General features: G+C 42.3%; 3 protein-coding genes across 6 annotated transcripts in view; 2 read left to right on the forward strand and 1 right to left on the reverse strand.

Moving 5' to 3' along the window:
• The window catches only part of DUSP16 (dual specificity phosphatase 16), a 67063-nt gene extending 63422 nt beyond the window's left edge, over nt 1-3641 (forward strand). For both annotated transcript variants that reach the window (XM_070946689.1, XM_070946690.1), the window contains exon 7: nt 2247-3641. In XM_070946689.1, coding sequence (XP_070802790.1) covers nt 2247-3414 — 1168 coding nt within the window. In that variant the 3' untranslated portion in view covers nt 3415-3641. The remainder of the gene's footprint in view (nt 1-2246) is intronic.
• Nucleotides 3642-7486: 3845 nt separating this feature from the next.
• Nucleotides 7487-44273, reverse strand: BORCS5 (BLOC-1 related complex subunit 5). 2 transcript variants are annotated; one of them, XM_070946763.1, is made up of 5 exons: nt 44131-44273; nt 42357-42500; nt 25961-26118; nt 12979-13274; nt 7487-9160 (listed from the first exon to the last, which is right to left on the reverse strand). In XM_070946763.1, the coding sequence occupies exons 1-4, from the start codon at nt 44183-44185 to the stop codon at nt 13044-13046; spliced, it is 588 nt and encodes a 195-aa protein (XP_070802864.1). In that variant the 5' UTR covers nt 44186-44273; the 3' UTR covers nt 7487-9160; nt 12979-13043. The 2 variants fall into 2 exon arrangements, with proteins under 2 accessions (XP_070802864.1, XP_070802865.1); XM_070946764.1 differs by lacking the exon at nt 44131-44273 and adding an exon at nt 42596-42776.
• A 288-nt stretch (nt 44274-44561) lies between these two features.
• MANSC1 (MANSC domain containing 1) lies at nt 44562-57447 on the forward strand. 2 transcript variants are annotated; one of them, XM_070946853.1, is made up of 4 exons: nt 44562-44638; nt 49377-49709; nt 51863-52003; nt 53754-57447. In XM_070946853.1, exons 2-4 carry the CDS (start codon nt 49490-49492, stop codon nt 54521-54523), a joined length of 1131 nt encoding a protein of 376 aa, XP_070802954.1. In that variant the 5' UTR covers nt 44562-44638; nt 49377-49489; the 3' UTR covers nt 54524-57447. The 2 variants fall into 2 exon arrangements, with proteins under 2 accessions (XP_070802954.1, XP_070802955.1); XM_070946854.1 differs by having other exon boundaries at nt 44613-44660.
• Nucleotides 57448-60948: the final 3501 nt, after the last annotated feature.

Consider the following 60948-nt stretch of genomic DNA (forward strand, 5'->3'; position numbering starts at 1 on the left):
TCAAAGTTCCAATGGCTGCCCCACCCCCACCCCCAGTGATCACATGATCACATATTGGGCATCTGGCCTGCATTTATGGCTGTTTGCAGCATCCCACGGTCCCATTGTTATTATTATTTTGCTGGAAGTGAGGTTTACTAATGTCAGCGCCCATTGCAGAGAACAGGTTCTTTTAACGACCATGATATTCACTTAACGACTGGTGTCATGAAATCAGATCAGTCACATGATCACTCGCTTAACAATCAGCACAACTTACAACTGGAAATTCTGGGCTCAGTTATGCTCATACATTGAGGAGTACCCGTATCCCACTGCAATCCAGTTGAATTTGTTTGGCTTACGTGAACGAAAGCTGTTGAAAACATCCATGGCACCATTTATAAATGTAACATCAATTTTAATAGCCGAGGTGGCGCAGTGGTTAGAGTGCAGCACTGCAGGCTACTTCAGCTGACTGCTAGCTGCAGTTCAGCAGTTCAAATCTCACCAGGCTCAAGGTTGACTCAGCCTTCCATCCTTCCGAGGTGGGTAAAATGAGGACCCAGATTGTTGGAGGCAATATGCTGACTGTAAACCGCTTAGAGAGGGCTGTAAAAGCACTGTGAAGCGGTATATAAGTCTAAGTGTTATTATTATTATTATTATTAATAGCACTAAAAATAACAACTTGTGGGAAAAATCCAAGAAAAAAAATTCTCTCTTCACAGCTTAAATTATTCTCTGGAACAATTCGGTCCTTTAACATCTTCTACTGATTACAGAAAGACTATAGTCTTTTTTCCCGCCAACAATTCATCTTTCAAACGTTAGAGTAGTTTTGGATTCTGTAAGAAGATGGCAATGGAAGCACATTAAGAGAACAATCTCAATCTGAAATTCAAGATTGCTTTCCTGTTGGGTAGAGAGCTGCCTCTCTTTAAAAACCAAACCAAACCATGCTGACTGGAGACAAAATTTAACCAGCTGTGTATTTGTTTCTGGTTTTAATAAAGCGTACAGTATTTCTGCCCAGACTATATATAGTGTAATACATTTGGATTTTTAGAATCAAGGAGCCAGACTTCCCTTTTCTGCAGTAATTCCTCATCCTTCTTGGGTCATTGGTATGCACATAAAGTTTGTAAAATCAATGATCTGTTATGCCATAATGATATGTGGTAATTCCCAATGCACACCAGTAGAAAAGGGTGAATGGATTTAGGTAGGTAGATAGGAATAGATTAGAGATAGATAGATAGATAGATAGATAGATAGATAGATAGATAGATAGATAGATAGATGATAGATAGATAGGATAGATAGATATAGATAGATAATAGATAGATATAATTAGATAGCTAGATGATAGCTAGCGGCAGGCAGGCAGGCAGGCAGACGATAGATAATAGATGATAGATATAATTAGATAGATAGATAGATAGATAGATAGATAGATAGATAGATAGATAGATACCCTGTTTTCCCCAAAATAAGACATCCCCTGATAATAAGCCCAATCAGACTTTTGAGCGCATGGTAATATGGCTAAGCGCTTATTTCAGGGTTCAAAAAAATATAAGACAGGGTCTTATTTTCGGGGAAACACGGTAGATAGATAGATAGATAGATAGATAGATAGATAGATAGATAGATAGATAGAGATAGATGATAGACAAATAGATAGACAGATACAGACAATAGATAGATAATAGATGCTAGACATATAATTAGTGACAGAGACAGACAGAAGATAGGTAGATGATAGATATAATTAGATATAGATGAGATAGTTAGACAGACATAATAGACAGACAGATATAATTAGATGACAGACAGATAGATAAACATAGATGATAGACAGATAAGATATATAGATTCATAGGGATGATAGAGATATAGACAATAGAGAAAGATGGATTGATACAGGTAGGTAGGTAGATAGATGATAGACTGGGGTATATGCTAAATGATTCATAAAAGAGTGATTTCAAGGAAGGTTTGCCATGAGAACGGAGCAAAGAGCCATGCATGGAATTGCCAGATCATTATTTAAGGGAGCAGAACATATGTGGCCGGTCAAAGGTGACTTTGCTATAATCCAAGAGGGGTGTGTACTTTGCACAACAACGGGTGACCTTAATTTACCTTGGAAAGTAACGCTTTACAACCTCAGCAAATATTTTGTACTTGCACAACTCAAGCCTTTGAGAGTTCAAGGTCAATTGGCTGAATTCTCCCCTTTTCGTTTTGAAATCCCATTTTAGGTTTGTGAAAGAGAAGAGGCCAACCATTTCTCCTAACTTCAACTTTCTCGGTCAGCTTCTGGACTTTGAAAAGAAGATCAAGAACCAGGGAGGCCCCAGTGGACTCGTTAGCAAACTCAAGCTTTTGCATTTGGAAAACGGCAGCAACCACGGAGCAGGCGGTGGAGCCCTGTGGGCCTCTCCTCAGCTCTGTGCTTCCTCTACCTCAGAGAACGTGGAGCAGAAATCCCTGGAGCCAGGAAACCCACCAGCTCCCACTCTCCCACCGTCTGCGGAGGGCGGCTCCTTGGTGCAAAGCCGAACTGTCTTAAACGTCTCTTCCGATAAAGTCGAAGACAGCAACAAATTGAAGCGGTCGTTTTCCTTGGATATCAAGTCTGTCTCTTGCGCCGCCAGCAACGCTTGTCATACTGCTTCGGGACCAGGATATCCTTCTTTGGAAGACACCCTGGAGTTCTACAAGCATTCGGCCACTTTGGAAGCGGGCAGCAAATTGTGCCAGTTCTCTCCTGTCCAGGAGGTTTCAGAACAGACGCCCGAGGGCAGTCCCGATAAGGAACACACCAAGCTGCCGGAGAAGGCCCATCACCAGGGCTGGCAGCCGGACAGCCAGAACAAACGGCAGCATTTGGGAAGGACCACTTGCCCTGCTCAGAGGTCATCCCTGTACCCGTTGCATCGAAGCGGAAGCATGGAAGATAATTACAGAACCAACTTCGTCTTCGGCCTTTCGGCTAGTCAGCAACATCTGGCTAAGTCTGCAGCTGGGCTGGGTCTCAAAGGTTGGCATTCGGACATCTTATCTCCTCAAACTTCTGCAGCTTCCCTGACCGGCAGTTGGTATTTCACCGCTGATCCCTCCCATATTTATTCTGCTTCAGCCCTATACGGGAGGAGCGCCGCTTATTCGGCCTTCAGCTGCAGCCAGCTGCCCACGGGGTGCGAGCAGACGTACGGGGTCCGCAGGAGAGAGAAACATGGCGAGCGCGGCGACTCCCGGCGGAGCTGGCACGAGGAGAGCTCTTTTGAGAAGCAGTTCAAGCGGAGGAGTTGCCAGATGGAATTTGGGGAAAGTATCATGTCAGAGAACAGGTCCCGAGAGGAACTTGGGAAAATGGGAAGCCAATCTAGCTTTTCAGGCAGCATGGAGATTATTGAAGTATCTTGACTCTCTTCGATGATTTTTTTTCCCCTGCCCCCATTCCTTCTTTCCCAATTTTCTATAAAACGATTCCCTGTAAATCTGAAATTTCAGAATACTGTTCAGCTCCGGTATGGACAAAATTAACAAAACTGATTGCGTGTGCGTGCGCATGTGTGTGGCTTTTGTGTGTGCACGTGCACCCACAGAGGCCCCATGAGTGTATTCCAGAGGGATTAAATGGTAAATTTTAATTTTTGCAATGGACAATCAGCTCTTTTCTTGCCTTGCATGTTCTCATCACCTTAAGGGGGGGGGGGAGAAATGCAGCTGTTTTCCTAAATTTCCCTTAACAAATGAAGCAGTGACACACAAAGTTGCACGTCCTTATTGTCTTTAATCAGGGGTCTGCAACCTTAAACACTCAAAGAGCAATTTGGACCCATTTCCCACAAAAAAGAAAACACCGGGAGTCACAAAACCCTTCCCATGCTTACCTATTTCTTGAGCAGCCACAAAACTAGCGTATGTAGTTGAATTAAACGTTCTGTTTTCTTCTGAAACTTTACTTTTCTTGGATTTCTCCATGGTTGCCTACCGGGGCTGAAAAGCTCAATAAATCGCGTGCTGGAGGGTGTCGCACTTTGGCGGTTGTGATGCATATTTTGAGTGATAGGGAGCTGCAGCAGAGGGGTGAAAGAGCCACATGCGGCTCCAGAGCCGCAGGTTGCCAACCTCTGCTTTAATGAATCAGCTTTTGTTTGATGTTTGTTACTACTAAAATTTTGATTGAAAGGTGACTGAAAACAGAGTTTGTGCTCTCCGCTGCTGTATATTTCCCAAGAAACATGTCTTATAAAGATTCTCAGTCATCCAGGTGGAGTTGTCTGGAAACTGAATTGTGGCCACTGGGTTTTTCTTTTTGCTTTGAAATGTTTCGCAGTTTGGAAGCAACTTGGATAAGAAGCCGCAAAATGTTCAAACCCCACCACCCAAAAAGAAAAGAAGTCGGGTTTCCCAAGAAACACGTCTCAATGGGAGCCGAGAGACTTTAAGACAGGAGTCTCCAACCTTGGCAACTTTAAGACTTGTGGACTTCAACTCCCAGAGTTCCTCAGCCAGCAAAGTTGGCTGAGGAACTCTAAGAGTTGAAGTCCACAAGTCTTAAAGTTGCCAAGGTTGGAGACCCCTGCTTTAAGACACGCGCTATTTGCACAACCACTGTAAGAATGCCAACTTAGTAGACAGTCTTCTTTAAATTGCCTAGTCAGCATCTCAAAATGAGACAAGCAAGCAGACCTTTTCAGGTTCTGGATGTGTTGCTAACTCTTGATGAGGATTATTCCGCTGTAGACTGCCAGCTGTTCCACGAGCACATTTTTATGTTTTATGTCTCAATTGGTGTCTTTTATATTCAAGGTACACAAATATGCCTGCAATTGAGACCTTGACATGTGCTGTTATGCAGATGCCTGAACTGTGTCTAGGAAACTTACATCCTCCGCACCCATCTACCAAGGATAGTTACCCAGGAAGCGCCCGACAATTTCCATGATCCACGCTCACAAAGCATGATTACATTTCTGGGCCCCAGACAAGCAGGAACACAAAAAAGAGGAGGACATTGTTGTTTCTCTTGGGTTGTTGGGATATGTGTGTTTGTGTGTGTGTGTGTTAGGGATGCATCAGAGAGATTCCATTCCACAGTTCCAATCAGTGCAGGTGGGATGTAAAGCACGAGCAACAGGAATAAGTTGTATCTAAATAGGTAGTACCATTTACCACCTTGAACTCAAAATGTAGTACCCCGTTTTCCCCCAAAATAAGACATCCCCTGATAATAAGCCCAATTGAGCTTTTGAGCGCATGGCAATAAGGCCATGCGCTTATTTCAGGGTTCAAAAAAATATAAGACGGGATCTTATTTTCAGGGAAACATGGTACTGTTTCCCTGTCAGTGGTTCTCTGCTGTTCTACACACACACAAAGCAGATGAAACACCCTAATGCAGAGTTTCTCTTGTGGCATTTGTTCTTGAGAGGAGATAACTCCGCTTGCTCCTCCGAAAATCCATGCAGGAGGAGGGCCTGTGACTCATTTACAGAAGAATACAGAATACGAAAGGGCAGCATTTAAACACAATAATAAAAAAAATAAAACAGATAAAGGGGTGAAGAGGATACTGTCAAAAGACTGCAATGGCAGCGGCCCTCCTTTTTTTCCTCCACCCCGTTTTTAAGCATCCATTTTTTTCTACCGATGTCAACTGTAAAAAAAAAAAAAAAGAAAATCCTCTCAACAATTCCAAATAGGGTGGATTTGATTTAAATCGAGTTGATTTAAATCACAAATTAAATCATGATTTAAATCACTAGTAAAAAGGCTTGATTTAAATCAACTCGATTTAAATCATCATTTTTAAAGAGCAACTGTCATCTCTGCTACTCCTTTGACCCACTGTTGACTCACCGATAGTCCCAGTGTTGCAGAACATACAGCCTCATGCTACATAACTAAGCTCCATTTCATGCTGAATAAACTAAATTATTTATGTATCTTAAATAGAAAACTATCTTACGATAGATTTTTACCCCAAAAGTTTTTTATTAAAATAAATTCGATAAAATCAAAAAAATCCGATTTAAATCAAAAAAATCTGATTTTTTTGATTTTTTTAAAAAAAATCATTGATTTTTATCCACCCTGATTCCAAATGATATGCAAGATGTTGTATGCTGAAAATAGGGAATAGCAGTACTGCTGCCGTATTTCTCTTCGTATAACCAAAATCTAAAGGGGGAAATGCCTTTCATCGACGTTCATTTAGGGACCATTCGAAGTTATAATAGCACTGGAAAGAGTAACTTGTGGCTCCTTTTGGTCATGTGATTAAAATTCACCTTAAGTGTTACCAACTCTAACAACTGCAGTGATTCATTTAACAGCTGTGGCAAGAAAGGTTGTAAAAATGGGGCAAAACTCACTTAACAGCTGTCTTGCTTAGCAGTGGAAATGTTGGGCTGAATTATACTCGTAAATTCAAGGACTACCTATTCTGGGGTGGAGGCATATTCTCTTCTCAATTTTCCATATTGAAATTCCCCCCTGAATCTTCATTCAGCTGCTGTAATTTATGGACTCCTGGAGCAGGTAGCCTGCATCTTAATGACACCAGTGTTGAATTCGTCTCTCAAATTAACCATACAGAACAGGGTGTTCTACATGAGGAAAAGTCATTATCAACAACGCAGCCCAACCCTTTGCTGGTTCTGTTTGGCTGATGGCAAAGAGACAACTGAGAACTAGTGTGATCAATGACCAGGGAAAAATTTTTCATCCAAGCTTAACTCCCCTAATCAGGAAATTGTTAAGTTCTGTAAAAAAAAAGTTCTTCAAAGGCGACACAGGTCAATTGCAAACTTTTCTCTCTTTAGTTTACCACTCTGTGATTTCTCTATTACAGTGTTTCTCAACCTTGGTAGCTTGAAGATGGGTGGACTTCAACTCCCAGGATCCCCCAGCCAGCACTGCTGGCTGGGGGATTCTGGGAGTTGAAGTCCACCCATCTTCAAGCTACCAAGGTTGAGAAACACTGCTCTATTACATGTATTTGTTGGTTGGATTATCTTCTCTCGTGTACAGGCTACTTTCCCTGTAATATTTCCATTTAAGAGAGCTGTAATATCAACCGACAGCATGATTTCCCCAGTGAATCATCTGCGCTTACTTAATTTATCATATATACCGTGTTTCCCCGAAAATAAGACCCTGTCTTATATTTTTTTGAACCCTGAAATAAGCGCTTGGTCTTATTGCCATGTACTCAAAAGCCCGATGGGGCTTATTATCAGGGGATGTCTTATTTTGGGGGAAAGAGGGTAGATCATCACGGTGGAAATACCCCTTAGCATCTCTAGGGAGGACACAGGAGCTCAGCTCTAGTTCACTGAGGAAACACTAGTTTAGGAGTGAAAAGTTCGGGCGGGGGGGGGGGGGGAAACGAGGCTAGAAGACTTCCAAGCCCTGCCTGGACCATCTCGGCAGTGTCGTTCTCTTGCAGCACGAAAGCAGAGATCACCCGAAAGAAAGAAGGCAGATGCTGTATCCGGTTATCTATATTTTGCATGTTTATTAACAAATGTGTCAAGTAATGATCATACACTGTTCAGAGAAGGAAAGTCAATGCAAGGCAAAAAAAACCCCAAACAAACGATGAAAACACTGTATTTTCAACAAAGGAAAATACATATCGTACCCAAAGCATCTTCTGCTGAATTTTCAAGAAAACTACTTAAATGCCATCCTACCTTCCCTATTCTGTATTTAAGATCTCAAATTAACCCCCTTTTGGTACACTTAAAATATTCCTAAGGAACCCCATCTAGCAGTTTGTTTTTTTATGCCCAATTTGGGATAACGCAAGGTATGTTTTTAGGAATCCGGGATATGCCTCTATCAAGATATAGCTGTTAATTGATCATGATGAGGAACATTCCAGACTGATTCAATGCTAGAGGACGCATATTGCACTGAGTAAATGGAAGTAGCACACAAGTCCACATATGAGATTTCTCTTCCTGCCTAGGAGTTTTCACATCCCTGCTTTCTATCTCTCTTTCTCTCTGGCTCAGGATTGCCTTGTGTGCCAAAGGAACTCAGCAATCAAAGCTTCAGCCACATCCAAGAGTTTCTGCATTCCAAAGTTGGTGACTCATTGAACACCTAAGAGTAATTTATGCATAAGGATTGTTCCAGGGGGTTGAATTAGCCTTTCCAAAACTCTTGGCAGTCCCAAATTTATCTGTAGCAAGCCCAGTTAAGAGCCAGCGTCTTAGCATAAATCAGATATATCGCGGCTTTGTGAAAATTTGGCTTGGAATAGGAAATGTAACATTTAAAAAATTGTTTTTCATTCTTTAAAATGGCTATAGGGAATTTTATTGACAAGAACTATGGAGTGAGTTTGTATTGAGCAACTGAGGTTGAATTTACAAAATAAGAAAACGGGTGTAACAATATTCTGCTAGAAGAAAACTAGCTGTTTATTATACTACCGCCAAAGGATATATAACCAGTTTAGGTGATCCACATTTTTGTTAGAAGCATGAACTTCTAACAAGTATGTTTTTCTAAATGTATCTTTGGCGTGTTAATGCCCAACAAATCAACTTGAGGTATGCTCTTGCCTGTTAATTCTTGACTAGAGTTGTTATACAATAAAATATGAATGCAGTTTTATTGTATTTAATATGTAATCCTTTTTAATAAAAGATGGTTTAGGTTCTGGAAAGAAATCAATCAAACCTGAACATTTCGCAGAGAAGAGCAACCAGAAGTTAGGGGCTTTCAGAATTACAGCTAATTCTTTTCCATTAAAATGCCTCTTCTTTAAGCAACATCATGTAATGTTTATTAAATATGCATCTGCTACCGTTTCAAACAGGGCTCTCAGAGGAGTTCCCAATAACAATACGACAAGTTATCAAAACGATTTCAAATGAAAAAAAAAATGCACCACACTAGAATAGCAAACTGTTCTTTTTTTTATATACATAAAACGAAAAAGAAGAAAGGGGGGGAAAAAAACGTGGCACACTATCAAACGTCCAAAACGGTCAGCCCCAAAACTTGTGGAAGGAAAAGCTTGGTAGTCAGCTGAAAGCTGGATGACGGCAAGAAGACGAGATTCCCCATAGCGATATCCTCCAATCAGTTTCCAGTCTGCATGTGGAACCGTGTTGGGGCAGGAGATCACCGTAATTCTTTTAATCACCTTGGAAGAAAACAGCGATGTTTACACTGGATTCAATTCCTTGAGAGGGCATTCTGCGCCTTTTTTTTATTTCCATGCATTCCCTTCTCCATGTTATTGCCAAGGAAACTTAAATGTTTCTACCTATGGAAGGAATTGTGTTTCTTCCATGAACATCTATGGGTGGTCAGGTTTGGCCTTCCCCTATCTGATTCCCAACCATGGGCAAACTCCATGGTCTCTGGGAATTCTAGGCAGCATCGAATCAAGCCAAATCTGACCTGGGCTTGAGAGCACTGTCCTGGTGAGGGGTTTTCATGTTGTTGGGTGGGAGGATGTCTGGGCAGGGGAAGGGGCTTATTAAATCATTAAGTCAGTGATGATATGTTTCATTTGTCCATGCAGAAGGGGGACCTTCGTCTTTTGAGCATGAGAATCTGGGTGTCCATATCTTATTGAAGTAATAATTGTATTAAAAGATGGCAAAGGAAACATGCCCAATGGCTTGGAATCTGCCAATGCAGGGGTCTCCAACCTTGGCAACTTTAAGCCTGGAGGACTTCAACTCCTAGAATTCCCCAGCCAGGTTTGCCAAGGTTGGAGACCCCTGTGCCAATGTTATCCCAAAGGTGCTTTTTCAAGGGGCAACTGGACTTTGTGGTTTTTCTTTGAAGACGTTTCGCTTCTCATCCAAGAAACTGCAGTAGAGCTGAAGAAGCTTCTTGGATGAGAAGCGAAACGTCTTCAAAGAAAAACCAGAAAGTCCAATTGCCTCTTGAAAAAAGCACCTTTGGGAGAACCATGACCTGGGTGACTGAGAATCTTCATAGAAACTGCCAGTGATTTAATCTCTAGTCCAGAGGCTGTTCCCCCACTTAAATGTTCTTTCCTCAGACAAAATGCAAAACTGACTCTATGTGCTTGTCTCCCGAGACTGGGAGGTAAGGGTGTCCTCATCGGCCAGCACCAAAACCTGATCATCTTTGCGACGGAGAAAACAAAACATAGAAATGGAAGATAGCATTCCTCCAATTGATGATAGAGATGAATTCAAGCACGGTATTTTTCCAAGCCAGACCAGTACATCAATTGGGATGAATATCTGAGAAGGACAGGTTACAATAAATATAAAAATGGGGAAATCCACTCCTTCTTTTGTGACAGAGCCACTAAGGTATGATTAAAACCAGGGGTGGGGCTGCTGGGGGTTCATAGGGGTTCGGGAGAACCTCTAGCCAAGATTCTGTGCAGTTCAGAGAACCCCCAAATCCCACTCCTAGCTGGCCCCACCCACCCCTCCCCTCCCCTCCCCTCTTAAGAGTCCCCACGCGGCCCATTCTGGATGTAGGTAAGTGCAGGACATGCGTGGAGGCTCGGGGAGGGTGAAAAACAGGCCTTCCGGAAATTCGTTTCCAGCCTCCAGAGGGCCTCCGGAGCCTGGGGAGGCCGTTTTCGCCCTCCCGGAGGCTCAAGTAAAGCCTCCGGAGCCCGGGGAGGGCAAAAACACCCCCCCCCACCGTGGTGCAGGAGGCCGACTAGGCCACGTCCACCATGGCCATCCAGCAACCAGGCAGAGAACCCCTTGCTAAAATTTTTGAAGCCCACCCGATTAAAACTTTAAAAAGGTTAACTTTAATTAAAAAGGTTGACTCAGCCTTCCATCCTTTCGAGGTAGGTAAAATGAGGACCCGGATTGTGGGGGCAATAAGCTGACTTTGTATAAAAAAAAAGAACACCGCTTGGGGGGCCCAAAAGCCCTACTAAGCAGGTATATACAAAAAGTATGAAGGCTATTCATACTATTCAAAAGTATGAGGGCCTGGTGGCTCAGCAGACTGATAGCATTGTGATTAACACCAGCTGCCTGCAATTACTGCAAGTTCGAATCTCACCAGGCTCAAGGTTGACTCAGCCTTCCATTCTTTCTAAGGTAGGTAAATTGAGGACCCAGTTTGTGGGGGCAATAAGCTGACTTTGTATAAATATACAAAAGTATGAAGGCTACTGCTTAACGCGTTGTAAGCCGCCCTGAGTCTCCGGAGAAGGGCGGCATATAAACCGAACCAATCAATCAATCAATCAATCAATCAATCAATCAATCAATGCCAATTTTAAATATAGGCTATTCTGATACACGTTTCCAGTGCACATGCAGTTTTAGCTTTAATGCTGGAAAAAAATATCACCAACACAGATAAAAGTGCAGAGGAAGAAAGAGAAACGGAACACCCAGGGCAGGCTCTGCCTATGAATTATCTTGGAGGGTGGGGGAGACCCCTCCAATTGCCATAAGAATAATGTAAATAAAGTAAGAATTCCCTGGCGTAGCACTTTTCCAACTTCCTTTGGCCACGAATATAAAATCGCTCCTATTTCTTATAAAACAGATTTCTATTAGCAATCCTGGCAACTCAAGGAGACCGCATGGATTCAGAAAGTTTCTGAGGAAACGGGAGCAAAAGACAAGGCAACCTGACCTGACCCTTTGGCAGGGGAGGCCTGAACTGCATAGCCGTGACACTGCCATAACTCAAGCAGTCACGCATTTAACGGCCCCATAAACGAAGAAGTAATTTAAGCGCACAACCAAATTGCATGGGAAGGGGAGTCCACTAGACCACAAAAAGGAAATTCGTCCCACACAAGCTGCATTGTGTTATGCAAGCGAGGTGAACAAGGCTCCTTCGGGCTTTAGAGGTTTCACTATAAACTGCAAAAAGCTACACATCATGACAAGGAAGCTAAAATCTTTCTAGTAAGACAAATTCGGCCTTTCTTTCCTAAATGTCCTGCTAATGGGTTTAATTAGACCAGGGGTCTGCAACCTTAAATACTCAAAGAGCCATTTGGACCCGTTTCCTACAGAAAAGAAAACACCGGGAGCCACAAAACCTGGGTGGGCGTGGCCAACTCGATGTCACTCAATTCCACCAGTCACATGACCTCCCCTAGCCACACCTACCCAGCCGGTCATTAGGGCAGAGAACCAGTTGTTAAAAAACACCGGGAACCACAAAATCCTTTTGACATATCTCTCTCTCCCCTCCCTCCCTCCCCCCCTCTCCCTCTCTCTCTGCATCTCTCTATGTCTCTCTCTCTCTCCTCCTCTCTCTGTATCTCTCTGTCTCTGCCTTGGCTGCTTCTCCCATCCTCTGCTGTCGCTCTTACCTTCTCAGGCCAGGCGAGGAGTGACTGGGAGGGGAAGGCGAGGGGCGGGACCAGCCAGTGGTGGGATCACCTGACAGGGAGCCACAGCAGAGGGCCCAAAGAGCTGCATGCAGCTCTGGAGCCGCAGTTGCTAACCCCTGAATTAGACTCTTCAACCCAATTAAAAAAAGGAAAATGGGTTTTCAAAGTGTCATATGGGAAACCAATGTGTTTTTTTTTTTTAAAAAATAGATCTTTATTAGGAATTACTCAATAAGATGGGATGGCAGCTGATGAACAAAGACTCCTGAAAGTCCATTTGTCCACTACCTGCAATCTTTGCTCGAAAGGCCAGGGAATGCTGAGGATGCTAACGTTTACAAGGCAGGGCACAGTGAAACCGAAGAGGTTTGCTCCAGATTCTGTATGAACTGACCATATGCCCTCAACAATGGTTTTAAAACATCTTCCTTGGACACCAACTTGTCCCTGGAGGTCACACGGTGTCCTAGAAATAAAGAGTTAAAAACCACTGTAGACGGAAGGGAAGACAGAGATCTCGGCTTGATTAAAAACACTCTGCTTGGTGACAGCAGTGATAAGCAAGCCGGCAAAAACTGTGAAAGTAGTCAAATGCATGTCCTTCTAAGCAGCTGCACTCTCCATCCGTCCCTGGAGAGTCTTCTACTCACCCTGAGCCTGAAGCTTTCAAGCATGGTCCTGCAGTCAAGCCTGAGAATAGATGGCCGGACGGAAGCTATAACTTGAGCTCCCTGTCCGGTTTCATACAAAAAGGTTCCAGCCGCTCGTTCTCGGGCAGCAGGCTGTTCAGCCTCTCCATCAGTGGGACAGTTAGGTCAATGCCCATCTGGACGCGACGGAGGATGGCGGACATCTCGTTGACTTTCTGGATCTGCTCAGCATACTTGGCGTACCTTTTCTGGCGCTCTTGCATTAAAGTGTACAGCGTTTCTACCGAAAGATCCATCTGTAAAAATAAACAACAAGAGAAACAGCGCTTAGCACTTCGACTTATATACCGCTTCACAGTGCTTGACAGCCCTCTCTTAAGCGGTTTACAGAGTCAGCCTATTGCCCCGCCCCTAAAACCAGGGTCCTCGTTTTGCCAATCTCGGAAGGATAGAAGGCTGAGCCAACCCTGAGCCGGTCAGGATCGAACTCCTGGCAATGGGCAGAATTAGCCTGCAATACTGCATTCTAACCACTGCGCCGCCACCACAGCCAGACATGGATTATTAATATTCCTTTCTCGGTATGAAAAAGAGTTTCTTTCTTCCTACAATTTGTAGGGCGACCCTAACTCTTAACCCTGACAAAAAGACTCCGGGAGGATTGTGAGAGGCCATATTGGCAATCACCGTCATCATGAGCAGATCCTATCCCTGCAATTGTCTACATGGGGATGACTACAAAGACTATCCAGAAACTACCACCAGTCCTGAAAGCTACTAGGGTTTGCCCATGTTAACATCACTGCTGCATGAATTCCACTGGCTTCTACTTCCGCTCCAGGTGCAATTCAAAGTAGCATCACCTTTAACGCCCTAAATGGCAGGAGGCACTTTATCTATGGGGTGGCCTCTACCCGAGATTTGCCTGTTCCACCAGGTCAAATAGGCTGGGCACGCTCCAGATCCTTTCCCTTCAACCAGGGGTCTGCAACCTTAAACACTCAAAGAGCCATTTGGACTCCTTACCCGCAGAAAAAAAAAACACACCGGGAGCCACAAAACCCTTCCCATGCCTGACTGTTTATTGAGTGGACACAAAACTAGCATATATAGTTGAATTAAATGTTCTCTTTTCTTCTGAAACTGTTCTTTTCTTGGATATATCTATGGTTGGCCTACCGGGGGTTGAAAAGCTCAATAAATCGTGTGCCAGCAGGTGTCACACATTGGTGGTTGTGATGTATAGTTTGAGTGAAAGGGAGCCGCAGCAGAGGGGTGAAAGAGCCACATGCAGCTCCAGAGCCTCAGGTTGCTGACCCCTGCCTTAAACGTTGCCGTCCTGTGGGACACTTAGGCAGTGTGTGCTTTCTCAGCAGTGGTCCTTTGTAAAACTCTCTCGCCTGAGAACCAGCAGGCCCTTACAAGGTGAGAGATGAGTTGTTTGGAGAAGTAGGGAGTTTTTAATTTGGTTTTATCCGTTTTATTGTTTTATGACTGAAGCAGCCTGGGCTACGGTGCATAAGATGGGCAGTTCTGCTTGTCATTTAAACAAACAAACAAAAGCCCTTGCTGAATGTCTCTGTGGTATCCAAGAATAGAATAGAATATATTTTTTTATTGGCCAAGTGTGATTGGACACACAAGGAATTTGCCTTGGTGCATATGCTCTCAGTGTACATAAAAGAAAAGAGACATTCATCAAGAATCATAAGGTACAACACTTAATGATAATCATAGGGAACAAATAAGCAATCAGGAAACAATAACTTTTTAAAAAGCCACTCGAAGAAGGATAAGGGTAAGGATTATCGACACATACAAATTTGCTCTCAATTTGCTACCTTTCCCCTTCCTTTCACTCATTCTGTGCACCGCCCTGAGTCCACTAGGAGAAGGGCAGGATATAAATTGAATAAATAAATAAATAAATAAATAAATAAATAAATAAATAAATAAATAAATAAATAAATAAATTCTAAGTTCCTTGGAACAGAGATCTTTTCAGTCATTTAGGAATGGAGGAGGCGGCAGCAAAAATGTTTTGCTCACTTTTGTGCCTTAAAATATAATTTAATGCTTCTTTTGTAAAAAAAAAAAAAAAAAGATGAAACCCAAAAGGCAAAAATATTATATCCTAAACTTTTAAAAGTGGAAAATGCAATCTTTCCTTCACAAGAAACCATTTCTTACTTTTACTTGATCCTAGAACATATTTTTAATTACATATTGTATGTATTTAAACAATATGTATTTAAATACATATTGTGTTGAGTTGGATCTCTATGAAGCAGCTGGAAGACAGAACAACTTTCTCCTAAAATCCCAATAAGCAGTCCTGCTTCCAAAGACAGTTTAAAAACTTCCAAGTAACCTTATTCAGGCCTATATTCTGCAACTTCCAGTAATCCAGAGACTACATTATGGTTGGAGCCATAAAGGCCTACCTCAAAAGTATCCTTTTTAGAGACCGCTAGAGCAGTGATGGCAAACCTTTTTGGCACCAAGCGCCCAAACTGGAACGCGAGTGCATGTGCGCGTGCTGGAGCACCGGAAACCCGAAGACCAGCTGGCCGGCGTAGAAACCGGCGCCCGCATGCCTGTTTTGGGGTCTGTTTCCAGGCCATTTTTCAGCTGTTTTTAGGGCCGTTTTTCGGCCTGAAAACCTCTCCCACAACAGCCAAAAAACAGCCTGAAAACAACCCTAAAAATGGCCTAAAAACAGCCTGAAAATGGCCCAGAAAAAGGCCCGAAAACGGCCTGTTTTTTGACCATTTTGGGGGCCGTTTTCAGCACTCCGGCACTCGCAAAGACCAGCTAGCTGGCACTCATGTGCACACGGGAAATCAGAAGAGCAGTTGGCGATGGCACATGTGCCCACAGAGAGGGCTCTGTGGTGTGCCACCTCTGGAACGCGTGCCATAGGTTCACCATCACGGCTCTAGAGCAAATTCCTTTAGGGATATTTGGGGAGCTGGAGTCAACCCAACGAAGTGTCAAATTTGAAAAATACCACTTTAAGAGCATGAAATTCCAATATAAATCATTGTTCGGGGCATGCCAAAATACAACAGTTCCATGTAAAGCTATCTGGAAAGCAGGGCTTGACCCCAAGGAGATGAAACCGGCAGCCTCGCCAAAGAATAGGCAACTCTTGACAACAAAAATACTTGAACGTAGCCTCATTAGGCAAAGAGCCCACCTGCCCTACAGAGGCTTGTTTGAGCATAAAAATAAGACTAGATCCAATAAGCAATCTTTCCGGTGAACTGATGAGCCGAGATCCTCTGATCTTTCTAACTTTTGTTGCTCGCAGTTTGAAAATTGCTAACCAAAATTATGGGCTTTATTTTTAAGTGGGGGGAAAAAAAAGGCAACGGATATGTCATTACATGTGTAACGAAGAACCGAGGCCATCAATTTACTCAATAAAAGGTGGTTTAACTTTCCTTTCTATATCTATGTGATTCCCTATAAGTATAAAATGACTTGATAGCACATGATCCACCAATTAATCAAAGCTTCCTTTCACTAGCAGAATTTTCTAGCTGTTGCTATAAAAAAAAGTACTGTTTTCTGAACAACTATCCTATTTAATCTTCCTCAGCCCAGACTTCCAGAGGCGGGATTCACATACTTTACCTACCGGTTCGCCCAGCACCAAAATGTGAGCATGCACCACCGCACATGCGCCCGGCCTTCTGCACATTTGCTTTGCTTGCGCATGTGCCTTCCGTGCATGTGCCTGGTCTCAAAAATGTGCCTAAATAGGACAGCATAGAGCTGGGGGGGAGGAGGCCCATCCGTGATTTCCGCAACCGGTTCGCCCGAATTACCGGTTCGCCCACTACTGGTTTGCCCAAACCGGCTGAATACCACCTCTGCACACTTCCAATTTGCAATCAATTCTAATTTTACCAGAAAATTTTCTTCTAAACCCCTTCGCCTCAGACAGAAAGTCATAAACAGTTGGTTTTCCCCCAGGTGTAGCTGTTGTGGCCCGCCAGCGGCCAGCAGATTTGGACTGTGAGGAGGTTAGGGAGGAACGTGGGCCAGTCCTGGAGTCTGGGGAAGGTTCGGATGAGGGCTCTGAGTCAGAGGCAGAGAGGGGGCCAAGGCCATCTGGTAGTTCCTTGCTGCCTCCGGAGTCTCCGGAGCCTGACATCAGCGAGACAGAAGAACAGCGTGAGCCTATTCCCAGCGTGCACATGTGCAGAGCTGCCAGGAGACAGGAACGATTAAAGAAACAGGGTCGACTTGGGAGTAAGGCTTGGAGATGATTGGCCCATCCCATAAGACATAAAAGTGAAGCGAATGGGACGTTAGCTTTTGCAGGAAACAATTAGTTCATTTGGCCGTTTCAAGATTTGAAACTTCTGTTTGTGACTCTGTGCCAAGTTTGGCCTTGCCTTGCGTCTCGAAATTAGCTATTTGGCAGCGTTCCACGTGAGATAGGTGGGTGTTGATAACCTTCCTCTAAAAGACTGTTTATCAAGCCTTGCGGACTGTAAATGAAAGTAATTTACAGACGTATGAATTAAAGAGGTTTGCCGGGACTATGTTTCTGCTGTTTAATTTCTAAGGAAGCCTAGGTCAGAACAATAGCATCAAGGAGAGTTTAGACCCGAGGATAGTATGATAGATTGGCGATTGTGGGTCAGGGGCCTGGTTTTCTTTGCTTTTTTATTTTTTTTGCAAGCTACCTACACTTATGTGCTACAAGATGGGCACTGGTATAACTCTCATAAGTAAATAAATAAATTTTCCTACCTTTGTTTTTCCCAGTATTTAGTTATTGCCATTAGTACTCTAAGTAACTTATTTATTAGTGATCAAATTTTTATTATTTTTTTTATTAGCAAACCTCTCAGTGTGGCAAGCTATATCCATTGTGCTCTCTTGGAAAAAGGGTTACCTGCTATTTTTTCAACACTACTTAAATTGACGATACTGCAAACCAATACAAACAAATCCGCCTTGGGGTCTGAATTCTTCAGAATCATACCCTTTGCAACTCTTCAATAAACTTGCTTCATATTTCAGTAAATGCCCCACTGGCAGAAATATTCACAATAAACCGTCTTAATGTAGCTTACGAGGATCTTCAGCCAACACAAGATACCTACACACTTTAAACCCAAGAATACACTAGGGCAAAAGCTTGTCCACTCCAAGGATAAAACATCCAGACACAAACTAAGCAACATGATATATGCAGTACAATGCAGTGAGCCATGTGTAGTCTGTACATTGGGGAAACAAAACAACCACTTCATAAATGCATGACACAACATAGGAGAACAAACCCATCAGGACAAGATTCAGCAGTCCATCTGCATTTAAAAGACAAAGGCCACTCTTTTGAAGACAGCAAAGTCCACATTTTGGACAGAGAGGACCACTGGTTTGAAAGAGGGATCAAAGGTGCCATCTATATCAAAATTGAACAGCCCTTTCTCAACAGAGAGGGAGGGATATGACATCATCTATCTCCAACCTACTGCACAGTCCTTTCAGCAGTTCCAAGAAGGCTCTCCACACCCATTTGCACTACTCAGGTGACCTTGAGGACACAGATAAACCTCCAAGTGACCTCAAAGACTCTCTGAAAGGATGCAAATGACCAGTTGTCTGCAAGGAGTATAAATCCTTCCATTCCCCACCATCCTGTCAGAGTTGAAGAAGCTTCTCGGATGAGAAGCGAAACGTCTTCAAAGAAAAACAAGAAAGTCCAGTTGCCTCTCAAAAAAGCACATTTGAGGACAATCTTTATGTACCTGGACTATTTTAAAAACTGAGTATTAACGATAATTAATTTCACGATGTCCTCAACATATGTATAATCTGATCTAATCCGCATTAGCCTTTCCAAACTGATTCTCCCAAAAGAGCTGGAAGCAGAGAAAGCTAATGATTTATTGTCTCTCAACATTTATCTTAAAACCCTTTCAAAAATACAAATCCAATCCAGAGGTTCGAACAGCTGTTTGACATTTATAACAAACTCAAAGCAGACCCAATTTCTGCTTCTGCTATTTAAAACTGTGGCAATCGGCAAACAATCTCACCCCCAAACCTTATGAAGTCATACTTTGCTGCTCACGAACCATCAACCAGCCTCCAATGAGCAGAGGGCTTACGATTGCAAACAAAACCATCTGTCTCGTGTGCAAAGCACATTAGATCACATTTCTTTTACTCAATGTCCTATACTATTTAGCAACTCTATAAATAAAGCCCGAAACAATACAGTGAGGACTATCTTGCATTGTACTGTACCTATTTCCTTACCCGTGGAAGGGTTTGCGACTTCTTTCACTAGAAAAAATTCTGCGTAACTCATAATAAGCACTTTTTCAACCCCAGGAATCAAATGAACTCACCTTGCGATTCACCTTCCCTACCAGGTGTGTTTCCTGGATTACTGCAATGCAAATATCCATATCAGGAGATGTCCAACAAAAAAGAGTGAACATATATTTCATAGGTCCCTTGGACTGCAAGGCGATCCAACCGGTCAGTCCTAGAGGAGATCAACCCTGACTGCTCTTTACAAGGCCAGATCCTGAAGATGAAACTCAAATACTTTGGCCACCTAATGAGAAGGAAGGACTCACTGGAGAAAAGCCTAATGCTGGGAACGATCGAGGGCAAAAGAAGAAGGGGACGACAGAGAACGAGGTGGCTGGATGGAGTCACTGAAGCAGTCAGCATGAGTTTAAATGGACTCCAGAGGATGGTAGAGGACAGGAAGGCCTGGAGGAACATTGTCCATGGGGTTGCGATGGGCCGGACACAACTTTGCAACTAACAACAACAATATTGCATAGGTAACATTCAGAGGTTCATGAACTACTTCATAAACTAACGCATACAGGAAATGCGATCAATTTCTTATCATTTGCTGGGAAGGGAAGCAAAATTACTGTAATGAAATACTATGGAATTGACCAAAATGTTGTCCACTTATTAAACAAAAAGGTGTTGTGTCTTCTTCACACAAATAATGCCTCTCTGCAGGATGGGGTGGTGGCGCCTGTCTTGAAAGAGGTCCATCCCCTTCTCGAAAGGCCATCCTTAGACCCATAAGTGCTGAATAACTGATAAAGGAGAATTTTTATAGTTCGAGGTTGAAAAGAGGGATTCCTGGTGCTTGGTTGTTTTTTTGCAAACGCCTCATTGCCCAAAGTACGTAAGATCATCAGCACTATTCATCTAGCATTAGATGAATAACTTTCTGCAACTTTCCCATTTTAACAATAGCACTTATATACCAATTCACAGTGTTTTACAACCCTCTCTAAGCGGTTTACAGATTCGGCATATTGCTCCCAACAATCCAGGTCCTCATTTTACCAACCTTGGAAAGCTAGAAGGCTGAGTCAACCTTCAGCCTATCAGGATCGAACTGCTGGCAGTTGGCAAAGTTAGCCTGCAATACTGCATTCTAACCATTGCACCATCACTTTTTAGGGGATGATCTGGACTATATTCCGGCTGGGCTGAGACTGCATTGGCCATTATTTTAATGCCATCTCCACTCTGAATTCCTCCTCCAAAATTCATTTTGAAAAAGAGATGCACTCCACTTCCTCTGGAATCAAGTCAACCCAAGGATGTTTGCTCACACCCTACCTTTAAAAAAAAAAAATTCTAGATCTTTTTTTTCTGCATCTTTGCTGTCAATGTTCAAGGTTGACTCAGCCTTCCATCCTTTCGAGGTAGGTAAAATGAGGACCCGGTTTGTGGGGGCAATAAGCTGACTTTGTATAAAAAAGAACACCGCTTAGGGGGGTCCGAAAGCCTTACTAAGCAGGTATATACAAAAATATGAAGGCTATTGCTTAACGCATTATAAGCCGCCCTGAGTCTCTGGAGAAGGGCGGCATATAAATCGAATCAATCAATCAATCAATCAATCAATTTTAATGTGGAAATTTTAAATTTGTTTTAATTATAGGGTTATGGGTAAGGCGTTTTAAATTGGGGAGCCACTTTGGATTTAATTTTGTTTTAAATGTATTTTAATGTTTATATTGTATGTTTTTTAATCTTGGCTGTTCACCACCCCGAGTCCTTCGGGAGAGGGGGCGGTATAAAAATTTAATAAATAAATAAATAAATAAATAAATAAATAAATAAATAAATAAATAAATAAATAAATAAATAAATAAAATCAATGTTCTCACTGGATTTTTATGCCGGATCTCTCTGGTGTCCATTAAATAAGCTTGGATCTCTTTTGTTTGGAGCTACATCAAATCTGATCTCTGAAAGTTCATCCCTCTTCCATAAAGAAAAACCTCCTCTCTTATTGTAGCGCGACATATTGCTTTTCATGAACTCTGGAAGAAGCTGGGTTCTCCAGGAGAAAAAAATAGGAAGCAATTTTCCAAGAGAAAATTGGATAGAGCATAGAGAGACATTATATATTTTCTATACTCTAGTATTATAAGCCTATAATTTTCCAGCTTCTCTGCTTCCGATAATAACAGCATATTAGTCATCCTCAGAAATCCTAGATGCAGACGCAGCTGGAAAGCTGTTATATATAGTGATCATTTATCATTAAAGCGAATGCTGGGCTTATTCCAGCACATCAGGATGACTAATCCTTGTTTTGCTCCCAAGTACGCAATTTATCAAGAACTGTCTTCCTTCTCTTCTTGCTCTGGTTTTCTTTTTTTTCCATACAATGTACCTTCTTGACGATTTTAGAAATCAAGCTCAGTGGATACAAGTGAACTTGACGTGAATTACTTTGTTTCAAACTTAGAAAGTTTGTGTAAACTGCATTTATTGTTTATATTTGCAGACTTGGGCTTTTTGTTTATTTACATTAATCACGTTTATCCACTGAACTGGCGGAGGATTTATTTTTTCCCCCCTGAAGAGAGACAGTTCAGAACAACTTGGCTCACAAGGCACCAAATGGAAGAATTTTAGCAAAAGTACCGTATTTTTCAGAGTATAAGACGCACCTTTTCCCCCCCTAAAAGGCCGTGAAAATTTAGGTGCGTCTTAGACACCGAATGTAGCCCCGCCCACCCACTGGTCCCCACCCTTTGGCCTGTGCCTCGCAGCAGTTACCTCCTTGCAAGCAAACAGCAAGAAAAAACAGCTTTCAGCTTCAGCACATCTTAATTAGCACAGATTGATTGGATCAGCCTCCTGACTCTCAGCTGATTTGCTCTCGGCTGTTTTGGGCAGGGCTCTGCTGCTTGCTGCAAAGAAGTAAATTTGCTGGAGCAGATTTTTTTTTCCTTGTGATAATCAAGCTATGCTGAAAATGAAAATGAAAGTAAAGCAGGCTGTTTGCTGCAACATCGCAAAATTAGGCAGAGGCAGAGGGAGATTTCTTTTTCTTCTTTTCCTCACCAAAAAAGGTAGGTGCAAACAATGGGAAATTTAGGGCAAAAGAGGAGAGTTCAAGATTTTAAAACACAAAAGAAAAAAAGGAGAAAGAAAAAGGCAAAAATAAAAATGGGAAGGGAGAAAAAGAAATGAAAGAGAAAGATGTTATACATATTTAGAATTGAAATATGAATAGTTGTAAGAAATAAATGGGAAATCATGATTGTAAAAATGAAATGAATAATAATTGGAATATTTGTCTTTGTAATTTTGAAATCTAGACAATGATAAGTATTTATTTTTTTATTTTTCTTAGAAATATGAATAAGTATAAACTGTAACAATTGAAATACCTTTAATGGTATATGGTGGTGAAAGTAAAAAGGATTAAGTTCTAGCTTGGATAACAGCTAGAACATTTTTAAATTTAATTAAGGAAATTGTAACGATTGAAATATTTTTAATTATATATTGTGATGAAAGTAGAAATGATTAAGTTGTGATTTGGAGGATTATATGGGCAAAACTATTTGGGTTCTTGGGAGAGTTTAAGATGTGAAAATGAGTAACATAAGGGGAAAGCTCTATTTAACTAGGGAATTGTAATAATTGAGATACTATAATTGTACATTGTGTTGAAAGCAGAAATGGTTAAGTTGTGGTTTGGAGGAATATATGGGGAAAATTATTTGGTTTATTATTATTGGTAAATATAATTAATTGATTTGTAAGAAATTGGATTGCATGGAAATAATTGGAATATTCATGTTCATATTGATTAATATACAAAAAAGATAGTTATATAACTAATTGATTTATATTAAAATGTTGAATTTGTATTAAACAATTGTAATATTACATAATTAACCAATGTGAGGATGGATATAAAAATAGATAACAATGGGAAGGGGTATAATATAGAAGGGAAAAATTGAATTTGATTAAGATTAGAGATGAGGATGAAGGGTAATATTGGTTTTTTTAAAAAATATATGAAGAATATGGCAAAAAGGAAATATAGAAATTGTAAATTTAATTGAAATGACTAAACACTGTTTATATTTGTGAACTGGCCAAATACTCTGTTCAAAGAAAATACATTGTATGTTTGTATGTGTGTTTGTCTAAAAAAACAAACAAATAAAAAAGGTAGCTGCGTCTTATACTCCGGTGCGTCTTATATTCTGAAAAATACGGTACATATTTTGAAGGAAGGGAGGGAAGGAGGGAGGGAGGGAGGGAGGGGGAAGGAGAATTATTGGAAGGGAAAGAAGAGGGAGGGAGGGAGGGAGGGAGGGAGGAAGTGAGGAGGAGAATTATGGGAAGGGAAAGACGAAGGAGGGAGGAAAGGCAGGCAGGCAGGAAATGAGGAGAATTATGGGAAGGGAAAGAAGAGGGAGGAAAGAAGGAAGGAATATGAGAAGGTGAAGGAAGAGAAAGGAAAGAAGAGGGAGGGAGGGAGGGAAGGAAGAAAGGAAGGAAGGAAGGAAGGAAAATTCTTCCTTATTCCAGATTCTTTCCCCTTCCCACCTCCACCAAACAAACACAGTGCATATTATTTTGTGAGCAGTAGATTGGGGCAGCCATTCTGGGATTTCATCACTAAGGAAAAAAGAGAGAAAGACTGCATTTTCTCAAGCTACGTGACTTTATATTCGTATTGCCCAGTTCCTCCTGGAGGTTCTGTAGAGAATCGTGGACATTCTTACAAGCCACAATTAACATCACGCATATCGTGACACTATGATGCAAGTACTCTGAGTCACCAGCGTCTAAGGTACCGTTGTACAATTAGCTGCTTTACTTTCTGTTGATTTTTTTTTTTTTAAAGGATTTTCTAAAAGCAAGCATTTGCCTCTTCTCAGTTGGAGTTGTGCCATAAAATATCTATAGTCGTCTCGCAGATACATCTACTGTTTAAACAGTGACACAAGAAATGACTTAAAGTTGTTCTGGCGTGGAAAACTACAAAAAGCTTAAGCAACCAGATAAAGAAATTAGCATTTAAATCAGGGGTATTCAAACTTGGCAGCTTTAAGACTTGTGGACTTCAACTCCCAGCATTCTCCAGCCAGCTATGCTTTAAGTTGAAGTCCACAAGTCTTAAAGCTGCCAAATTTGAACACCCCTGATTTAAATGTTCAGACATCCTTTTAAAAGGAAAAACACACACACACATTTGAAATTGATGTTCAGTTTAGGTCTATGATTTCATCTTTCTAGTAATGTGCATTTTCTAGTACAGCTAGTCCTCAACTTGAGCCCAAAATTTATGTTGCTGTCTGAGAAATTGGTTAAGTGAGTTTTGCCCCAAAACTCACGCATGCACACCCCATGCGTGCACATACCTGTTTTTTGGCCATTTTTCGGGCTGTTTTCAGGCTGTTTTTGGTCCGGAGAACTATCCTAAAAATGGCCCAGAAAACAGCCCGAAAAAGGGCTGAAAATGGCCCAAAAAAACGGCCTGGTTTTTGGGCGTTTTTTGGGCTGTTTTCTGGAGCTCTGGCACCCACAAATACCAGCTGGCTGGCGCACATGTGCGAGCCGGAAAACCACAAGAGCAGCTGGCAACAGCAAGCGTGCCTACAGAGGGGGCTCTGTATGCCACCTCTGGCACGTATGCCATAGATTCACCATCATGGACCTATGTGAATACACTTTCTTCTACTCACGTTCTTTCTGCCTCAAGAGGGCCTTAAACAAACCCATCACTTCCTGATCATGAAACCATTTTGCAGGGAGCAATGCTCACGTGAAGCAAAACCTAGAACAACTTGTTGTTGTGCTGGTTTTAGCCAAAACGAGAGAGCAGCCAGGTGCTTCAGAGTCGGGTAGAGCAGAGCAGAATAGAGTAGAATAGAAAATATGGAATGGAATGGAATGGAATGGAATGGAGAGTAGAGTAGAGTAGAGTAGAGTAGAGTAGAGTAGAGTAGAGCAGAGCAGAACAGAACAGAACAGAACAGAATAACAGAGTTGGAAGGGACCTTGGAGGTCTTCTAGTCCAACCCCCTGCTTAGGTAGGAAACCCTACACCACTGCAGACAAATGGTTGTCCAACCTCTTCTTAAAAACTTCCAGTGTTGGAGCAGTCACAACCTCTGGAGGCAAGTCGTTCCACTGATTCATTGTTCTAGCTGCCAGGAAATTTCTCCTTAGTTCTAAGTTGCTTCTCTCCTTGATTACCGGTACTTTCCATCCATTGCTTCTTTTTCCTGCCTTCAGGTGCTTTGGAGAATAGCTTGATTCTCTCTTCTTTGTGGCAACACCTGAGGTATCAAAACACTGCTATCCTGTCACCCCCTAGTCCTTCTTTTCATTAAATTTTTAATTAAAGAAATTTTTCAGGGGAGCAGAAACTCCTCAAAATTTACAGTATCTATCTTTTCCTTGTTCTCCCGAGTTACGGCTGCTGATGTCCTTAGATTTCTCCCCCTTCGATTCCCCCACCCCCCACCCACCCCCAGTACCAGTGCACCTGCCCCAAATGTTTTCGTTTTGTGTTTGGAACAACACACGAAGCATGCAAGCCAGTTCAGTGAATGCAGTGGTTTGTGTGTGAATCCTTCCGTACTTCATAGCTGTATCTACAGGAAAAAAAAAAACCTCTCCAGATTCAACATGGTCGCACCTCTTTAATCCGCTTGACTAAAGCATTCTGGTCAAAGGCCACAGCTTCTGCGCACTGGTGGAGGTGGTCCTGGTACCGGAGACACAGCTGTAGTACTTGCTGAGAATCAAGTTTTTCCAGTTTAATGTTGGTAGGAGACATCTGCCCACTAAGAAGACCTAGAAAGGATAGGAAAGAAACAGAGGCTAATTAAGGACATCGCCAAGAACCAAAGGATGAGAAATAAATAAAAAAATGTCCAAATATTATCTGCCTATGTGGTAAGGTCTTTGAAAACAATGTTTCTCAACCTTGGCAACTTTAAGATGTGTGGATTTCAATTCTCAGAACTCTAGGAGTTGAAGTCCCACATCTTCCAAGCTGCTAAGGTTGAGATATGGTGACTTAAAAGATTGCTAGGGTAATCCAGATAAGAGCTGAAAATTACCAAAAAAAAAAAAAAAGCGCTTCTTTTATGGATAGTGGTAAAGCACTGATAATTTTAATGCATTCTTCATTTCCACTCATAATTAAAGAAAGACACATACTGTATGGCTAGTCCTCGACTGATGCCCACAACTGAGCTCCACATTTCTGTTGCTAAATGAGATAGTTGTTAAGTGAGTTTTGCCCCATTTTATGACCTTTCTTGCCATTGCTGTTAAATGAATCACTGCAGTTGTTAAATTAGCAATATGGTTGTTAAATGAATCTGGCTTCCCCATTGACTTTGCTTGACAGAAGGTTGCAAAAGGGGATCACATGACCCTGGCACACTGTAACCGTGATAAATGAGCCAGTTGCCAAAGATCTAAATTTTGATCATGTGATACCCCCTTCTCCCCTCCCCTCCCCCCCCTCCAGGCAGGGATGCTGCAATGGTCCTATGTGAAAAATGGTCAAAAAGTCACTTTTTTCATGTTGTAACTTTGAACGGTCACACACACACACACAAAAAAAAAGATTGTTAAGTCAGAGGTGGGCAACTATGGCCCTTTTATAACTTGTGGACTTCAATTCCCAGAATTCCTGAGCTAACATGGCTGGCTCAGGAATTCTGGGAGTTGAAGTCCATAAGTCATAAAAGGGCCATAGTTGCCCACCCCTGTTGTAAGTCAAGGACTACCTGTACAGTTTTCTACACTTTTGTTTTTACGACTCTGTAATCCTTTAATTTGGGGTTGAATGGGGATCAACTGGACGGAGCTGAGCATTTAGTGGCCGGATGCCCTGCCTGACGCCTATGTGGAGTTTGCAGCAGGTATTTTTTTCTTTTGCGCCCTAAGAAAGAAACATCTGCCTCTACCTAGAATTGAACTCTCAACCTTCTGAGTGGGAGGAGAGCTTAGCAACAGAAATGTTGGCCTCGGTTGTGGTCGTACGTTGAGGACTACTTGTATTTCTATTACTCAGTTCTGTTAGTGAATTCCCTCCCTCCCTGACCCAGCCCTCCTTTGCTACTCTGACCATGCCTTTTCTCTCTCCAGGAATTTTAAATATTTTAACCGCATGTAATTCTTTGATAACTCTGTCATATGCCAAAACCTCATGATCCACTTTAATCACTCAGATCAATCAATCTATAGTATTTATTTGGTTAATGACCAGCAAACTTTAAAAGAATAAAAATAGAATGACGCAAATGAATAATATACAGTACCAACAACTAACAACCACTCATGACTGATTCCAACAGAGATGGCTCCACCTGAGGTATCATTGAAGAATATTAGGAAACTTCAGCTATTCTATAAACAAAGTAATTCTTATTAATTCATCAGTGATGTCTACCTTATCACATCCAAGGTCAATCCATGTCTTTTGTGACCTTTGGGTAGGTTATTTTCCCCATAACTTCCTTTCTTAGAGTAGATGTTACTACGCAAATGAAACAAATGTTAAAAAGTTATGATATTTACCAAGCGTATCTAAGCTATATTCAAGTGACCAAGATATCTTTACAGTCCCCAAGGCACGTCATAACTTTTGAGCACCCCTCATGCTTGGAAATTGAAAGTTGAAAAACGGGGCACGTGGAGACTTCTGGAAGGGGCGGGGAGGGGAGTGGCCAGCCAGCAATTTAACAATTGGGTCAGCCAAAGTGGTGCGAACCGGTTGAATCCCACTACTGGTTTTATCCCCTATCCCCCTGCAAATGTATCAGGAAATTAAAAGCTGTAAAATGCAGAGAAGCCCTCCAATAACAATTAACTACTTTATAGAGTGTTAAACAGTCAGTATCTGCTGCTGAGAAGGAAAACTGGGACGTCTAGCATCTGCTGAGCAATTACCTGGTCATAACACTTACAGACAAAAGCAAGACACCAGCTTGCCAAAGACTACTCTATCATGTTTTCCACTCTGACACACCGTTGTCAGACTTGTCTGATTATGTGAAAATATATAGCTGTTTTTCTACCAAAAAGCAAAACCTCAAAGCAGCTACGGGGAAAAAATAAGTCACTTATAATGAACAAAAATCATTGCAAAAAATGTTGAATAAGTAGCATCCCGGGCAGCACAAAACAAGCAACAAAGAGCAGGAGAAGCCGAGAGGATGGATGGAAAGCTATCTCTGTCTTCTTCCATGTTATATCATTATCAAACGCATACATAATACAGATTCCATTAAAAACTTCATTCTACACTGGGTTCTGACTCCAAAAGGTAAAAAAAAAAGAGAGAGGAACAATCAGGCCTCATGGTGATTGGACAGGTCATGTGATCACCTTTTGCAACCTTTTGAGAAGCAAAATCGATAAGAAAGACAGATTCACTTAACAACAGTGTTACTAACTTATCAACCGCAGTGATTCACTTAGCAACTGTGGCAAGAAAGATCGTAAAATGGGGCAAAGCTCACTTAACAAATGTCTCACTTAACAAAATTTGGGGCTCAACTGTGGTCATAAGTCAAGGACTACCTGTATTCTGAAAACCCACTCCTGTCATAGAGTGGACTACAATACCTAAACCTAACCCAGAGTCATTTACTTGAGATGGGCAGCTATAAAAATTAAATAAATTAATTAAATCCCTGCAAGCATGCACAAGGGCAATTTAACTTGATAACCATTGTTCATTCAGGCAAAACAACTATTTAATTCTGCTCACAGAGGTGGATATGTTAGGAACTTAGGAGTGATTGCCAAGATCAAGGACACCAGAATGGATTCAGACTCCAGATCTGATTAAAATACCGTTTATTTGGATGAGCAGGAAATCTCTGCATTCTTAGCTGCCATATCCGTTCATTATTTCCTGTCAAGACATGACTGGAGTTGAGCGGCTTTTCAAATTCTTCTCATCTATGTTAACCAAGCATAAAAGTCATAATATTATTGATGTGCTTAAGTGGGACAGAGCAGGAACACCCAATTATCTCAGGCTACTTCCTTCGCTTGGCTGTTTATGTCTCCAATTATAGGCTGCCTTATCAGCAGCTTCAAACTTGAATCTGAAATGTCCCTGAAACTTCCCTGTAACAATTACTTCCTCTTACCTCCAAACTAGTGGGGGGGAAGGGGCGCCGAATGCCTTCCAAATTAAAATGCACAAGTACAATGATGATACTGTGAGGTTGTTCCAGATATCTGGGTGAACCAGTCCATCTGTAAACAACCCGGACAAAAAAACGGATTGTCACAAGTTGAAGACTTGCTCCCTATGTGACAATTAAGTCAAATGGCCAGGTCTTCCAATGAATAACAATATTGTAAAGCAGGAGTCTCCATCCTTGGCAACTTTAAGACTTGTGGACTTCAACTCCCAGAATTCCTCAGCCAGAATTCTCGGAGTTGAAGTCCACAAGCCTTAAAGTTGCCAAGGTTGGAGACCCCTGCTTTAAAAGGTATGTTAAAATACACATCCATCGCTTCATACAATATCCTAGGCCAATGTTTCTCAATTTTATTTTGGAGCCTCAACTTGGGCGAACTTCAACTCCCAGAATTCCCCAGCCGGCATTCGGGAGTTAAAGTCCACCTATCTTAAAGTTGCCACGGGTGAGAAATGTTGGGTGAGGCCTGTTCTCTTTGCAATTCTGACATCCAGGTGTTCCATGCTTATTATGGCCTGCTAAGCTGGGCTCCAATGTTCTATGTATTCGTTGTACATAAAGTAAAAAACTAAACTGCATCATATCCTCCAAATTTCGTAAGAGGAATGTGAAAATTATTTAGGTGAAAATAATGTTTAAAAGCCCTGTCTTTTTTTTTTTAAAGCACATTTTCAATTCACGCTGGAAAATGGCAGCCAAAATTGTTGTTTGTTCAAGGTGGTGAAACATTTTGTATGATTAGTCCCACACAGTTGCTTTGATTTAATCCTGGTGACACAGCAAACCAGAAAGACCAGCCTGACGAGGAAATACAAGGATATCATCTCACTTTGTGAATGGTACTGAATGAGCAACCCTGGCTTAAGATAAATGAAAGGATATAAACCAGGAAGGAGGATTCAGAATGTTTCCTTTGTGTTCTATTTTTCTCCTTTTGACACAAAAGCAAATCAGAAGAGCTTAAAAAAAATAACCAACGTCACTGACGTTCAAGGTTTTCATAAATACTGATTAAAATTAAGACCCTTGATTCTTTATGCAATTTGATAGCAGGGATAATAGAATCAAATGATCACATTACTTTTTGGGGAAAGGTTCTCTGGGAAGAAGCTGATATTTAAAATAGAAGAAACAACTTTGCTACACAGCAAGTTTATGGTACATGCAAACAATTACATCAGTTACACCTTGTAAAAATGTGACTAACCACTCAATCTTTGGCTCAAAATAAAGCTACTTCATTCTTTTAAAATATATTTTCCCAGGAATTCCCAAGTTCTCTGGAATGGACCAAGCTATGGGTCCAATTTCTCATACAGAGGTTTGGGACATCTGTTATACGCATCTTAACAACAAAGTGATCTGGGCTAGGCAAAGGGTGTCCTCCATATTCATACTGCATCTCATCTGCTCCAAAATAAAGGCCTAATCCCAACACAAATTGCCTTCTATTTACAAGAGTTTATTTAGTGACTGTTCGAAGGTACAAATGGCTCTGAAAAAAAGTGACTTATGACCGCTTTTCACATTTATGACATGGAGTTGCAGCATCTCCATGTTCATGTGATCAAAATTCAGATGCTTGGTAACTGACTCATGACAATTGCAGTGTCCCGGGGGTCACGTGATCCCCTTTTGTGACCGTCTGACAAGCGAAGTCAATGGGGGAAGCCAGATTCATTTAACCACCGTGTTACTAACTTAACAGAGGCATTGATTCGCTAAACAACTGTGGCAAGAAAATTCGTAAAACGGGGCAAAACTCAACAAATGCCTCCACTTTTCAACTGAAATTTTGGACTCAATTGTGGTCGTAAGCTGAGGACTACCTGTATTGGGACCATGATTATTGCCATAACCCCATGCTTAACATAGAGGCCATGCGCCCATGAAGGTAACCTGGATGTCCCTTGGGGTATGTAAATTGAAATAATCCAAGATCAAATGCCTCAAGAATGTCAACATCCATCTTCATCTTACATCCAGGAGTTTGTAAAGGGGTATCACAGGCTGTTCACCACAAGCAGTTCTGCTTGTCCTCATAGCAGACTTCTTCATAAAGGCACAGGCAACCAGTGTCTCTTGAGGTAGGGCTCCTTGTAACTACTAAGACTATTAGAAATCACTGACTACACCACTTGGTGAACTTGGTGCAGTTAGAACACAGTTTGATGAAGGGGAAAGGGGAAATTCAGCCTTTGTTATTTCTTCTGATTGCATGTTTAATATATTATTAGCAACATTAAAGCTAAAATAAAATGGACAAAGTAATTTTAAATGCAGTAATGAAAAATGGGGCATTCCAAATAGACTGGGCAATATTCCACTTTTAGAAAAAGATTTTTTTGTCAGTGAGGTATTGTGGGAAGTTAAAACCCACCTAGAAAATTAAATATTTTAGTATTTTTTATTTCATTTATTTTTATTTTTTATTTATAAATAAATATTTTTATTTATTTATTTATTTATTATTTTATTTTATTTATTTATTTATTATTTTATTTATTTATTTATTATTTTATTATTATTATTTTTTAATTTATTTTATTTTTCATTTTATTAATGGCCCTTTGTGAATGGGCCATTAAGGCCTGAGCCAGCTCATCTGCAACACAAAATACATAATAGGACCTATCTAGCAACAGAAAGTCACCACAATGGCACCTGGGAAGATTACATCAGCCAGCACTCAAACAAGCCTGGGACACAGACAAAGCCTACAAAGTTAGCTAAGAGACCCCCGCCCCCGGGAGTCTGACAGCCAATGGGATACATTTTTTACACAGGAACAGGAAACACTAAGAGCCCACAGAGGGTATTAAACTCAGGAACTCTCAGCATCTCAGCCCTTTTTTTCTTCTTCACCCAACATCATCAAGGCACGAGATCCCCTTTTTCTCTAGGACCTCAAACCATGTGGTCCTGTCCACCATTAAAACCAAGTTTCTAAGCAGCCACCATTATCTCCAGTGTCTTTTTCCCCACTTGGAACTGAACCCAGAAGGACATTTCTTCCGACAGTATTTAACAGCAAAGGGATTTTTGATTACATTTAAAGGAGATGAATGTGCACTATTCAGAATGAGTCAGAAGCATATGAAAATAAACATTTGTATTGATGATATACAATAAAGGAAAATGCAGACCTCTCTAAAAGTAACAAAGGAATGAAATCATTCATATTTGGACGTATTTGGTATGATGAGGAACAGGCACTCAGAAAGAATTGTGGAATAACAGATACAAGAGTTAATGAAGGGTGTTTGAATTGGAGTGGGTTATAAATATTGTGAATGTAAATAAATAAAATTTCAAGATAATCACATGGTCAAAGTTTGGTAAGCTAGCCAAAACAAGAGACACACATTGTTATCTAAATATGAAAACACTTTTTTTCAGTGTAGCTTTTATTATAAATGTTATACAAAAAGGTAAAAGGTTACACAAACCAGTATTACAGACAGTAAGGAAAGAAAAGAAAAAAGAAAAAAAATCTTTAAAAAAAGGAAAAATTGCAAGAAAAGAAAAAAAGTTAAAGAAAAGAAAGAAAAAAGTATGAAGTGGCTTCTTTATACTGTGATCCCAAAGGTGTTTTTTTCAAGAGGCAACTGGACTTCTGGTTTTTCTTTGAAGACATTTCGCTTCTCATCCAAGCAGCTTCTTCAGCTCTGACTGGCTGGTGGGGAAATAGAAGGAAATATCTTTAAGGAAAAACAAATGAAGTCCAGTTGCCTCCTGAAAAAGCATCTTTGGGACAACCATGACCTGGATGACTGAAAATCTCCAAAGACATTTATACTATCATATTCTTCATAGTAGACCTAACTACAAATACATTTGATCTCTCTAAAGTTACATCATATTACTCTTCTTTCTATAATCTATCCTGTCTTAATGAAAACCATATGTCACAAGTTTATTTTTTTCATTTTTATGCAAAATGTCCATAAGTGGCTTCTAGTCAGTAGCAAAGGCAGATAATGTCTTTTCTCTAATCAAAAGATTTAAATTATCCATGTCAGCACATCGATCAACTTCAACTTCACCAACCATTCTTCCATAGTATGTAGTGCCAAATCTTTCCATCTCTATGCATACAATAAATGTAGCTTTTTATTTAGATTCAAATAATCTTCCATGGCTTTTTTCCTCTAGCTGTTTATCCATTAATCATAAAAAAAGTTCTGGCTTCAAATGAATATTGATCTTTAAAGTTGTTTGTACAATGAATGCAGATAAACTTTTCCAGAGTATTGTCTACGGAGATTTTCAGTCATCCAGGTCATGATTGTCTCAAAGGTGCTTTTTCAAAAAGCAACTGGACTTCCTTTGTTTTTCCTTAAAGACATTTCGCTTCTCATCCAAGAAGCTTCTTCAGTTCTTTCCAGATTATTATTCATTGTGCTAGTTTCTCATTTAAATCCTTCTTTTAAGCAGCCCAAGAAGCTGTTCATTCTTGGTTAGAACTTTTTATCTCTTTTTGGTCGGTGCTGAGAGGAAATCTGTTTTCATACACTGTTTCTATCCTAACCCCTAATATTTTGTTTGGACATATCCCTTCGGGGGTTTGAAAGAACATCAGAAACAATAATACATGCATACAAAATGTATCTTTATTTTGGATTCAGATTTATTGGCTGGTACGAATCATTTTGAGATATATCTGGGAATAATGAGAAATCAAGTTTTATAGCTTTGTAGATTTTTCTGTACTTCAATTCCCAAGAGCTGAAATAGCAAAAGAACATTGAGAGATGCTTGGTGCTAAGCAAGTATAAACCATTTGGTTTTGAACCACTTCAAGCAGGAAATATAACAAAACACCCCGCTTCTTGCATAAAATGGGCAGTTTTGAGTATTTTGACTCTTTCGAACTTTAACCAGGGTATATTACACTTGCATGGCTGCTTCAAATCATTTCTAAAATAATCAGAACAATCTGTTTCACACTCAAATAATCAGTTTAGCATTTGAAATTGGGACTTTTGTAGTTTAAAGCAGCTTTATGCTTGAAATAGTTCTAAGGAAACATTTTTCACACCCTACTGGGTATTGCATATTAGTAACATCTGGAGGACCATGGCTTCCCCAAGTCTGATTTAGATTAAGGCACAGCTCAACCAGAGTTTAAACGTAATGCAAGAGTTGTGGCACCTGATAATCTCTATGCTGCTAAAACTCTTATTGTCAGGACCTTTCACTAGAAGAAACAGTGCATCATAAGGCAACAGATTTTTCAACCACGATACCTCAAATGGGCTAATTTACAGAATGTGTTCCAAGACCAGAGACCCATGATTCCCAAAGGAATGACATTTGGGGAAGCTATAGCTGCTTCAGTGTTTACTGGCTGCTGTTCAACTGCTGCTGCGATCACATGATCTTCATTTTCAACATTCCGTGACAGTTTCCCAGCCAGTCTCACAATCCCTTGCTCTCCCCAATCCAGAAGCAGTGACTTAACTGCCTGCTGGGGAGGGGAGGAGATCTCCAAAGCTCCCTATCACATTCCAGGGTAGGAAAAGAACAAGGAAACTCAACAGGAAGCTGGACAGAAGTCAGAAGTTGCTCCTACTCCCATGTTTTTTGGGGTTTTTTTTTTTGCCTGTCCTTGGCCATTCTGTTTCTCTATTTAGGTAGGGAAATATAGATAGTCCTCAATTTACAACAGTTCATTTAGTGACCATTCAGTTACAACGGCACTGAAAAAAAGTTATTACTGTTTTTCACACTTATGACCATTGCATCGTCCCCATGGTCACATGATCAAAGTTCAGATGCTTGGCAACTGGCATGTATTTATGACGGTTCCTGTGTCCCAAGGTCATGTGATGACTTTTTGCGCCTTCTAATAAACAAAGTCAAGGGGGAAGATTCACTTTACAACCAGGTTACTAACTTATCAACTGCAGTGATTCACTTAACAACTGAGGCAAGAAAGGTCATAACACGGGGCAAAATTCACTTAACAAATGTCTCAGTGAAGAAATTTTGGACTCAATTGTGGTCGTAAGTCAAGGACTACTGTATGTCTGAAATGATGAGTCAACAGGGCCCTGGTTGTCTAGTCTATTCCAAAATGTCCTTTTATTCCAGTTTTAGTGGGGAAATGTGAAGCAAAAGGTATCAATTCAGACACTGTTTAATAAACAGTGGTTTATTAAATTGATACCAGAATTTTGGGAGTTGAAATCCACACATTTGAAAGTTCTCCAGGTTGAGAAACACGGCACCCATTCAGTGTAAGACTACTTTCTATACTGCACAGCAAGATAACTGGATTTGATATCAAATGAAAACTCATTAAGGATTTAAATTCGACCCCAAATCATCAGTGGGGCAACCAGTTCAATGCAGGTACTTTTTTTAAAGAAGCAAAGTCATTTGTAATTCACAACAGGGATTCAGAGAGCTACTCCAGACACAATCACAGAGTTGTCTAAAGCTTAGGATATTAATGATTAGTCTTTTTTGCAGTACACCATTAAAACTTGCTAATGGAAACTTTTTTTAAAAAATGGTTTATCTGAGGTTAATGGGTACTGTTGCTGTAGAAGGAATGGACATTCCAAATAGCTTTAACGTGCATGAAATTAGCTGTGTATTTCTGGGACTTCAACCTATATTTTTTAACATCTTCAGTTTCACACAAAGAACGGCTATCGAAAAACATATATGTAAAGCCAAGCCACAAATGGGAACGGCTGTGTGAAAACATCGTGGAACACAAACTGCTCGATTTATGCCAACAGAGCACTGGTGGCCCATAGCTGTGTTACAATAAAAACACACTGCCTTTTTATCAATCAAATAATCACAACAAACAAAACTCCCCGCAAAGCAAATAACTTTTATGATGGGTAGACCTAGAAACGCTGTTTCCATGGATCGTGTTTGTCCAATTTGGAGCAGAGGAAAACAAATGTGATGGATAATCTGAAGAAAGACAATTGGGGCTATCCAGAGCTACCATGGCAGACCAGAGCTACCGTGGATTGGATTCCATCTATCTGCCAGCCGCCTAACCTTTAGTTGGTTGCAAAACCAAATGCAAAGCAGCCAGGAATCTGGAGGCTTAAACTATGGCTTGCTCAAGGATACGCAGTCTTTCCAAAAAGAATTATGAAACCTTAAACTCTGGGACAAGCATTGCTGTAAATGTTGAAGGCTATCAAAAGCATCTTTATACTATGTTCCTCTGATTTTGTAAAGGAAAAAAAAATGGCTACGTATATATATAGCCATACACACACGCACAATAATACACACACACATTCACGCACAAGTAAAATATATTTATAAACTGCTCTTCACTCAACCCCAGTTTCCTTTTACTTCCTCCTTGCTCCTCCTTGACGCCACTTCTCATATTGTGCTGTTTGTGTGGAAAAAAACAGGCCTGCTCTTGCCAAGTGTGACCTCAGCTCATTCTTATTTGGTGATACACAGGAGAATTTCACTCTAACAAACACTTGCAAAGTTTCAAAGCCCCAAGGTTATTGGCGGCCTTTCGCTGTTTGCACGAGTTGCTTGTTTTCTTGTGACCTTTGATGGCTATAGACAAAAAACAAACAAACCCAGGACTGTTATAAAAAGGTTTTAAATGATATTCCCTTTACGACACCACCACCAATAATCTGAATAGTAATATGATTAAACAATAATCTGAAGCAAAAACAGAAAGCCCCCAAAATACTGTGCAACCTGAATCCTGAAAAATCTCTTTTTTCCCCAATGATAGTTGCAAAAACATAGCAAGGCCAAAGAAGCAAAACGAAAAAAATACAAAACACCCCCTCCCCCAATTCTTTTGCAAATTTAAATGGTTATCCAGAGTTTTTTAAACTGGGACAATGACAACCAAGGGAGAGAAACAGTCACAGCAAATCAATGACCAACAAGAGCCTTAGCACACTAACTTGTTGAAGCCACCTCTCAAAATTGACTATGTCCAAGTTAAACTGTACCACTTTCCAATTACTGTAAGCAGGAATATAGTTTTGGGAAAAGCAGTAGAGCAATAATCAAATTGAGGAAAAGCCAACCTCAATTTATTGGAACATTAACATTCCATAACAAGTGGTTTTCAGGGATGGTCAGTGGTCCCATGGAAACCACTCTTTGATCTTCAGGTTGGCACCTTAGCCATCCAATCTCAAAAAAGTCCCTTCATACCAATCACCTGAGTACCTGCAGAACATTCCCTGTGATGCCAATTGTCATCATTTTTTTCCTAAAAGCATAGGCTTTACATCAATAAGTAGCATTAATCAATTAGTAACAATGTCGACTGGCGGCCCCTAGGGGGAGGGCCTTCTCTGTGGGGGCACCTACTATCTGGAACGAGCTCCCCCCGGAGATACGGAGGATCCCGGATCTGCGCACTTTCCGCCGTGCTTTGAAGACACTCCTATTCCAGCAGGCCGGCCTGACCTAATTTTCTCCCCTTCTTTTAAATTTTTAAACTGAAATTTTAATTCGTTTTAAATTATTGGGAGTTTTAAATTGTCTCGGGCAAAAATTATTTAATTGGGTTTTAATTATGTTTTAACTTTTGTATTTATGTGTTTTATTTTATGCCTGTTTACCGCCCTGAGTCCTTCGGGAGTAGGGCGATATACAAATTTAATAAAATGAAATGAAAATGAAATGAAAGTAACAAGGAGTCGTTCTTATATCTTAGTTGACTCTCCACCAGCAATCTGATTCCTTTCTTCTAGCTCAGTGTTTCTCAACCTGAAAAATTTTGAAAGGTGTGGGATTTAATTCCCAGAAAATTTAGCAATGTTCAAACTAGTCATGGAATTATGGGAAGTGAAGTCCACATACCTTAGCATTGCCCAGGTTGGGAAACACTATTGCAATTCATCCTGACTTCAGGTCTCAGAACAAAAGAGTTCTTATGAAGTCCCTGTGTGGAACTGCCCTTGAATCTGGGCATGTAGCTTCCCCTAAGACCTCTTGCTATTCTGGGACCCTGTTCCCTTAAACCAATGCTTCTCAATCTTGGCACCTTTAAGAGGTGAAGACTTCAACTCCCAGAATTCCGCTGAAGTCCACACATTTTCATGTGGTTGAAAAACACTGCCTTAAACAGTACTCAAGATTCTTGGGACTGCTCTGCTCTGAATTTATACTTGCGCTCTCTCCAGTGGGGTCCCTGTGCCAAAATTCCACTTTCCTCCTATCAAACTATCTCCCAACCTTGCATGACTTGAGTAATTTGGGGTGCCTTGTCTAGCCTGAAAAAAAGAGAGCAGAACTTCATTCCCTACATTGCTGGGGATGTAAAACAGATCATCATGCTGGAGCTGGCTTTTAAAGGACAAGAATGAGATGGACGGAGACAAAACCCTAAACATACATGATTAATAAAAAGGGTCCAGATTGTAATTTAATATCAATGTTTATTCCTAACGTCTATAAAATAGCAAATGCAATTTCAATTTTTGGAACAGGTGGTAAAAATGGAGGTACTGTAAAAATGGGTCCATTAATCTCTTTTATTGAAAAAGTGTTTTTTTAAAAAAGCAACCAAAGATATAAATGATGATTACAGGGATGGAGATTTTTTTCCAACATGTTAGCTAGATTGATAATTTCATCGACTTATCACTAGGATGATAAGATTCTTTTCCTAATCAGGCCTTGATTGTTCTCAACCCATTAATATATAATGTGAAGTTTGGATTTTGTGTATGTGTGTGTGCCAACATGCCTAATGTTAAACAGCATTTATTTTTTTGACATCTTTTTGAGCTTCAGAAATGGTTGAATATAATAATCCAGTCCACTATGTCTTCCTCATTTCCACTCATCATTAAAAGGAGCATGAGGCCAAATTTTTCATTTGGATAAAAGGGAATGTACCCTCCATGTTACAAATCTTGCTCCTTCCCATTCATCTGTGGGCTCTGAGGATCTTTTCCGAGCCTTTAGGGAAATGCTTCTGATCACTTAGGTTTGGGGGTTTTTATTTTAAAGTTCTCCAACAGAACTGCTATGCATCAGATAGGTGGGAAACAGTGCCACCTGTTGGATTTAGAATTTTTATGTGCAAAATATTTTACGTTTGTCCAAATATTTTACCAAAGTTGGCAAACGGCTATTTATAAGTATTTGGAGCCTCCAATTACTTAATACTAAAATGTTGCTTTGGGACCATATGTCAAAATGAAGTTTTCTGTGACCCAAATAATAATCAGGGCAGATGGAACCGCACGAGGTAAGGATAACATTAAGCCATTTTCTGCTTCAAACCAGCTTCTCGAGATAGGCTTCTGCCAGCAGTAATGGAAACATTTGAGAAAGAGACTCAGGATAGGCATACAACAAAAACAGACATTCGTGCAATTAAGGCTACTTCAGTTTTGCCTGCAGTACCACTGGGTCAAAGGATCATATGGGTGGGTGGATAGATGATGTTGAGATGCCTCACCCATTTGCAACTGCCCTTAACTATGTTCAGCAAAGCGTTAGAGTAACACCCAATATTTGCCTCCAATACAGCATTCCACTTTTTACAATCAAACAAAGGTATCCAGACACTTAACCTGACAACAGTATTGAATGAGGAACAGAATTCACCAAGCATGGATCAACCTTGAATAGTAAAAGGATTTCACCCAACTTCCAGAAATGTATTCCTTGATATTGATGTCAGGATATTGATAAAGCCATTTAAATTTGATAGATATATGAATACTGGCTCTTATTGTTGTTTCAAGTAAGTTTCATGTTTCATTACTTGGGCATCTGTAGCCCTTTCCTTATCAGCAGGGACATAATTAAATGTCAAATTCACTTATAGTCAATGTTGTATATGCTTGTAGCAGAAGTTCACTGACACGGCTCAGCTAGGACAGCAGTCACACACTCACAGAATGTGCACATACTGCTGAACATATAACACAAATGACACATCTGAGCCGTGGGGGCACAGTGGTTAGAGTGCAGTACTGCAGGCTACTTCTGCCGACTGCCTGCAGTTTGGCAGTTCAAATCTCACCAGGTTTAGGGTTGATTCAGCCATCCATCCTTCCGAGGTCGGTAAAATGAGGACCCAGATTGTTGGGGGCAATATGCTGACTCTGTAAACCACTTAGAGGGCTATAAAGCGGTATATAAGTCTACTGCTATTGCTATTTTAATTTTAGATTTTTTCCTCCTGCTTTTTTAAGTTGACCGAAATTTAGCTATTACCTTTTCAGTCTAGAGATTAGGAGCCTCCTACTCAGTGCCAGATGTCTGGCCAGAGAAGTTCTGATTCATACCGTGTGAACTTCAACTCCCAGCTCTGCCTCACCAGCATAATGGGGAACCTGACTTTTGGATATAAATGAGGGATCCCTCACATAGCATCACATTTCAATCCTTTAAGAGACTTGCAACCATTCCTGGTATTCTGTAGCTATAACATATTCCCAGAAAAAGTAGCATTTGTTTCAAAGGGTGGCACTGGGTGTGACATGTAAAGCATTATATACTTAAAAAACAGCTCAACCAAAAACAGCTGAGAATTGTTCCCTGCCCCCACTTTCCACCTTTAGGCAATTCAACCAATCAATGCCAAAGATTTAAGTCCCAAAAAATATTTATTCAAACTTTTCTACATTAGCTTATCAAGCAACTGTCTTTGTTCAAAACTATAAAGTAGAAGGGCCAAATTTAAATTTTCAAAATTTAATACTATTGCTATTAATTGTAATAGCAGCAGCATGAAAAATAAAGCTGGCAATGAGCTTAGGACAATACATGTTAACAAGGCATCTGGAAAAACTGTTTTATGCAGTCTTCCCCCAGAAGTACTTATATTTATTAACTGTATTTATGTATTAAATTTCTATGCTGCACATCTCACTGATACAGTAACTATGGGCAGTTTGATGGAAAGATAGTTTTCCTGTGTTTTTAAAAACTTTACCTTAAACTGCAACATGGTAGCTACACTCTACAAAAAGGGCTGCAAAACTAGAATTACATCTTTCAGTACTGTAACTAGCCTCTTCACGCCATCTGTCACAAAAGTAACTTTTGAAGTTATAAATGATGCTGAGAAGGACATAAAGGTATAAGTATCCCTGTGAGTTTTACCCCGCTAGTCATGACCAACTTTAGAGGGTGGTGCTCAGCCTCCGTTTCTTAAGCCAAAGAGCCAGCATTGTCCCGAGATGTTACCATGGTCATGTGGCCGGTATGACATCATGCTGCAGCATAGAGCACGCAGCAAAAAAACAGAACATGATTACCTTCTTGCGTGCTTATATATGGTACCTACTTGCATTTGCATGCTTTCAAACTGCTAGGTTGGCAGGAGGAGCTGGGCCAAGTGACAGTAACTCTGTCATGTGTCATTCAGGTTCGAACTGCCGAGCTGTAGACCTTTAACAGTCTAAGACTCAGCATCTTAACCACTGAGCCACAGCATCCCACCTGGGAAGGAGAAGGGACTTTAATAGCCTTAGGCAAGAGCTAATGCTGCCCTCAGCATCACATTACATGGAAAAAAGTGGCAGATGGCTACATAGAAAAGACTGCTCCACATTCAAACCTACACAAACATAAATTTGATGGCAATTTTTCAAAAATAATAATTTTTGTTTTGCTGAACAAAAGTCTTAAAGCCAACAGTATTATAACTTCAATTACAAAATACTTAAAGGACTGTATGAGGAAGAGGAAGAGGAGAGGCCATTACTGGTTTTGCTCATTTCCTTTTTCTGCTTTCAAAACTTAACAGCCCAAAACAAAGGAGACTAAATAAGAGGAAAGACAGAAATGTTATGAAACACAAGGAATCAACAGTGTTGGGGATGGAGAAACTATTATCAAAGTTGTTTGAAGTTTGGATATTCTTACCTTTCAACAGAGGTTGGAAAGTGGGGATTTCTTGCAGTTTTATGACATCTGGATCACTGCTGACATTCCGTGATGCCTGAGTCCCTTGGGCTACCACCACAATATCATCCATTTTAGCTCGTTGCTTGGCTGGTGAAGGGGATGCTGAGAAAAGGGACACAAAGCCAAAACCGTCACCATTACTTCTCATCTAGCATTTCTTTTTGATGTCTGAATCAATATTGACTCTTGGCAAGTACCTGGATTAATCCCTGCAGTTTTCATGGCAAGGTTTTTCAAAAGTGGTTTGCCCTTCCTGGGGCTGAGAAAGATTGAATGGCTTCTCACCGGCTTCCAAATTTATGGTAGGTCTCCTGCTTTCTAGCCTAATGTCTTAACCATTAAAGTGGCTTTTTAAATCTAGCATTACTATATATATATAAAAGCAAAGCAGAAACAACCATGGGCCAAAACGAGGCCTATGAATAAAATAATTCATGGGAAATATACATTTTTCATTTCATAATCCCATGGCTCGAAACTTCACTGTAGCGTTTCTCAATCTCAGCAATTTCGATTTGTTTGGACTTCAATTCCAGAATTTCCTAGTATAGCTGGCTAGGGAATTCTGGGAGTTGAAGTCCATACCTCTGAAAGTCTATGGAGATTCTCAGTCATTCAGTTCATGGTTGTCCCAAAGGTGCTTTTTTTCCCCCCAAGAGGCAACTCTACTTTCTAGTTTTTCTTTGAAGACGTTTCGCTTCTCATCCAAGAAGCTTCTTCAGCTCTGACAGGATGGCGAGGAATGGAAGGATTTATGTTCTTTGCAGACAGCTGATCAACTGCATCCTTTCAGAGTGTCTCTGAGGCCACTTGGAGGTTTATCTGTGTCCTTGGGGTCCTTTGAGTGCTGCAAGTGGGTGTGGAGCCTTCTTGGAACTGTTGAAAGGACTGTGTTGTAGACTGGAGATAGATGATGGTCCTTTCAGCAGTTCCAAGAAGGCTTCACACCCATTTGCACCACTCAGGTGACCCTGAGGACACAGATAAACCTCCAAGTGGCCCAGTGGTGAAATCCAATTTTTTTTAGTTCTGTGGGCATGGCTTGGTGGGCATGGTGTGGCTTGGTGGGCATGGCAGGAAAAGGATACTGCAAAATCCCCATTCCCTCCCCACTCCTGGGGGAAGGATATTGCAAAATCTCCATTCCCACCCCACTCTGGGGCCAGCCAGAGGTGGTATCTGCCGGTTCTCCGAACTGCTCAAAATTTCCGCTACCGGTTCTCCAGAACCTGTCAGAACTTGCTGGGTTTCCCCCCTGAAGTGGCCTCAAAGACTCTCTGAAAGGATGCAAAGTGACCAGCTGTCTGCAAAGGAATATAAACCCTTCCATTCCCCACCATCCTGTCAGAGCTGAAGAAGCTTCTTGGATGAGAAGCGAAACGTCTTCAAAAGAAAAAAACCAAAAAAGTACAGTTGCCTCTTGTGGAGTGGGGGGGGGAGGGGGAAGCACCTTTGGGACATACCTCAAAAAGTTGCCGAGATTGAACCAAACTGCTGCAGACTACTCCCGCTTCGCCTTCGGCCTCTCTCTCTACCCGCAGCTCTTCAGCACGAGGGGTCTGAGGAGGCCGCTGGTGAGCAGGCGGGAACCGCCCCGTGGCGGGCAGAGGAGAGCTTCGGACTACAACGAGGGGGAGAAAGAGGGGGAGGCAAAGCTACGCCGCCCCCCTCTCCCCCTTCACTCGATATCCAGGCCTCAGAGGCCTTTTCCGTCCCTCGCGGGAGCGCCCACCTGTCGCGGGGTCGTGAGGGTGGCCCTCAGCCTCGGCGCTCTGCTCGGACCCCATCGCCAGGCAACGGCGGGGCTCTTACGTCATCTCCCCGCGACACGGAGGCGTCTGCGCGTGCCGAGTGGCGGGTGGTGGTGGCCGGAAAGAGTACACTCTCTCTCCCTGAGCGTTCTAACCACGCCCCCCTCGTGCCCGGCGCTTCCGCTTCCTGCCCGGAAGCGCGCTGCTTGTTCAGGAAGCGGGGTTGCATCCGCTCCCGTTACGTGGCTGGGTCGGCTCTGCGTAACGGTTGGGCTCCGGTCAAAAAAGGAAACGGGCCTCCTTTTTTTTTTTTTTTCCTGCAAAAGCAGAACGTCGCATCCAGCTGCCGGGTTTCTGGACCGACCCGGGCTCGTCTTCCAGGGATTCCCCCGGTTCTGCACAAGAGGCTTAGCCAGAAATCTTCCCCTCCGGCTGGAGGATGGGTGCCTCATCAGCCCGGTCCCGTCCCGGCCGGAGGAAGGAGCCGCGGTAAATAATAACATCGCTGGGGGTGAGCCGGGGACATAAGGATAGGAAGGGGCAGGAGAAGGCATGGGGGGGGGGAAGCATTGGAGGAGGGGAGGGGGCAAGGGGGGGTTAGAGGGGAGCTGTGGGGGGCAGCAAGGGGTCATTGGGCCATGGGGGGGAAGCATTGGAGGAGGGGAGGGGGCAAGGGGGGGTTAGAGGGGAGCTGTGGGGGGCAGCAAGGGGTCATTGGGCCATGGGGGGGGAAGCATTGGAGGAGGGGAGGGGGCAAGGGGGGGTTAGAGGGGAGCTGTGGGGGGCAGCAAGGGGTCATTGGGCCATGGGGGGGAAGCATTGGAGGCGGGGAGGGGGCAAGAGGGGGTTAGAAGGGAGCTGTGGGGGGCAGCAAGGGGTCATTGGGCCATGGGGGGGGGCTCTCCCCAGCAACAAAAGGGCGTCCTTCACACACTCAAACACACACACACCCTTTGCTGCCTCTCCCACCTCCCCTTCTTTGGCCGCCTTCTTGAGTCATACTGGGCAAACCTGTCCAACCAGAGTCTCCCATTTGCAGCGGATTGGGAATTTCCACTTGGTGGCTCGGGTTGGGGTGGCTCGATAATACCAATAGCACTTAATAGTCGCAATATTGCTATATTAGCAATATAATAATGGCAATAGCACTTAAGACTTGTATACCGCTTCACAGGGCTTTTACAACCCTCTCTAAGCGGTTTACAGAGTGAGTCAGCCGATTGCTCCGCCAACAATCTGGGTTTTTCGTTTTATTTATTTCTTTATTTGTTTGTTGGGACTTGTATGCCACCCTATCTTCACAGGACTCAGGGCGGCTCACCACAATTAAAACAGAACAGACAAACCGTTAAAACGGAAGTCCAAGTTAAAATTAAGAAATTCAATAAAACCCAGATTAAAACCCCCATCAGTCCAATGCGGCCAGGTGAAATAACCAAGTTTTCAGCCACCCGGAGCTCCAGAGGGAGTTGATTCCAAAGGGCGGGTGTGCCCACAGAGAAAGCTCTCTACCTGGGAGTCGCCAGCGACACTGTCTGGCCGACGGCACCCTAAGTAGGCCCTCCCTGTGGGAGCACGGACCTAGGCCATGTAAGGCTTTATAGGTAATCACCAGCACCCTTATAGGTAATCACCAGCACTAGTTTTACCGACCTCGGAAGGATGGAAGGCTGAGTCAACCTCAAAGCCTGGTGACAATCAAACTGCGGTTGGTTGGCAGAATTAGCCTGCAATACCGCACTCTAGGGACGCGGTGGTTCAGTGACCAAGATGCTGCGCTTGTCAATCAAAAGTTCGGTGGTTCGAATCCCTAGTGCCGCGTAACGGGGTGAGCTTTCGTTGCTTGTCCCAGCTTCTGCCAACCTAGCAGTTCGAAAGCCTGTAAAAATGCAAGTAGAAAAACAGAGACCACTTTGGTGGGAAGGTAACAGTATTCCGTGCACTTTTGGTGTTTAGTTATGCCAGCCACATGACCACGGATACGTCTTCGGACAGTGCTGGTTCTTCGGCTTTGAAACGGAGATGAGCACCGCCCCCTAGAGTCGGGAACAACTAGCACATGTGTGCAAGGGGAACCTTTACCTTACTGCATTCTAACCACTGGTGGATGAACACTTTTGTATCTAATGAATATATGACGGATTCCAAATGCTTCAGAGGCTTTTTTGCACAGCTTGCTATTTCTCCTTTCTTTCCTTTTCAAATGTCCATTTTATGTGGCAGGCTCTATAAATTACAAAGTTGGAGGCCAGTGGGTCTTTCAGTGAGGAAGAAATGTCTCCCTGTTTATGTATTGGAGTGATTTGCCTCAACTTAGTTACGCATCATTGAGTTGACTCTTGGTGATTGTTACAGGTAAAAGCTTTTCGCTGTGACTTGCCTGCAGCAAAAAACGTGTAACTCTTCCAAGAACAATTCTGTAATCTCTTGGATCGCACCCATTCACCGGTAACTTTAATGCCTCCTGGGTTTTTTATTCTAGTCTCTCACCCACTTGCCTCACATGCCCAAAATATGTGAGTTTTTGTTTGTCGATCTTTTGTTGACTGATAGTTATGTCAGCTAAGCAGTGAGCCTTTATTTATTTGGTCCACAACTGATCGATGGGTCTTTGTTGTACTTCATAGTAGTCTCCAGATGACTTAATGTGTCAATCCTCTTTCTCTTTCTCATTGTCAAACTTTCACGATAGTATATTACCTCTAAAAAGAACACTGCTCTAAATATTCTGGTCTTTGTTCTTATCCTTTATATTTTGTTTAAGTTATCATTCCTTCCTCTTTAGTCTCCTGTTTACTTCTCCAACATCCTGGTTCTCTTTTATTAAGTTGGAGCCTCCCAGAGAAGAAAATTATGAGTCATTTACACTCCCCATTGTGAATTTACTAAACCGGTTGCTTGACACTGACAGGATGGTCCATACCCCAATCGTGATTTTGCTGTATTCAACAAAGCAAAGATAAGCTGCCTCAAATGTTCTTCTCGCCATTATCCATTTTGTGATAGTTATCTGAACTTCTGTCCTACAGCCTTTTGCCTGCCTGCTCATTTGACATTTTTTTCCTGTAATGTTTTAAAGCAAATATTTGTGCGATAAACTTGTGCAAGTGATTCAACATTTACACATTTTAGGTTGTTAGATATTTTCCAATCTCTGAGCGTACAAACTTATCCAGATTGGTTGATGTATTGCTGTTAGTACTTTTGCTACCCTTTAAACAATGGATACCGTATTTTTCGGAGTATAAGACACACTTTTTTCCCTCCTAAAAGAGGCTGAAAATTTGGGTGCATTTTATACTCCAAATGTAACCCCATGCGATGCCCCAAATGGCTACCCGGAACAACTGCTGCCTTCTCTTATCTCTTCCACTTTCACCTGCCAACAACCAGCTGAGCTTTTGAAGCTATTTTTTAGCCCCAATCAGCCTCAACCTCAAAACCAGCAAGCGAACTAATGTGCTGAAGCTGACCATGCTAGGGACTAGCCAGATGAATACCTGGTAGGCAGATTTTTTTTTTCCTATTTTCCTTCCCCAAAACTAAGGTGCATTTTACACTCTGTTATGTCTTATACTCCGAAAAATACGATATTTCATTTCAGATTGAAGCTTTCCTATTGACCAGCTGGCTAATTGCTTGCCATGCCTCATTTTCTAATTGAGTCTTTTTTTTTCTTTCTTTTTTGCAAATGTTCCTGTTTGTACAAACATTTTTGTTTTTACACTTTTAATAATCGTGTTTATTAAAAGCTTCAGGGTAGATTGTCCTTTTCTTTTATCTCAAGCTCAACCAGATACCTTTAATGGTTATTCTTGCTCATTCCTTCAGAGCTGGACATTTTTATTTATTTATTTATTAATTAATTAAATTTATATACTGCCCTACTCCCGAAGGAGTACTGAGTACTGAGTCCTACTCAGGGCAGTGAACAGCCAAAAGATAAAATACACATAGTACAAACATTAAAAAACCATTTAAAAATACATTAAATACTTTGGCCCAAAACAAATTTAAAACACCCCAATTTATAAATTTATTTTCATGGAGGTCCTCTGGTCTACTTAAAAGATGTCTTTATTTTAGGTATTTATCATATTTGTGTAGCCGCCCACATGAAAGTGACTCTTGAGTGGCATACTGCACTCCTTTAGTTTCTCTATTTCTCCTTTTGTTGATGTGCATAACTGACAAATCTGTATGTACTTCTTGCTTTATGCTAGAAATCTGTGTTCATTCTTCAAATGTCCTTTTCACTCAAGGCACATTCTCTACCTTTTTTTCTTGCTGTCAGGATATCTCCTCCTATAAGCCACAGGGATCTTTTTCTCTTCAAAGTTCTGAGAACATTTTTTCTTAATGTTGGGCCAACATTAATGGGCTTCCCGTTGTTTTCCCAAGATGCTGTTTCTTTCTTCAGATTTGGGATCACCCCAAGCCTCTTGATATATCCCAGGGCTTTGAGAAAAGCATAACTTGTCTCACTGCTTTGGTATTTGCTTTTCTTCCCCCCCACCCCCCCAAGCTGCTTTCTTATCAACATAAAGTTCCTTTACATCCCAATTAGTCATTCCATACTGAACCGTTTTGTGACAGGTAAAACTAGTCTTTTGACTCATGATTTGAAATGTGCTTGTTTCACTACTGGAAATTCCTTCTACAGTTCTTTTAACCTCTCCTGCGCGAGCTGCACTGGCTCCCAGTGGTCTTCCGGGTGCGCTTCAAGGTGTTGGTTCTCACCTTTAAAGTGCTCCATGGCTTAGGGCCAGGGTATTTACGAGACCGCCTGCTGCTACCGATAACCTCCTACCGGCCAATACGCTCTCACAGAGAGGGCATCCTCAGGGTGCCGTCGGTCAAGCAATGTCGGCTGGCGGCCTCCAGGGGGAGGGCCTTCTCTGTGGGAGCACCTGCCCTCTGGAACGAGCTACCTCCTGAAATACAGATGATTCCGGATCTCCGCACTTTCCGTAAGGCCCTGAAGACGTTTTTATTTCAGCAAGCCGGCCTGGCCTGAATAGGTTTTAGGGGTTTTTAATTGTATTTCTAGGGGTTTTAAATTGGGAGGCCGATTAATTTAATTTATTCTTAATTATTTTAACTTTTATATTGCATGTTATTTTAATTCTCGGCTGTTCACCACCCTGAGTCCCTTCGGGGAGAAAGGCGGGATATAAATTTAATCAATCAATCAATCAATCCCTGTTATAATCTTCTTTTTTCTTAGCTGAAGGATTTCAAGGAATGCGGCCATCTTGGAAAGCTGTACCCTGGGCTTGAAAAATTCTATAGGTGTGAATGAAAATACCTTTCCAGAGCCCATCACTCTGAGAGGAAGAAATGGCTGTCCAGACCACGCTGTGCTTGGCCTGGGTATCAGCAGTGCTGGCTTTGGTCGCGGTAAAACCATCCCAGACCCAAAAGTGTTCCTCAGAGAAGATGGAAGACATGACGATCGATATCCCAACAGCCTTTTCCAAAGGCATCAGGGGGACGGATCCGATCTATGCACCATCTTGGGAAGCCTGTGTGGAGACTTGCTGCTCAGAAAAAATAGCAGGTAAGAGCGACAGATTTGAGGTCAAGTTAAGAACATATTTGTTTTTAAACAAAAAAAATCAGTGAGAAGAAAGGAAGACTATTTCCTGCATCCCTTTCTCTATATACAGTTGGAATTGCAGGTAGTCCTCGATCAGTGACCACAATGGGGACCAACAACTCGGGCGTTAAAGTGGTCATTAAGTGAGACTGCGCCTGTGCTTTTACAATCTTCCGTCAGCTTTTCCTTTGCTTTATAGACCTCTGGAGGTGAGGACGTAAATGCAAAGATTGGTGGTAAAGTTACTTTTTTGTCACCCTGGTAAAATGCAAACAGCCACACTATAAGGCAGTCACTAAACAAGGACTTCCTGTATAGGTAGGCAGGAGTGAACGTGCAAAAAACATGCTGATGAATCAGGGTGGATAAAAATCAATGGTTTTTTTTTTATTTGATTTTTTTTTATTTTTATCATATTTATTGTAATAAAATGCTTTTGAAGTAAAAATCTATCTAAAGATAGTTTTCTATTTAAGACACAATAATTTAGTTTATTCAGCGTGAATAAACTAATTAGTTATGTGGCATGAGGCTGTATATTCTATAATATTTACATTTTTGGTAAACTCATTCAATGAATGTAAACTCTGCAAGCTGAGATAATATGCACCCTAAATAGGAAACCTTCATTTTGTTTGCAAACAATAATATTAAAGATTCTAACTACCAGCAAGAATGTGTTCTTACATTTAAAGAGCACCTGTCATTTCAGATCCCTCGTGGCAGCGCCTGCTAGCGGGCATCCACTCACCTGTCCCTCAACTTGTTGTGTCACTGCCGCATCACCAGCCGTCCCATTAAAGTGAATGGGACTGTTGGTGATTCAGTTAAAGAACCTGATAGTACAGTGGACTAAAGTGCTGTTAAGTAACACCAGCTGCCTGCAATTACTGCAAGTTCAAATCTCACAAGGCTCAAGGTTGACTCAGCCTTCCATCCTTTCAAAGGTAGGTGAAATGAGGACCCAGATGGTGGGGGCAATAAACTGACTTTGTATAAATATATACAAAAGTATGAAGGCTGTTGCTTAACGCATTGTAAGCCACCCTGAGTCTCCGGAGAAGGGCGGCATATAAATTAAAAAGCAAAAAAAAAAAAGCAAGCAAACAGTGAGTCAGAGGGAGGAGCCGCTGTGGGACAGAGGTGACAGTTGCTCTTTAACAATTATGATTTAAATCGAGTTGATTTAAATCAAGCCTTTTTACTAGTGATTTAAACCATGATTTAAATCGAATCCACCCTGTGATGGACACAAGGACAATTCTGACAATCCTGCACAGGTTAAATATATCTGGGGCTTATGAGGTGGCGGTGGAGTCCTCTATATTACCAGATTTTTCGGAGTATAAGACACAGTTTATTTATTTATTTATTGGTTCGATTTATATGCCGCCCTTCTCCGGAGGCTCAGGGCGGCTTACAATGCGTTAAGCAATAGCCTTCATACTTTTGTATATACCTGCTTAGTAGGGCTTTCGCCCCCCCCCCCACTCCCCCAAGCAGTGTTCTTTTTTATACAAAGTCAGCTAATTGCCCCCACAATCCAGGTCCTCATTTTATCTACCTCGAAAGGATGGAAGGCTGAGTCAACCTTGAGCCTGGTGAGATTTGAACTTGCAGTAATTGCAGGCAGCTGATCCTACTTAACAGCATTTTAGTCTTGCGTCACCAAGGCTCACCAAGCCCACCCCCCCACCAAAAAAAGTAGATGGAAATGTCTGTGCGTCTTATACAGCGAATATTGCGGCGAGGGAGAGAGGGGGGTTGGTGCAGTGCCGATCAGCTGTTCTAGAATGGGCGGTGGCGGCAGTGGCGAACGGGCAGCGGTGGCTGCAGCAACTGGGCAGTGGCGGTGAATGGGTGGCGGCAGCAACTGGGCTGCGGCAAACTGATGAATGCTGGGAGGCAGAGGCAGATTTTTTTTTTCTGGTTTTCCTCCCCAAAAACTAGGTGCGTCTTATAGACTGGAGCGTCTTATATTCCAAAAAATACAGTATTTATGGATGTCATTATTTTGGAGAACTCCCTTCTCTTCACTCGCATGGAATTACTAGGGCAGGTAGCCCAAAACTTGCTGTTAAGATAATGTTTTCTCTGTTTCTCTTGTTTTCTAGGTGATAAGACGTGCAACTATGCGATCTTTAACACCAAAATGAAAAGCAGCTCTCCAAATTGCTATCAGTTTTATTTCCCCACCCAAGAAACCTGTCCTGTAAAACCAGCATCAGGACTGGTCACATACAGAATAATAGAAGGTAAATGAATGGAAATCCACTGATCGACCAGTTTCAACTAGTCATTTGCTGGAAACTCTTAACGTACTTGAAAAAGAGCTCCATTAGAGACTCCAAGCAGTTTTCAGTGTAACCTTGCTTTAAAAGATTTCAAAAGTAAAACTTTGCCGACCTCCCTTCAAAAAAAATGGAAAGTAGCAAATGTTGATATCAAGAAACTGAATCCTTTTCTCTCTCACGCTCCAGAAAAATAGTTTTTCCCAAAATTGAGCCTGTGGTGATATCATGGGAAAATAAGCATGGTTTTTTTTTCCAGTTATTATTCTATTCATATGCTAATTATATATATATATATTCCGGACTACATTCCATCATACAATGTAATGAATAAGTGACTATTTTAAGCCAATGGCATTCTTACTCAAGAATTCTTACTCAATGGTGATATTTAGTTTTTATCCACAGATCTGTTCTTTTTCTGCAAAGCAAGCCATATACCATACTTTTCGGAGTATAAGATACAAAACACGGGCCCGTTTTTGGCCTCCCAACCCTCCCCACGCGTTGCGTTTTTGCCCTCCCCAGCCCCCAGGAGCACTCTGCAGGCCTCCCAAACCCTCTGTGCTTCCCGTTTTTCGCAAAAACGGGACGCACAAAGGGTTTGGAAGGCCTGCAGAGTGCTCCTGGGGGCTGGGGAGGGCCAAAACTTTTTTTTTCTTGTTTTCCTCTTCGAAATCTTGGTACGTTTTATACTCTGGCGCGTGTTATAGTCCGAAAAATACAATACTTAAGGGCACAATGAAGGATCTGTTATTGAAGAGTCTCTGGATAGATTCTTTTAATAGAATATAAACCATAAACGTAATTGTAAAGAATTTCATCTTTATCACAATTCCTTCTTAAATTGACGGATGATTGCTAAGCGCCTATTAGTGCTAAAATTGAATTTGGGTGGAGGATTCCTCTTCCCCAGGACTGATGTGCCAGGTTTCTACTTTAACTACTGAAATCTTCCAAATACAACAGCAAGTTTCAGCAAATGTGTGACTCCCAGTTGTAATCCTTGATTCACGAACCAACCAACCACCAGGAAGATTCTGCAAAGAGAAATAAATATTCTAAGAGATTTTGTGGTTTCAGGCATTTCTAACTCACCTGCCTAAAATCTACAGCCTTCAGATTTTTGGAAAAATGGCTGTCAAGATAAACCACTTTCAGATTCATTTTTTGAGCTAGGTATGGCTTTACTTTCACATGAAGAAACAGAGTTGAGCCTGCAAATTTCCTACTCTTAAGACATTCATGGGAATAATCTTGTAATGGTTTAAAGCCCATTCGTGATGACTTCCTGATCTGTCTTGCGGGTTTTTTTTTTTGCTGAGGTATAGAGAATCATAGGTGGCTCAGTGGCTAAGACGCTGAGCTTGTCGATCTAAGTCGGTAGTTCAGCAGTTCGAATCCCTAGCGCCGCATAACGGGGTGAGCTCCTGTTACTTGTCCCAGCTTCTGCCAACCTAGTAGTTCGAAAGCACATAAAAAATGCAAGTAGAAAAATAGGGACCACTTTTGGTGGGAAGGTAGCAGTGTTCCGTGCGCCTTTGGCATTGAGTCATGCCAGCCACATGACCACGGAGACATCTTCAGACAGCGCTGGCTCTTCAGCTTTAAAACGGAGATGAGCACCGCCCCCTAGAGTCGGGAACGACTAGCATGTATGTGCAAGGGGAACCTTTACCTTTAGAGAATCATCTGTCTTCCTTTTCTTTTTTAGGCAAACAGATATCCAAACCAGCTCCTTCCTTAAAGAAAGTCCCTCATTTTACAGTGAACAGAACAGCATCCCCACAAGCAGCTGGGTTTGGTTTTGCAAGGCCACTGGGTAGACCGGATTCTTTGCCCAAGACTTCTACGAAAGAGGAAATCTTTGGCCCTTCAGATCATCCCTTAGAGAAAGTAGATGGATCCTCCCAGCATCCCAAAACTGGAAGGACAGATGAAGTCGAGACTTTGGGTTCTTCAATGGTGCCTGAAAGCAACAGTTCTGCTAGCACCATCCAACGACCTACTCCTGTTAAACTATCCCTCGCCACCCTTGACTCTTCGACCAGCAGGACTGCAGCCATTCATAGTCCTCCTAGCCACGTCGCTACTCCTGTGCCTTATGCCAGAAAGACAGAGGCGGCCACTCTCCAGCCAAGCAAGGACCCTCATCCCAAGCCAACGCTTCCTTCCGAAATTGATCTTCACCGTTTCAGTTCATCGTCATCCGCCCTGCCTACTCCGTCTTCTTCTCCTCGGGGCTCCCACCTTAGTGATGACGGGCGACTTAGTTTGGAAGGCTTCAGCCTTGATGGCAGCCCAGCCAGGGACGATTTCTCCCTGCTGAGTGACCAAAGCGTCCTCCTTGCCGCCTTGTTTTTCGGGGTGCTGTTTTTTCTCTTGGCGGTGGTGCTGATAGGGGGGAAAATGTTCTGCTCGCGTCAGCCACAGCGCTACACCAGGCTGGACTACTTGATCAATGACATGTACACCAACATGTGAACGTGAGAGGGACCCGGAGACACCTCGGTGGTCAGCGTGGAAGAGTTTGGCTGTCTTGTGGCCTTCAGGGAAAGAAAAAAAAATATGGATTGAATTTGCAGTTCTAATGCAATTCCGCACACCCAAGTCACAAGGTTCCACCAATTTCAAAATACGTTGCTTTCTCTTATGATCCCTTTCCTCCTTGATGATATATCTATGTCTCACATAGGGATAGCCCATTGCTCCTTCCCACCTCAGAAAGTCTGCAGAAAGTATAGGGCTGGTGTCAGCAACCTGCAGCTCTGGAGCCGCACGCGGCTTTTTGGGTCCTCTGCTGCAGCTCCCTGTCCCATCACTGGCTGGCTTCGCTCCTCGCCCTCCCCTCCCAGTCACTCCTCGCCTGGCCTTGGAAATCCGAGAGATACAGAGAGAGGTGGGAGAGAGACATAGATACAGAGAGAGAAGGGGAGGGAGAGAGAGACAGAGAGAGATACAGAGAGGGAGAGGGAGAGGGAGAGAGAGAGAGAGAGAGAAAAGGGTTTTGTGGTTCCCGGTGTTTTTTAATAACCGGCTCTCTGCCCTAATGACTGGCTGGATAGGTGTGGCTAGGGGGGTCATGTGACTCAGGAATGAATGATGCGGAATTGGCCATACCCACTCAGGTTTTGTGGTTCCCGGTGTTTTGGTTTTTTTTCTGTAGGAAACGGTTGCAAATCGCTCTTTGTGTGTTTAAGGTTGCAGACCTTAAACACACAAAGGTATAGGGGCGCAATCCTATTTATTTGATGAATACATCCTTAATTAACTTTTGGGCACTTGGCTACAACTCCCTTCTAGAGTCAATCACGTTTCGTTCATCTGTTACAGCCCTGGTATGAAAAGAAAAATCTGCCAAGGAGGAAGAGAGTTATTTTAGTTTTAAAAGGCAAAACATGGATTTGATATGCCTGCAGGGTATTTAGTTCCAGAGTGCCACACTGTGTGCAAAAATCATTTATAGAGCAAAGAACATATGGCAACAGTGTTCATTTGTGCCAACCCTTCAGATTGGCTAGATGAGCCTCGGTGGTGCAGTGGTTAGAGTGCAGTACTGCAGGGCTACTTCTGCTGACTGCCGGCTGCCTGCAATTTGGCAGTTCGAATCTCACCAGGCTCAAGGTTGACTCAGCCTTCCATCCTTCCGAGGTGGGAAAAATGACCCAGATTGTTGGGGGCAATAAGCTGACTCTGTAAACTGCTTAGAGAGGGCTGTAAAAGCACTGTGAAGCGGTATATAAGTCTAAGTGCTATTGCTATTAGGAAATACACCACAACAATCACTACCTTGAAGGGTATCGTAACATAATCGTGATAGCTTGACAGGAGTCTCTCTCTTCTTGCTACTTATACCCAAGAGAATTAAGATGGGGGAATGTTCAGACCTTGTTCTGATTTTCTGATCTAAACTGGGGTTTCCTTAATGGCTGAGACAGACCTTCCTCCAGGCTGTCTCGCTCTATAAATCTATAGGTGGTTTACACCACCTAACAAAACTAGTCAAAAATTTGGACCTTGCAAAAAACACAGCTTTTTGCATCCAGAATTGACTTCTGCCTTCTGTTCTGAACTGACTTCTGTGTTCAGCAGCTGAGCCGGTTTTAATTTTTTTAATTTTAAATTCGGCTATAGCGTAACCCGAACAACGGCAAAACCAGATCTTCTGTTCAAAATACTGAAGTTTCCTCTTTGACCGGGAGGGAGGGATTCAGTCCCATTATCTCCTGACCTCAGCACTTCAACTGGAGATGCCTTCTGTCCTCAGGTCCTTAAAAGAGGGAAGGAGATCAGCAGCTGCATCGGTCCCCCTTCAGCAGGGGGTGGGCTACTACAGCCTCATTACGACCTGTGGACTTCAATTCCCAGAATTCCTGAGCCAGCATTGCCCACCCCCTGCCCCGCAGGGTAATTGCTGGGATGGTCTTGCATTGAGCTGGACCAGGGGTGTCAAACTCAATTTCATTGAGGGCCGCAGCAGGGTTGTGTTTGACCTTTGGGGGGGGCAAGGTGTGTGTGGCCAGCTTGACATCACTTGTGTCGGGGACTCCTGTGGTGGCCCAAGCACTTTGCCAGTGAAAACGGGCTCCCGAGCTCCATTTTCGGCTGCGATGGCCTCCTGCAACACTCTGCCAGCGAAAACTCAGCTTGGGAGGTCTATGTTGTGGCCTGCCAGCACCCAGCAGAGCTGGTGCAGACTCAGACACTGAGGAGGTTGGGGAGGAACATGGGCCAGTCCTGGAGTCTGGGGAAGGCTCTGATGAGTGCTTTGTGTCGGAGGCAGAGATGGGGTCAGGGCCGTCTGACGTCAGCTGCCTTCGGAGTCGGACATCAGTGGGGCAGAAGAGCAGCTGGAGCCTGTTCCCAGTGTGCATGTGCAAGCTGCCAGGAGAAGAACAGCTAAGGAACTAAGTCAACTCAGGAGTAAAGCCACAGGTGGATGGTGAATGGCCCCTCCCATAGGGAATAAAGAGAGGGAGGGGAGTTTGCAGGAGACAATTAGTTCGCTTAATTGGTTCGTGACTCTCTGAGACTTCTTGCCAAGTTTTGAAGATGTCAGCCTGGCAGCTCCCCAAGCCAGATAAGGTCTGTGACTGTAAATTCTCCCTTGAAAGACATTGCTGGATGTGAATGGGAGGAATTCACAGTAACTTAAAGAGTTTTTTTGTCAGGACAATGAGTCTGCTTCATGCTCTTGGGGAGCCTAGGTCAGAACAGGCTACCCATGGCCCAGGGGTGGGTTCTAATTTTTTTTACTACTGGTTCTGTGGGTGTGGCTTATTTTGTGGGTGTGGCTTGGAGGTCATGTGACTAGGTGGACGTGGTTAGCTGGTCAGAGTCATTTCTGGAAGGTCCTCGCACTTACGACCCGACTCATTTGTTTGCTTTTAACACTGATCAGCTGTAGGACGGCCCTTTGAAGCCCCGCGGCAAGAGTTTAAACAGTTTTTTTCCCTCTAGCCATCAGCTGGGACTCAGGAGGCAGCAATAGATTGGGGGTGGGACCAAATAAAAGGTGAGAATAACGTGGGGGTAGGAGGGGGGGGGGGGAGGGAGAACCAGTTCAGTGACGTCATATCGTCACCGCTACCGGCTCAGCCGAACCGGGAGGAACCCAACACTGCAGTGGCCCTCCCAAGCTCCATTTTCGCTAGCAGAGGCACCATGGACAGATCCTTTGCTGTTTCCAGGGTGTTCCCATGAGCCAGATCTAAGCACCCTGCTGGCCGGATCCAGGCCCCAGGCCTTGTGTTTGACACCCCTGAGCTGGACGGATACACACGTCACACTGGATTCCATTTAAAAAAACAGCTGGGATTGAACAGGAGCTTCCGTGTGTAGTTTCTGGTGTGGAAATGGTCCAAGCACAGGGAAATGAGAGTGAAATTGACCAGTCTCTTTCTCCCTTTTTATTGGGCCTGCCTACAAAGCTGCTAATGTGAGGCTGACAGTTTTTAACAATTACATTTTCCATGATATGGAATAAGGAATTGTTTTATATCCGCGTTAACGGTACAGGTAGTCCTCAACTTAGAACCATGGCTTAGCAACCCATCGAACTTAAAACGGCACTGGAAAAAAGTGACTTAACGGCCGGTCTTTACACAAGGGTTGTAGCATTCCCCACAGTCATGTGATCAAAAAATTGGGTGCTTGACAACCAGCATATATCTTTATGATGGTTGCAGTGCTCTGGGTCATGTGATCACTTTTCCCGACTTTCCCAGCCAGCTTCCAACAAGCAAAGTCAGCGAGGGAAGCTGGATTCACTTTAATGATCGTGTGATTCATTTCATCGCTATGGTGAAAAAGATAAAAATGGGTGTGACCCCATTTAACAACTGCCTTGCTTAGCCACGGAAATTCTAGGCCCAATTGTCGTAAGTCAAGGACTGCCTGTATGCCGTTACAAAAATCAGGAATAACCACTAGATGGTGACAAAAGAAGAGTTCTATCTCCTTGCTGCCCTCTAGTGTTTACACGAATTCTTGCAGCTCAGGTGTGTTTTAACTCCTTTTTTTTCCTCTTGGAAATGATTCTACTGCCGATTATTTAAGCAATAATAAAGTTTGAACTGATTTAAAAGGTTTAAAATAAACCCAAGCAGCGTTTGGACAGTCATTTCCTTTTTAAAATGATATGCTGTATTTCGTGATCAGTTTGAAACGGATCTTTTCATCCTTTGGAGCGTTGCTTGGAGGTTTTAGATACAAAGTATTTAATGATCCCATAATCCCTTGCGGGGTGGAATCTGGGCAACTGAATGGAGCTGAGTGCTTACTGGCCAGATGTCCTTCCTGTCGCCAATGCGGAGTGTTTTTTAAGCAGATCTATTCTCATTGTGCCCAGAGAGAAAAATATCTGCCTCTACCTAGGATTGAACTCACAGCCTCCTAATTGTGAGGCGAGAGAGCCACTGCACCACTCTTTTAGATATGAAGTATGCCATTTGGAAAAGGCTACAAAGCATCTTCTGATTCTTTTGTGACTAAGGTGGGACTAGAACTCATGGTTACTGTGATTTCCAGCCTGCTTTTAACCTAAAGGGGACATGATTAAAGACACTGAGCTTGTCAACTGGAAAGCTGACAGCCGGGGTTTGAGACCCGAGCGTCATGTGATGGGTTGAGCTCCCATTACTTGCCCCAACTCCTGCCCACCTAGCAGTTGAAAACAGGTGGACAGCACATGAATTAACTGGTTCGGCCAACATCGCCCAGCTGGTCCAGAATGCGGCTGCGCGGGTGGTTATGGGAGTGGCGTGGCGCTCCCATGTGACCCCCCCTCCTGTGCGAGCTGCACTGGCTCCCAGTGATCTTCCGGGTGCGCTTCAAGGTTTTGGTTACCACCTTTAGAGCGCTCCATGGCATCGGACCAGGGTATTTACGAGACCACCTTTTGCTACCAATAGCCTCTCACCGACCAGTACGCTCCCATAGAGAGGGGCTTTTCAGGGTACCGTCGGCCAAATAGTGTCGACTGGCGGCCCCCAGGGGGAGAGCCTTCTCTGTGGGGGCACCTACCATCTGGAACGAGCTCCCCCCCCACGGAGATACGGAGGATCCCGGATCTGCGCACGTTTCGTCGTGCTCTCAAAACATTTTTATTTCAGCAGGCTGGCCTGGCCTAACTCCCCCTTTTAAATTTTTAAATCGTTTAATCTGTTTTACAAATTGGGTATTTTAAATTTGTTTTCGGCCAAAATATTTAATAATTTTAATGGACTTTTAATGTTTGTATTATCTGTATTTTATCTTGACTGTTCACCGCCCTGAGTCCCCTGGGAGTAGGGTGGTATAGAAATTAGATAGATGATAGATAGATAGATAGATAGATAGATAGATAGATAAATAGAATCGAAAATGTGAGCTCGCTTCGCTCGCTTCTGCATATGCACTTTGCTCACACATGCACTTGCATGCATGCAGCTTAAAAAATGCTGCTAAATAGGATGGCATAGCGCTGGGGCGGCCACCCGTAAGGCAGCAACTACCAGTTCGCCCAAACTGGTCCAAACCGGCAGCAGAAACGCCCCCCTACCGGGGTGCAGGAGGCCAACTAGACCACGCCCACCCAGCAACAGGGCAGAGAACCCCTTGCTAAAATTTTTGAAGCCCATCCCTGACTGAAGTCCAAATTGCTATTAAGGACACTTAAGAACAGGGGTATCCATCCAACCTTGGCAACTTGAAGATCTGTGGACTTCAACTCCCAGAATTCCTCAAAAAGCAATGGGAGTCTGGGAGTTGAAGTCCGCAGGTCTTCAAGTGGCTAAGGTTGGATACCCTTGCTCTGGAACAAGGAAGGTTTTTTTTTCTTTTTCTTTTTAATGGGAGCATTACTGGTGAGTTTTAAGGAACGTTTGGCAGGAAAAGCCAGGGGCCCGTTCATTTAAAAGCCACCATGTTTACACAGAATTTTTTGCGGCCGATTGAATTTTGCTACAGCGCCACAAATATGCTGCTTAGTTTAACACCTTTGAGAAGTGCCAGTAACCAAGAAAAAAAAAAAAGATAGTAATGTTGTTTCAGAAGGGGGGGGGAAATCACCGGTTAGAATATTTAAAGGAAAGCACCATCCAATATAAAGAAAAGCAACTTGTTATTAGTATTTGATTCCATTCGACGATATTTCTGAATGACAGCTGGAATTTTCTTCAGGTTAAAAATGAAGGAGGGATGGAGGGGTTTTACATTGAATTTTTTAATGTTGTAAGGTATAAGCCACCAGAAGTTGGGGTCTCTGAGGTGGGCAGCCATATAAATTTGTTTACTTAAATAAATAAGATAAAATGAACGCTAGAGGGCAGCAAAAATTAAAAAGATGCTGCTTTTCTAAACTTCACACTGAGGGGCATTATGATGGTTGCCTTTATCCCTTCCCATGGTTCTCTCAAATACTTTGATGA

Source organism: Pituophis catenifer, unplaced genomic scaffold, assembly GCF_029215685.1.
Source record: "Pituophis catenifer annectens isolate HBS135680 unplaced genomic scaffold, rPitCat1.0.hap2 SCAF_7, whole genome shotgun sequence".
NCBI classification, from domain to species: Eukaryota; Metazoa; Chordata; class Lepidosauria; order Squamata; family Colubridae; genus Pituophis; species Pituophis catenifer.

Coding starts and splice junctions, on each gene's coding strand:
- BORCS5 (XM_070946763.1), bottom strand. CDS start 44,185: ATGGGGTCCGAGCAGAGCGCCGAGGCTGAGGGCCACCCTCACGACCCC. Junction 26,119..42,356: donor TTTCCAACCTCTGTTGAAAG/GTAAGAATATCC, acceptor TATCCTTTCTAG/GTCTTCTTAGTGGGCAGATG. Junction 13,275..25,960: donor TAGTCAAGCGGATTAAAGAG/GTGCGACCATGT, acceptor TTATTTTTACAG/ATGGATCTTTCGGTAGAAAC.
- MANSC1 (XM_070946853.1), top strand. CDS start 49,490: ATGGCTGTCCAGACCACGCTGTGCTTGGCCTGGGTATCAGCAGTGCTG. Junction 49,710..51,862: donor CTGCTCAGAAAAAATAGCAG/GTAAGAGCGACA, acceptor CTTGTTTTCTAG/GTGATAAGACGTGCAACTAT. Junction 52,004..53,753: donor CACATACAGAATAATAGAAG/GTAAATGAATGG, acceptor TTTCTTTTTTAG/GCAAACAGATATCCAAACCA.